This window comes from Bidens hawaiensis, unplaced genomic scaffold (assembly GCF_021521415.1).
Source record: "Bidens hawaiensis isolate Kalapana, Puna unplaced genomic scaffold, B.hawaiensis_p1.1 tig00030283_1, whole genome shotgun sequence".
Classification (NCBI taxonomy): Eukaryota; Viridiplantae; Streptophyta; class Magnoliopsida; order Asterales; family Asteraceae; genus Bidens; species Bidens hawaiensis.
Window position 1 is genome coordinate 1 of NW_027495052.1, and position 72089 is coordinate 72089.

The 72089-nt window shown below is 36.8% G+C and overlaps 4 protein-coding genes and 2 pseudogenes across 10 annotated transcripts; 5 read left to right on the forward strand and 1 right to left on the reverse strand.

Moving 5' to 3' along the window:
- Nucleotides 1-71: 71 nt before the first annotated feature.
- LOC143580214 (linoleate 13S-lipoxygenase 2-1, chloroplastic-like) lies at nucleotides 72-7099 on the forward strand (annotated as a pseudogene). Its single transcript, XR_013143604.1, has 8 exons — nucleotides 72-282; nucleotides 1446-1714; nucleotides 2279-2525; nucleotides 2891-3211; nucleotides 3738-3829; nucleotides 4076-4186; nucleotides 5091-5398; nucleotides 5998-7099. The product of XR_013143604.1 is annotated as a linoleate 13S-lipoxygenase 2-1, chloroplastic-like (transcript).
- A 1826-nt stretch (nucleotides 7100-8925) lies between these two features.
- On the reverse strand, nucleotides 8926-10979 carry LOC143580217 (uncharacterized). 6 transcript variants are annotated; one of them, XM_077063310.1, is made up of 2 exons: nucleotides 10660-10979; nucleotides 8926-9541 (listed from the first exon to the last, which is right to left on the reverse strand). In XM_077063310.1, exon 2 carries the CDS (start codon nucleotides 9505-9507, stop codon nucleotides 9106-9108), a length of 402 nt encoding a protein of 133 aa, XP_076919425.1. In that variant the 5' UTR covers nucleotides 9508-9541; nucleotides 10660-10979; the 3' UTR covers nucleotides 8926-9105. The 6 variants fall into 6 exon arrangements, with proteins under 6 accessions (XP_076919425.1, XP_076919422.1, XP_076919424.1 ...); XM_077063307.1 differs by having other exon boundaries at nucleotides 8926-9546; XM_077063309.1 differs by having other exon boundaries at nucleotides 10656-10979.
- An 8236-nt stretch (nucleotides 10980-19215) lies between these two features.
- LOC143580225 (G-type lectin S-receptor-like serine/threonine-protein kinase LECRK3) lies at nucleotides 19216-21719 on the forward strand. Its single transcript, XM_077063322.1, has one exon. The coding sequence runs from the start codon at nucleotides 19322-19324 to the stop codon at nucleotides 21704-21706; it is 2385 nt and encodes a 794-aa protein (XP_076919437.1). The 5' UTR covers nucleotides 19216-19321; the 3' UTR covers nucleotides 21707-21719.
- Nucleotides 21720-23434: 1715 nt separating this feature from the next.
- LOC143580215 (G-type lectin S-receptor-like serine/threonine-protein kinase LECRK3) lies at nucleotides 23435-27066 on the forward strand. The gene has a single exon (XM_077063305.1). The coding sequence runs from the start codon at nucleotides 24420-24422 to the stop codon at nucleotides 26814-26816; it is 2397 nt and encodes a 798-aa protein (XP_076919420.1). The 5' UTR covers nucleotides 23435-24419; the 3' UTR covers nucleotides 26817-27066.
- Nucleotides 27067-27563: 497 nt separating this feature from the next.
- On the forward strand, nucleotides 27564-31602 carry LOC143580226 (G-type lectin S-receptor-like serine/threonine-protein kinase LECRK2). The gene is made up of 2 exons (XM_077063323.1): nucleotides 27564-29417; nucleotides 29647-31602. Exons 1-2 carry the CDS (start codon nucleotides 28370-28372, stop codon nucleotides 30972-30974), a joined length of 2376 nt encoding a protein of 791 aa, XP_076919438.1. The 5' UTR covers nucleotides 27564-28369; the 3' UTR covers nucleotides 30975-31602.
- Nucleotides 31603-33027: 1425 nt separating this feature from the next.
- LOC143580227 (G-type lectin S-receptor-like serine/threonine-protein kinase LECRK2) lies at nucleotides 33028-35491 on the forward strand (annotated as a pseudogene).
- Nucleotides 35492-72089: the final 36598 nt, after the last annotated feature.

Sequence of the window (72089 nt, forward strand, 5' to 3'; positions counted from 1 at the left end):
AAAACCCTACTTCTTTTGTATCTAATAACAAGCTGTTATTTCCCATCAAACCATTATGTTCTCCGCGGATCATGGGAAAATCAGCAAGCCAAATCAAAGCCGTAACCGGTGAAATCACAACTGGAACTACCATCAAAACCATGAGGCTCAAAGCCGTGGTTACGGTCCAGTTGACTATGGGTGGAGCCATTTCAAACCCTTTAGTGAAAGTGCTTGATGGCTTCACTGATTTGATTGGGAAATCACTCCTTTTGGAGCTTGTTGCGTTCGAGACCGATCCTAGTAAGTGTGCACTACATAGTGGTAATATCTTTTATGTATTTTTTTTTGAAAGAAATGAAAATCCATTTGAAGATTAGAACTTGCAAAGAACAAAGATACAAAGATGACTTGGATTCTTTAAATAGAAATTACTATATTTAAGTTGATATATAGTTATGAGAACAATATAAAAGCTTGCACCTAATGCATAGAAATAATTACATGTACGTGGTGGAAGAAAAAGACCATTAAAAATTTTTGTAGTTTAAAAGGACATATATAAATGTATCGCAATAATCTACTTAAGAGTTAAGATGATACATAGATATATGTATATGTATGTATTATTTATTTATTTTAAATATTTTCAAAAAAAAATTTATTTATTTTAAATTAAACACATATATAATGAAATTATACTAGATGGTGAAGATTGCCGTGATATTAAAATCCAAAATGATATGGAGTTTAGCCTATTACATTTGGATAATATTATCTTTATTTGTTTAGGCCCTTCCAAATATTTTTATTTAAATGTTTAATAGACACTCAAGAGAGAGATGATTACTCTAATTTTCATTTTTGTTGATTATTTAGGATTGAGTATTTTAGTCCATAAAATAAAACTGAATTGTCAATTGTTGCCCCTAGAGATCGAGTCAATTGACAAGTTTAATATGAACTTATTTAATAAAAAAATCAATATTATTATGTCAATCACTTTCACTATATTTCAAAAAATGACCATCTCCCTTTAGTAGTCCCGTTGTAGTATATTATATACCGTCATTTTCATGCAAATAAAAAGCACACAATTATGTAACTTTAAAAAATAGAACCGTGTGATGATAAATTTAAAACACGTTAGCGAAAAAAATAATAGTAAATAATATAAATTTATAATCAAACATAAAAAAGGTTACAACCCATTTTATTTATTTATTTTTTACACGTTGAAGAATGAAATAAAAACTTGATTTTTCCTAGCTAGAAATACATTTTAACCTTTTATTTTTATTCAATTTTATAAATTATAGAAACATCATTTTTATTCAATTTTATTCAATGGTTGTAATTAAAATGTAGATTAATAAAAGGAAGATAAATAATCTTCCTTTTAAAATTAAAATTGTTTTAGCTAATTTATACTTTTGTTGTTATTTTATTCGGTTTGATTTTTTAAGAGACAGTATTAATGAAGGAAACAATAAAAGATTATGCACACCGAACTGGTCAACGGGCAAATAATGCAACATATTTAGCAGAATTTGAAGTATCAAAGGATTTTGGTTCCATCGGGGCTATTAAAATAGAAAATGAGCATCACAAGGAGGTATTTGTGAAATCTATTGTCATAGAAGGCACGGCTATTGGCCCAATTACCGTCTCATGTAACTCATGGGTTCACTCAAAGTTCGACAATCCTGAGAAACGTATTTTCTTAGTTGACACGGTTAGCAATTATCATGGTTTAATCATTGAGAGAGAAAAATAATCTTTTTTTCTTTTCGAACACGAATTTTGTAGTTAATCATGACTGATCATTTGTTTATTTTATTTGTGACAAATTATTAACACAAATAGAACTTGAAGAGTTAAAAGACATCAAATGAAAGAGACATGGCCAATATAAAATTAATTAATTTATTACGAGTGACAAAGGCATGTCAACACAAGATGGGGATGGAAAGCATAAGTTAAGACTAATTCGTTTGACCATGCAGACAACTTGAAATTATTTTCCAACTAAATTACATGTATGTTCTATTTTAAGAAAAGATACAGATAATAACAATTATTCACTTCATTGCAAAAATAGTGTTTACATAAATTCCGAAGGCAAACGGGCAATAACTAACACCACTATCTTCTCTTATTAAATAACAAAACTAAATCGTTAAAAAATAACTTTTATAGAATGTGAATTCATAACATTAATATTCATAACTCGTTGAAAATAACAAAGTAGATCGTTTTACAGATTCTTACTATAAATAACACTTTATGTTTGATGTAGGTATCTTGCTTACCGTCAGAGACGCCCAGTGGCCTAAAGTCGCTTCGAGAAAGCGAACTCGCTATTCTCCGTGGTGACGGAGTCTCCGATAAACCTCGCGAAAAGAAAGATAGAATTTACGACTACGATGTATACAACAACCTTGGCGATCCGGACAAGGATCCCGAATTGGCTCGCCCAGTTCTTGGCAACAAAGATTTCCCTCACCCTAGGCGTTGCAAAACCAGTCGACCTCGCACCAAATCAGGTATATAAGGGTGCAAACAAGCCGAGCCTATGCCATAACGAGCCTTATTATTATTATTATTATTATTATTATTATTATTATTTTAAGCTTTGACTCTTTTAAACTTGTATGTATTAATTTCAACTGCACAACTAAACTCAAGCCGAGCTTTTACTAAGATTTTCTCAAAAGTCAAAATATATAACAATAATTAAAAATGTACATTAATTAATTATTAATTTGTAAATAATAAACTAGTCACACCCGAGCTTGTAAAAACAACTCAACATCAACGCTCGGGGGTTTAGAAAAAAAGCTCAAAACGTATACTAACTCAAAACGAAGCGAACTCGAACCGGTTTTTACTAACAGAATTTCAAATGCAGACCCATTATCCGAAACAAGAAGCAGTGAGGTTTACGTGCCAAGAGATGAAGCATTTTCTGAAGTGAAGAACTTATCATTCAATGTGCAAACTATAAACTCGGTTTTGAAGGCGGTGATACCGTCGTTGGAGACGACAATGATAGACAAAAACCTCGGGTTTCCGTACTTTACTGCCATCGATTTTTTGTTCAATGAGGGTGTTAATTTACCACCAATTGACAGTGATGGCTTTTTGAAGAATGTTCTGCCCAGGCTTTTGAAGTCTATTGAAGATGTTCAGAATAATATTTTGTTGTTTGAGACTCCCTCTATAATTGATAGTAATAATCACAGCTCTCACTCTTTAGTTGTCGCGTTTAAATTTGGATATGCGAAACTTCGGATTCGGATTTGGGTATCAGATGGGTATCCGAGTTTGAAAAAATATTAATTATTTAATAATTTTAAAAGAATCTAATTGAAAATTAATTTGGATGTCTGAAACTCCGGATTGGGATTCGGGTGTCCAAACGGATATCTGAGTTTGATAAAATATTGATTATTTAATCATTTAAAAAAAAACTAATTAAGAATTTAAAAAAAATATTTCGGATATCCGAAATATATAAAAAAAATCCTCAATTCTAATTAATATTTATTATTTAATAAACTCTTTTTGGATAAGTCGGATATCCGAAATTTTCTTAAATGACTATCTGAATCTGAAAATACAATCTGAATTTTCAGATATATCGGGTTTGGAATTTCAGAAAATTCGGGCTCGGTCGGGAATTCTTATTTTTTTCACACCCTTATTTGTTTGACTTTTTTTAGTCAATTTCAAGATTTTACCTTTGTTGATTGCAGGAGATAAGTTTGGTTGGACCAGCGATGAAGAATTTGGTAGACAAACTGTTTCTGGTCTTAATCCTTTAAGTATAACCTTGGTCAAGGTACGGGTCAACTTGGGTCAACTCAAATTATACAGCGGGTCAATTTAAGTCTGTTACTCGTCAAAATGAGCATCTGTTATGAAACTTGCTAAATACTAACTTGGCCTGAACTTGTTTTGACACGTTATCTGACTGGCCCGTTTTGCCGGGCTTCTTCCAGATATTGATTGTTTAACTAGTTGTGTATATGTAATGTGATGATCAAGAAATGAAACTGTAGTCAATTATTGGTTACAATTTGAATGTTTGTAGGAATGGCCACTGAAAAGTAAGCTTGACCCGGAAGTGTACGGTCCACCTGAGTCAGCAATAACCAAAGAGATTGTTGAGAGACAAATCAGAGACTTTTGCACACTTGAGGAGGTATGAATTTAGGGGTGTGCATGAGTCGGTTTTGGACTCAAACCGAAGTTTCAGGTTTAGCAAACTGTTTGGTTTCGATTTTGCGTATGTGTTTGATTATGGGTCGGTTTTTGGTTTTACTTTTAAACTTCAAGTGTTTGGGCCCGAAAAAATTTGGCCCAAAATAATGGACTTGGGCGACCAAGAGTATTTGTTAACTACTTATTAATATATTTGGGTCTAAAAACCTTTTGGCCTAAATAATGTGTTTGGACCATAAATCCAATAACAAACATTTAAACAAGTCTTGGTGCCCTGGTTTGGTGCGGTTTTGGAACAAGGTATAACCGAACCAAACATCCATTTTGGTTAAAAAAAAATGTACCGTTCGGTTTTGGTGATTCGATTTTGTGTATGGGTTCGGTTATGGGCCTGTTTTCGGTTTACATTTGGGCTTGCAGTGTTTAGGACCGAAAATATTGACCTAAAATAGTTGACTTGGGCCCCAAACTTTTGACCAAAAGTATTTGTTAACTACTTATTAACAACTTTGAGCCTAAAAGGCTAAACCTTTGGCCCAAAATAATGGACTTGGACACGAGGCCACCACACGTTAACAAATTTGGGCCTAAAACCTTCGGCCCAAAATAATGAATTTGGACCATTAACGCAATAACAATCATTCAAACTAGTAATTCGGTGCCTAGATTTGATGCGGTCTGGTTTGGTGCGGTTTTGGTACGAGATATAACCAAAACTGAACGTAATTTTTGGTTTTCAGAAATAAAAATAAAACACAAACTGTCAGTTATTTCAGTTTTGTTTTTTTCTTTTTTGTTTTTTTTTTGTTTTTATTAACGAGCACAACGCCCTATAGTTTTTTAAAAACGTTCAAGAAACGATTGAAAAGTTGCATCATATGCAGGCAATAGAGAACAAGAAGCTGTTCATACTAGATTACCATGACATCTTCCTGCCTTATGTGCACAAAGTTAGGGAGTTGAAAAACATAAGGAAAACTTTATATGGATCAAGAACATTAATGTACCTTACTCCAACTGGAACATTGAGGCCGCTAGCCATCGAGTTGACTCGTTCACCTGGCAACGACAAACCACAATGGAAACGCGTGTTCACCCCTTGTTGGGATGCAACCGGTATGTGGCTATGGAAGCTTGCTAAGGTCCATGTACTTGCTCATGATAGCGGTTTTCATCAGCTCTATAGTCACTGGTAAGGATGACTCACCCTTTAATCAGGTTTTGGGTTGACTAACAGGACTGGTTTATTAAACGGGTCAACTGAACATGACCAGTTTAATAAACAGGTTAACCCAAACACGACCGTTCGTCTATTAAAGTGTTGAAAAAAAGTTCATAATCGCAATTCGCAAATGAACATTAAACGGAATATCTAATGATGTAGTAACAATTTAAACAATTAGTTACTGTGATTCATATTAAACATTTTGGTACTTTGTGTTATTTTTATTGTTTTTTATTTGTCACTCGTTCCAATTAGGAAACTTGAGTTTATATATCTAGCTCGAGCTTAAAATGTGCGAATGAGAATAATCGAAGAATGGGTTGTTAGAACTAATAAAATAAAATTGTTGGGAGTAAAGAGTAGATAAAAATGTTCAAAAGGAAAATTAATTTAATTTTTAAAAGTTAATAGTTAAATGAATATTTAAAAATATTTAACTCTTAAACGGGTTAACATGTCAACCCTCATTTTAACGAGTCGTGTTCAGGTGACCCATTTTTAAACTAGTCATGTTCGGGTCAACCTGCCAACCTAACGTGATTGACACCCCTATAATATCTTTGCAGGATGAGAACACACTGCTGCACTGAGCCGTATATAATCGCAACCAACCGCCAGCTCAGCAAAATGCACCCGATACACAGTCTCTTACATCCTCATTTCCGCTACACCATGGAGATAAACACTTTGGCCCGCGAAGCCCTTATAAACGCTGGCGGGATCATCGAGTCATGCTTCTCACCGGGAAAGTACAGCATTGAGTTAAGCTCAGTTGCATACGGTCAACTCTGGCGGTTTGACCACGAAGCGTTACCAGCTGACCTTATTGCCCGAGGCATGGCTGTCGAAGACCCCGACTCGCCACACGGGTTAAAACTATCCATTGAAGATTACCCGTATGCAAATGATGGTTTAGTCCTTTGGGATATTATCAAAGAGTGGGTTACCAACTATGTGACACATTACTACCCGGACCGGAGCCTTGTACAATCCGATACCGAGCTTCAAGCGTGGTGGACCGAGATTCGAAACGTGGGCCATGCGGATAAAAAAGACGAGCCGTTGGCCCGTGTTGAAAACCCCAAAAGATCTTATTGGGATACTCACAACAATAATATGGGTTGTCACGGGCCACCATGCAGCGGTCAACTTTGGTCAGTATGACTACGCGGGCTACATTCCTAACCGAACCACTATAGCCCGCGTAAAAATGCCGTGTGAGGACCTGACGGAGGACGAATGGGAAGCGTTTAAACATAGGCCCGAAGACGAACTTTTGTCCGTGTTTCCCTCTCAAATACAAGCGTCGCAAATAATGGCGGTTTTGGACGTGTTGTCGAATCATTCGCCCGATGAGGAGTATATTGGGGCGAAGATTGAGCCGGTTTTTGAAGCGGATCCGATGATTAAAGGTGCTTATGAAGTGTTTGTTGGGAGGTTAAAGGAGTTGGAAGGGATTATTGATGGGAGGAATGCTGATGAAAGTAGGAATAATAGGAATGGTGTCGGGGTTGTACCGTACAACCTTTTGAAGCCGTATTCGGAACCCGGTGTGACGGGCATGGGCGTTCCGAATAGTATTTCTATCTAAACGGGTGTACACTATTTTTTTACTGGTTTACTGTCGGACTGGTTTTAAATCACATGATGTAATAAATAAGTTTAAATAAAAGTGATATGTAACTAATTTATAATAAAGTAAATAAAGAAACGGAACTGCTTTGTTTTTTAATGTTGATTTACAACAAAGTGTTTAAATCAAATATAATTTTTATCATGAGAAGTGCACAAATAAATAAAGTAATTATGTCAATATAAGAGTAATTATCAAATTATTATTACTTTATAACTTTGAAATAGAGTAATTATTATTATTAGTTATTACACTATTTTTTTCTTTTAATATAATTAGCCTAGTTTAAAACTCTAACTACTCCATTAATTTGTATATACAGTATGTTAATTTTATTTGTACCGAATCTCACACTAACAATATAATTATAATAAAATATAAAGCTTAGATTATATTATTATTATTATTATACTTGAGGAAATGAGATAATTTTAAAATTTGAAATCATAGAAGCTATTTAAATTGGTAATGTGACACGTTTCCGATCCGACTAGTTCGGTTATGAAAATAGTGGTAGGTACGAAAAGTATAAATAAAATATGGAGCAACAAACATTTGAATTTTTGTTATTTTTCTTTCCTAACTTTTTAAAATAATAATTGTAGCTTTTTAAAAAAATGTTTCCAACCTGTTGTTTGACTTAAGAGTTTAGCCTTGAAACTCGAGGCATATTTATTCAAAATTTCAATTATGACATTTTCTTTTGGCTCTACTTTTTTTTTCTTTAAAATGAAATTGTTGCTATAATAGCTTAACACCTAAAAGCAAATACAATAATTAGAGTAACTTCAAGTCTTCAAAGAGAAGTCACAATTCAAATTGTGAGAGAACTAGATAACAAAAACCAATTTGGCATGAAATAAAATATCATAATTGAAAAAAAAAAAGATAAAAAAGAATTGCATACTAGTAAAATTCATGATCGTAATATACCCGCTCAGGCGTTGATTAATCCCCAATTAATCGCTAATTAGTATGTACCCACCGACCGGCCGCTGATTGATTGTTTGGTCAAAATTGGTCAAAATTTGAAAATTTTATATATAAAATTTGGTATATATATATATGTATATTGAAAATTTACATATAAATTCAAATCTGATTAATCCCAATTAATTGCTAGTCCCTAGCTCACCGCTCGACTAGCGCCTAACAATTTAAGTGATAAAAATACCATCTAAGGTTATAAATTTTAATGATATTTTATGTTTTTGTTTATATGAATTATCCATCTTATTATACACATCTGAATAACACAAAATCACCAATGACCATGTCGAGCGAGCGACCTTCGTCTCTTATTCAACATGGAAATTTAAACAAGCCCGCTTCAAGCTGAATTTTATCAGCTATTTAGCAAGCTAGTACACCCGCGGCCTACGCATTAATTGTGATTGTGAAATTATCTTTTTTTAAACAAAATTTTAAAGATGCAAATTTGGGATATGCAAATCAACCAATATGGTATCTGAATCACCAAACAGCAACAAATGTTGGATCAATGAACACCTTGGGCTGTTTTGTCATGTGAATATTTACACAGCAATATTAGAAAATGACTGTTACACCCTCAAAAACAACACAAGTGACATTTCATAAAACTTATGGCCCTACAAAAAGATGATCTAACAAACACAACACCAGTACCCTACATTATATGACTATATGCTGTCATCTGCATATATCACCAACCTCTCATGAAATCAAATACACAATCATTGTAATGATCTCATCACAAAGTGTTTTTAAAGTCTGCAATTTTTTTTCAAATCTTGCTAGTCTATGATCATGGGTATTTTAGTAAATTCACAAATGATCGACAGCCCGAGTTTCATGAATAACATATTTAGACTATATAATAATTAACCGAAAACAGGACAAAATGAACAAAGACATTTAGAATACGATCTATGCAACCGATATGATGCAAAAATTTTAGTTATAGAGTCTGCAATTACCATTCAATCATACCATAAACTACTTACCCAAAAACAAACAAAATAGATACCAAATTACCAAAATGAGACTGAGATTACTAATTTCATTTGCATTCAACACCAGCTTCAGCTGCACGGCGCGGCTTACTTTTCCTCCTACTTCCAACATGTCGAAAACCGTTAACCTGAGGCAACTCACTCGTGTTTGACCGAGTTCCAACTTCACTTTCCTCTTTGACCACATCGCCCTCGTCTTTTGACTGCTTGCTTCGTTTTCTCTTCTTTCCATTCTCGGTTACCTTCACATCTTTTTCTGATGCAACATCATTTGATTTGGTGTTTGTTTCATCTTCAGTCTTTTCAATATCTTCTTCGGTTTCATCCGCGGATGGTTTTAGAGGCCTGCCTCTTTTCTTTTGGGCGGGAATTCGTTCTTCTTCACCGCTTCCGGTATCATCATTGCTAGTCAAAGTGAACTTCTTAGCCTTTCCTCTACCCCTACCCATAGTTACAGAAATCAAGATTCAAGAAACACAGAAGCTGTTCTGTCAAATCAAGTGAAAAAGATTCAGTTTTTATCAAGAACCAACACAACATATTCAGTTTTTATCAAGAATAAACATGAAAGATTCAATCTTTATCAAGTAATAACATGAAAGATTCAGCTTTTATCAAGAACAAACATGAAAGATTCAATTTTTATAGAGAACAAACATGAAAGATTCAGTTTTTATCAAGAACAAACATGAAAGATTCAATTTTTATCAAGAACAAACACAAAATCTTCAAATCCAAATCATGGGTATGTAACTAAACTTGAAAACAGAATCGTTTCAAAAGTGTAAACCCTAGAAACAGTAACGAATAGAACTGTATGAGTTGTTTAGAGATCAGGGAAGGGTAAAACAGTCAAAACTCAAAAGAATAAAGCTTAACCAACACGAAGTATCCAAATCAGGTTCAAGAAACAGAACCTATTATGCCAAATCAAATGAAAAAGATAAACTTAATATACTCAAATCCAAATCATGCTTATGTAACTAAAGTTGAAACAATATCATTTCAGTGTGTAAACCCTAGAAAAAGTAAAGAATAAAAATGCATGAGTTGATTAAAGATCAAGGAAGGGTAAAACAGTCAAAGAATAAAGCTTAACAAACTCAAAAGTATTCAAATCAAGATTTAAGTAACACAGAAGCTTTTCTACCAAATCAAATGAAAAAGATTCAATTTTTATCAACAACAAACTTGATATATCCAAATCCAAATCATGGGTATGCCAGTAAACTTGAAACAAATCATATAAACCCTAAAAAAAATAAACATGCATGAGTTGATTAAAGATCAGAGAAGAACAAAACAGTAAAAATATAAACCTTAAAAATCTCAAAACCTTCAAATCCAAATGGGTATGTACCAAAATTTGAATATAAAATCATTTCAGAACAGCATATGCATAATCAACGAAATAATAACATAAAACCTAAAAAACAAGAAATGCATGAGTTGTTTAAAGAGTTTGGAAGATATATGAAAAGGGTTTTGTTTTAACTTGATTAAAAAGACAAGATCTTGACTTACAGTACAAGATAAATATAAAATCTTGAAAAATGACCACAAAAACAAAATCAAATTAAAAGAAAGAAACTAAAACTAACCATGTGAGAATCAATCAATCTATCAAGTATCAAAGCATCTTAATGTCTTGAACATGTATGGTTGTTGAAATAGTTAAAAAAAGATAGTGAATTTAAGCAAGAAACACAAAACCCTGATGAAGATAGATAGTGATTTGGGGATAATAGAATGAATGAGGTGAAGTGGTCCCAAGGCAAGAAGGGATGGGCAGATACAGTAAGTAGATAATCAGATATGGAAGAAGATGATTACACAGAGAGATGAGAGAGATTATAATGTTGAAATGGGCATAGTGTAGTGTAGCGTAGTGTAGTGTGGTGTGTCTACTCTGCGGGATGAAATCTCAATCTTAAAAAGGGTCTGAGTTCCGAAGAGTCGTCATCATCATCGTTCTCAGTATATCCCATCAATAGCAATGTTATGGTAGGGTCTGAGGAGGGTAAGATGTAGACAACCTTACCTCTACCCCATAGGGATATAGAGGCTGCTTCCAATGAGACCCCCGGCTCGATAGTAGTTTTGCATCAAGCCTTGGACATAAGGCACATAGCACTCAATCATCGGGACACCGGCTGATTGATGCATGTGCCCTTGTCTTTCGGCTATCAACGCCACCACATGATGCCTGATTAACCTTCCCCCACTTTTAACGTTATTTTCACGAGATTAGTAAAATAACGTCAAAATTAGTGCAATTTACTTTTGCCCACCCGAGAGTTCACACATATATACATTATATGAGTTCTGAAGAGTGAAGGGTGGATATAGTGAAGGGGTCTGAAATACATATAAAGTATTATTTTCATAAATGTGATCCCTTCTATTCTATGTCTACAATATGACATCATATTAAAATATGTTTTATTTTACAAAGAAAAAGGTGTGACTATGCGAGTTTGCTATTTGGGTGAATTTTTAAAGGCTATCTATTTATTTTTTGAAAAGTAAATAAGCAGTTTTTAAAAGTTTGCCCAAACACCTAATAAAAAATTAAACTTATTTGTATATACTAATTTATACATATAGTTAGACCCAATGTAGTGAGCACCATGAAGATACATAAAGCCCTAATAGCGTCAGGAAAACCGTCTCGTGAGACGATTTGAGATTCAAAATCTCTTCCGGCGCTTTGTACAAAATGCGCCAAAGTTTTGAGAGTGGGACCATTATTCATGAGAACCAATAGAATTAAAGGAGAGGGTGTTTCTCTCTCCATCCCCTACGTTTGGCCTTATAATACATTAGTCTTAAATTTAACTATTTTTATTTGCGGATGTGATAAGGTTTGGTACTTAATTGCTTAATTTTTTAATTTGCATGTTTCTTTTGTGTTTTGAACAATTTTGATGGAAACAAAAGAAACAACGACGTGGTAGAATCAATATTGGACATGTTGAAGAAACCAAGAAACATAAGAGACAATACGATATGCAAGACATGATACCGACTCCATGAGAAAGAGTGGATTTAGCTCGGAAAATCAGACGTGATACAACTGAATTATATGATACAGGTCATCTACAGGTAAGCTAAGGAACCTGAATTTTGGGCTATTTATTTCAACTTGACGGCAGAGTTAGGAGTTTGACATTTAGATCTTCTAACCCACTGTTAGATAAGGATGACAATAAGTCGGGTTTGAGTCGTGCTTATGTCATACCCATTAGTTATAACCATTATGGTTTAATAGAAGCCCTAACTAAACACTATCAATTATAGTATAATTCTTAGTTGAGGCATTTCATCAAATACTTGGTATGTATAATAAACCTTGGAACACATAGATTTATCATTTTTTTTCATTCTAACTCATTCCAACTACCCCAATTTAATCAAAATAGAATCAATTAAATTACGTACACAATGTTATGGATGATTAGTATGTGTGTTGTGGGGGGGCTTTACCGCCCCTCCGCGTCATCACCATGTAGGAAGCATGGCTTTAAGGCCCCTCTTCATAAAGTCTCGTTGTGGTTTAAAGCCCCTTATCATATATATATAGGGGTGGGTTATTGTACAATAATCAGTTAGCGTACATTAGGTACGTGAGCTTTATAAACGTCGATTTAATTTTTGCGCGGTGGCATAATCGTAAATAACCTAAATCTAATTCTACAATCTAATTCATCAATTGATTCATCAGACGTCCATCCATATCAATATAACTCAATCGTCGATCCATAACAAACTAATTTACAGATTGACATCAAACTAAAATGTGTTATCTAAACCTAAAAAATGTCAGTTACCTGCGAATAAACTTCAAACACAATGGGTCAAATCTTTTTGCAATTAAACAAACGATTGTTGTTTGTTCTTCAATTTTTCGCCTAATCATACAAATTTGAGCCTTCAATTTTACAGTTGCAACTTATTTTGGATGTTAAACAAACCGAAGACACTGTACAATTAAACGTTCTGACAAAAGACGAACACCTTTAAACGTTTAAGTTTAGAAGTTCTGTACCAAAACTTTAGAAGTTCTAACAAAAAGGTTTAGAAGTTCTAACAAAAACATCAATCGATTGTAGAATTGCATAAATAACGCACTCAATCGAGCTCTGATTAGGGTTCAAAAATATTATGTTTAAACGTTCTGAAACAAAACTAAAGACCTTTAAACGTTCTGGCCAAAAAAGAACATCTTTAAACGTTCTAATATGTTCGCAGATGTTCTGGGTGTTCAAAAAAATGAACATCTTTAAACATTCTACTACGTTCTAAGAAGTTCAGGTTGTTTAAAAAAGTTTAGAAATTCTGATAAAGTTTAAAAGTTCTAAGAAGTTCTGGGTGTTCAAAAAGGTTTAGAAGTTATGATAAAGTTTAGAAGTTCTAAGAAGTTCTGGGTGTTCAGAACTTCTAAAACTAACAAAAAAAAAATAAATTAAACACATGTAAACATGAAATTGAACACTGAAATCACTTCATATAATCTCATAATCATCAAACAATCGTCAATCGACCGTTAATTTGATCATTGATTCGATCATATGAACAAAATATGGAACGTTTACAACTGGGTTTCTACAAAACTCAAAAATTGATCAATTGAAACTTCAAATTGATGATTAATTTGACCAATTTCAAAGTTTAATTGATCAATTAGTGCAACAATTTCAATTGGTCAAATTTATCAACTGACCTATTAAAAAGGCGTGACGAGGAAGATGGTGTTCACGACGGTACCTCGACGGTTGTGACGGTGGATGCAATCATTGGACGGTGACGGTGAAGGTGTACGGAATCGATGGAGCAGTGGATCAGAGTTGATGGGAGCAGAGGATTAGAGTAGTGGACGGTCGCGTGTTTTTTGAAATCGATGGTGTAGAAACTCGCGTACCTATTGTATGATAAGAGATTATTGTATTGGATCTTTTATCTATATATATATGTGTGTGTGTGTGTGTGAGTGAGTGAGAGAGGGGGGGGGGGGGGTTGTAAAAAGTACCATGGCCCCCACCTCCTTCCCCTTAGATTGTCCAGTGTGGAGGGCTTCAACGTCCCTTCTATTGTGGTTTAAAGCCATTTACCATGTTATATATGTGTGTGTGTGTGTGAGAGAGAGAGAGAGAGAGAGAGAGAAATACATGACCCCACCCTTCCCCCATGTTGCCCATCTTCACCAGACCACCATAACATCCCCCACCCCCCACCCCCGGCTTCCCACCAAGCAGCCCCTCAGTGGTGTTTGGGGCTTCAAAGCCCCTCCAAGTCGTCTCCAAGATGCCCGCAGTGGAGGGTCTTATCGCCCAGGTAACCACATGAAGCCCCGACGTGATGTTTAGGGCTTCAAAGCCCCTCCACATCACCCCATTTTGCCGCTATGTAGCCCACACCGTTTGGTCTTACTATGAATCCTATGTAAAGAAAAAAATCCCATGCATTTCTCATTCAAAATAGTAATTAAAGAACCCTAATTATCACACCGACCATTATTCAATAATGAGATTTATATGTCTTTGACGTGACTTGACTATGAAATAAGTATATCTAACGCATTTCAACAATGTTTTATTACATCATTCCAAGCAACGTTCATTTCTAAATCAAAGGTTACATCAAGAACTAGACTTTCAAGGTTATAAATTACTTACAAGACTTGTTATTCACCTAAGAATGAAGAACGTTAAGTAACTTGATCTATCTATCACATTTTGGTTGATTTTTAATCATCAACTTCTCCATTATTTCCGGTTGTTTTTCAAAGAACACACATTTTTTTTTCTAATTTGACCAAAATTTGTAGCTCTCCCCTTTAACTACATTAATAAAAGTTTAACCCTTTGGAATAATTAACCCTCCAAGTTCTAAGCGTTAAGTTAGGAACACAAACATAGCCAAACAATATTAACCATAAAACTAACACATGAACATTTTAACTCTTAACTTTTCATTCATTTAACGCTTTAAAAGAAAACAATCGATGTATATAGAACTCTTCACACATATTGAATATTATACAAATATTCCGAATATTGGGATGCTAGTATGCTACACTCCAACTATTAAGATTGGAAAAAAAAATTAAACACCACACACAACTAATCAATAGTTTGAAACATAACCAATCAATGTACTAATAAATAATAGTCATAGATAAAGGAGAGATGGTCAACCCATGAGTAATGTTGTCCTAAAATACTTACATCATTTTTTAACATTGTAATTAAACTAAAATTTATATTTTTTGAAATCTGATACTAATTTTTAAAAATCTCTCACAACTCATTCATCATTTTTATCTTTCTTATGCTCACAAACAAAAATTTTATTATCTTTCTCGTTTGTATATACTCACAGTAATTTAAAGAATGATGAATAGTAACTTTTTATATATAAAAAAGCTGTTGGTATAACAACTTTTTATAATCTAAGGTTAGCGTAAACAAATGGTTGATGGGATAGAGTTAGGTTTTAGATTTTTTTTAAAATTTAAAAATGGGGGAGAAGATGATGAATGTGATGAGAATGCTCTTAGAATATGTTTTTGAATTATAACAAGTATCCGGTCAACAACTTTAAGAAGAAATTAAGAAACCTTATCGGTCACTTTAGAATTTAATGCTTCAATGGTGCCATGATAAAGTAAGGGGTTGTCTATAGAAACTGATCAAGAATACTAACAGAGTTATTGACATGTAGAAACGAAACTGATAATATGTTTGCATTGAGCTACGCTAGTGCGATGTAGAAGCTCTAAAAAGATAACACTATTGAGACATGTGTAGAATATCATGAAAGAATGTGACTTTTATTATAAGAAAATAGCTCAGTTTGGCCAAGTCCTAGAGTAGACTAAGAATATAATTGCTAAATCACCTTGGATGCAAAAGATGAAATAACTGTCGATCATAAGCATATCATCAATATATACTAGCACATAATATCATCATCATCATCGTACTCAGTATATCCCACCAATAGCAAAGCTATGGTAGGGTCTGAGGAGGGTAAGATGTAGACAGCCTTACCTCTACCCTATAAGGATAGAGAGGCTGCTTTCGGTGAGACCCCCGGGTCGATAGTAGTTTTGCATCAAGCCTTGGACATAAGGCACATAGCACTCAATCATCGGGACACCGATATATCCGAATAAATAAATAAACGACAGTATCCGAAGCACACTCACTAAAGCCAAATTTCAATAGAGATGTAGATATGATGTGGGCGAGTTAGGTAAACCGAGAAGGGAGGTTGTGTCGTACACACATCTCAAGTAACTTACCATGAACATTGGTGTTGTTGACGTCGACTATCTCAACCCCGAAAACTCGTTGATGTTTTATAAAACCTTAACCACGTTCAATTCCCCCTTTGTCTCATTAGTTTTCAATGTTTGTCTTTCCCCACCGAGGTATATAATGACAAATTAAAATCACATATTACTAATGCTAGACTAGTTATATAATTGTAATACTTAGAAATATCCCAATGTAGCAATGTAGCATCATTCTCCCTCTATATTTAACTCTATTATGCACATAATCCACGTACAATTACTCTACCTTAGGCAAGGTACTCATAATACTAGTTGTGACCACATGCATGTATTACGCTCACACATAATGAGACGTAGCCTTCACGTCTAGCCCCATGTATATATAATATGTTGTCACCCAAAGCATTAGCTCACACCAATGACAACAGCCGTCACGCTTCCACTTCTAAACCCTAGTAGTTGTTGTGTATAATCAAGTGCCACTCACAAATCACAATAGCCACTTCCAATAGCTGTTGAAAGCCTAGCTACCTCGACCACACGTCATGTCTCCCAATAACTATAGTAACATGCATACAATTCAAGTTAATTAAACACTCAAAACTACATTAATTTTTTTCGGTACCACAACCTTGGCCATCCTGGACTTGAACCATAAATCTCGCTGGTGAAGTGAATTATCGCACCTACACAAGGCCTTAGGATATCCTTGAAAGAAACGATTATAATCCTTTTCTGATCGTAGCCTTTGCTTACCTTGTCCACCGCCGATTTCCAAACCCCAAAAACAGTTTTAAAATGAAAGCAGAAAAAATCTTTTTACGTTCCAAGCTATACAATTAAGCTTGCCGAATAATACTATACCACTTAGATATTTATGTATATCTTTCCTCTACATGACAATATTTTATCATGTTTATATGATAAACTAGCTCACACACGTTCTTCATTGTATTTGTGATGCGGTAGGAGAAAGAAATATGTTTTTTATATAGTAGTTAAATAAAATAATATACATTCGTTCTTGTTAACGAACACCCACAGCCCACTCATAAATTAATAAAAATAGGCGTTATTTTAGGCGCTATATCAGAATTACAACTACGCATGCGAGTGTACATTTCTCACTCAACTAACGTACAAGTCATGCGGCCTAATTATTTGTTCCGTTACTGGAGAAAGACTCAAAAGACATGCGGTGGGTCCCACTTTATGACGGTACTAAACGGTGATTTATATATATGATTAAATGATGAATCAAAAGAAAGACTTTTCCTTTTTATACATTCACAAGAATCACGCATTCACGCCATCAGTTATGATTCTTCATTTATCTCCTGATTTATTTAATCAAAACTTAGACTGAGACTTTGTTAGTATATCTATTACATGATATGAACAAATTTCTTACCTTTTGATGTTGATTTTGGGTTTAGTCTCCATCACCTTGTTACAGTTTTGACTGGTTATTGACCATTGTGATCACATGATTGACTTTTCTTGATTAATTATCCATCTTGGTTTCAGTTTCAATAATAATAAATTGCCACTAACGCTTTGGTTCACGATTTGCCCTAAAGCTGTTAATTGTCTCGTTAGTTTATAAGATCATCTTTCTTCATGATCATTTGTCACAAATATTAGCCTAGTTATATATGAGTAATTATCATGTATAGAAGCTATACAAGTGTAACACTAACACTAACACTGTTATACACAAACAATATACAATTACACTCTTCTTGGTTTAAGATGATATGAGAGCCGTGTTCCTTCAACAGCTAGTTATAATTAAGTCCATGTCTCGCTGGATGAGACACACGGTCTGCACTTCAAAGTCGTAATAGGGTATTAACATCCAAAACAATTGCTCACACCACTTATAATAGCCCTTAGACTTGCACTTACAAATCCTAGTTATCACATACAATCTATGAATCTAATACAACACCCACAATATATAGCGCTATCGGAAACCTTAGTCTCCAGTCCACCACCTCATGCCGCTTCCCACAAAGCCATATAATAACATATGGTTCACAACTTCACATTAATGAAACAAACGATCAAAATTATAGAAACTTGTCGTATGACCACCTATAAAGCCGTCGTTGAAATTCATCAGAAAACAAATCTCTTTCGACCATAGTCCTTTTCTAACCGTAAGTCACCGATTTACAATTTCTTTGCGAAAGAACTTTCTAATAGTTATATAATCATCATATTTAGAAGGACTATGGTTCAATATTCCCTCACAAAAAAACATACTCAATCTCTTGCTCTCAATTATGAGTTTTATCCGATCAATTCATTTGTAAGCCACAAATAGTTTTGATCTGAAAGTGATCTACGACTCTCAGAAATCTAAGATACCAGTTTTATTCAGAAATTCCACAACATACCGTACACGTCCCATACAGCTCACAGTTTTTTAAAAGAACTAATACTTGGTTCATACCCTCGTACAATTACCATTTCAGATTTCAAGTTTACTCTTGAATTTTTCGGGTTTCGGAACATTATATTGAAGAATAATACATATTAATAAGTTAACTTTCATAAGGTAATAAACTATATAAAACTGATATCATGATGTGAGGTGTTACAAAATGTCAAAATATTTAATACAAAATCAATATAAAATAGAAAATTACATAATCATTCATTAATCCTTATGTGGTTTTCCTGCAAAATTAATAAACATGGCATAAAATATGGTTTACCATTTTTTTGTGGAACTTCGGTTTAAGTCTCGATCACCTTTTTACAATTTTGACTAATTCATAGGACGACATGTTATAACATGATTGGATTTTCTTAATTAATTAGCCAACAGTACATAGAAACTGGTCAATATGCTAGCTAGAGTATATAACACAAGACACGATATCTTTACGACTTGATAATCTTTATCTTTATCATTATATTTTTGCAGTCGATCGTCTAGTTTTTACTGTTTTACAATGCAAAGAGTCTCATCACTCATATTTCTGATATTATTATTAGCACTTTTCCTTCCATTTTTAGTTTCTTCACAACGAACAAATGGTTCTATACGTGTCGGTGCATCACAAACAGCAGCACCTGATGTCAGACCATGGCTTTCATCTTCTGGTGAATTCGCCTTCGGTTTCAAACAAACCCAAGGCAATGACAGCTTCTTGTTATCCATATGGTATGAAAGAATACCCGAGAAGACCATCATCTGGTATCCAGAAGGCGGTCCAAAAGTATCCACAGGAGCAAAAGTTGAGTTAACTAGTGGAAGTGGACTTCTACTAACTGACCCTCAAGGAAAAAACATATGGACTTCAGGGCCTGCTTCAGATATTGCGTATGCTGTTATGAATGATACGGGTAACTTTATGGTTTTTGGTAATGATTCTCGCAAGATATGGGAAAGTTTCAATTTTCCAGCAGACACTATGTTGCCAACTCAAGTTTTGGAGAGAAATGGAGTTGTTTATTCGAAAATGAGCGAAGTAAACTTCTCTAGAGGAAGGTTCCAACTTCGTCTGCTTCAAGATGGGAATCTTGTTCTTAATACACGAGATATAGCATCCGGTTATGCTTATACTGATTATTTTTCCACCAAAACCAATGATCCTACAAATGAATCAAATTCTGGTGAGCGGTTGATCTTTGATTCAATAGGATACTTGTATGTACTTACAAGAAACGGAAAAAGATTTGATCTTACTCCGAAACAAGAACTTCCATTCGGAAATTATTACCATCGAGTTACACTAGATTTTAATGGGGTTTTAACTCAATATTATCACCCGAAAGATCCAACTGTAAATTCAAGTTGGGGAATTGTATGGTCATATCCTGAAAACATATGCCATAGTTTTCGTGGTTCTGAAGATAGCGGTGCTTGCGGGTTTAACAATGTTTGCAGCCTTAGTCAGGGTAATCGACCGAAATGTGAGTGTCCGAAAGGGTTTTCTTTGGTTGATCCCAGTAATCCATATGGTGATTGCAAGCCATATTTTGTTCCAAACTGTCAGGAAGGCGGGCCCAAGGGGGATGCTTTCGATCTCATTGAGCTTGCGGATATTGATTGGCCGTATGCTGATTATTCAATCTTGAATCCAGCTAGTGAAACCGACTGCAAAAGTTCATGTTTAAATGATTGTTTGTGTGCTGTTGCAATTTACAGAGGGAATAAGTGTTGGAAGAAGAAGATTCCGCTCTCCAATGGAAAGGTTGACTATTCACTTGGAGTCAAAGCTTTTGTGAAATTCCCAAAAGGAGATATTAATCCTCCGGGCAACACTCGCTTTCCGCGAAAGAAAAATGATCGACAAAGTTTAATAATCGTGGGATCGACCCTCTTAGGTACATCTGTGTTTGTAAACATACTTTTAATTGTTGCAATTTGTGTTGGTATGTTCCTAATTTACAATAAAAAGATTAGAAAGCTCGACCGCGGCGTTGAAACGAATCTAGTTCGTTTTACATATAAAGAGCTTGTTCAAGCTACTAACGGGTTCAAGGATGAACTCGGAAAAGGGGCGTTTGGAATAGTGTATAAAGGTGTAATACGGACAAAGACTGTGGCAGTTAAAAAACTAGACAGAATGGTTCAAGATGGTGAGAAGGAATTTAGAACAGAAGTGAATATTATTGCAAGAACTCATCACAAAAACTTGGTTCAACTGCTTGGGTATTGTGATGATGGCGAGCATCGGCTACTGGTTTACGAGTACATGAGTAATGGAACTGTAGCAAGCTTTCTTTTTGGAAACATGAGACCCGGTTGGACCCCACGGTGCAATATAGCATTAGGCACCGCAAAGGGGCTGTCATACCTTCATGAAGAGTGTAGTACACAGATCATTCATTGTGACATAAAGCCTCAGAATATACTTCTTGATGAGTATTACAATGCTCGGATTTCCGATTTTGGATTAGCAAAGCTGTTGTTGATGAATCAGAGTCGAACGAATACGGGAATAAGAGGAACAAAAGGATATGTTGCTCCTGAATGGTTTAGGAACACCCCTGTTACGGTAATGGTTGATGTGTATAGCTTTGGTGTGTTGCTGTTAGAGATAATATCTTGTAGAAAGAGTGTGAAGGAGAATGAAAGTGGTGATGAGTATGGAGCAATATTGACTGATTGGGCATGGGATTGCTATCAAGAAAAGAGATTGGATGTGTTTGTTGAGAATGATGAGGAGGCTTTAGATGATGTTAAGAAACTAAAAGACTTTTTAACGGTTGGTCTTTGGTGTGTACAAGAAAATCCTTCTTTGAGGCCAACCATGAGGAAGGTAATCCAGATGCTTGAAGGAGTTGTGGAAGTGAATGAACCTCCTTGTCCGTCCCCTTTCATTGTATAACTGTTTTTATTTATCGTTCGTCTATGTAAATATGTCAAAGTATGTCTAATTAGTATCTATCAAATATGTTACTAAAAAGGGTAAAGTTATAAAACATCAATCGGTATGTTCTGAATCAATGTGTTGCTTATTAAGGTGTCGATACAATCACGATCAATGGAATTATATTATCATACCTTTTGCAAATTGTGTTATTGTTAATATTGTTAATCTTCTTGAAATGAGATAATTGTACTTGGACAACACCATCTGAATTAACCAGTTAGCATATTAAAGTTTTAATGTGCATTTGGTCTGTTATTGTGACAACTTTGTTACCTTCCAGAACCTGCACTTAGGATGATTATTTTAAAGCCGTGGTTTGAGTACTTGAAACATCTCTTCTTCACTTGAAGTTGTGTTGCTTTGAATTGGTTTAAGAAATGACAGATGAATTTTGTACTCAAAGCTGCAATCTTTTGCTTGACTTGGTAGTAAAGATATGTTATAGATTCTTTTTATCAATTCATCTTAAAAAGTTTTATTTTTTTTTAATTTTTTTTATTTTAACATGTATACAAGTATAAGCTTAAGGGGTTGGTTTTAAATGGTGCAAAATATTTATATGGTTCTGAAAAGTGAAACCAAATATGACAAAACCGGAAGGATCAAAGAAAATGACACATAGATGTTACAATACTATTAAGAGAGAAGACTTCCATGCTATATATGTAGTCAATAGTGGTGGGATAGCGGTTAGCGTCCCATTGAAAAAGAGCGTTTCAAACAGCGGTCTAGAACAGCGGAACCAATATTATTGGTCGGTCATGCTATTTGACCGCGGTCATAACACCGATTTTTCAGGATGGCTATTTTGGGCCAAACTAAGAAAAAGCCCATACTTATTCTTTTTTTGGAAGAAGCCCAAACTTCAATTAACCCAAATTACTTTGTCCATATTGACTTCAGTTAATCCTAAACCAAACTTCAATTTATCTCATCAGTGCTCGACTTATGCTCGATCTTTGCTTCCAGCACAACTGTCAAAACTGTAACGAGATCTTTGTTAAACTTGAACAACCACAAATCCAGTTACAAAACTGATTTACACTAATACTATCTAAAGTCAACTCTCTAAAACTAACAGGTATTCATCAACTCGAACTAAAAACATCAACAACTTGAAGAGGATAACAAGAGAAGAAAACGTATTCAGATGTAAAAAAGAAGTGTGTGAGATAATGAATACAAAGCCCTGAAGTATCTATTTATATTACCCAAATAACCCGGTGCTCACCGGTTCATTATAACAATAACGAATCCGTTATAACAAACTCAAATGAGGCTTACACACACGGGCACAAATGGGCCTTCAAGTCCAGTCCTGAAACAGCTAGCCTTAAGCCCATCACACCATCAACAGCTTGCATCCAAGTCCAAATAAACAAGCCTATGACCAGCACCATCCAGAATAAAGCCCAAAACTCACACATAACATAAAAAACAAATATTAGAAAGAGAAAATAGGTAAAATAAACTGTAACATGTTCAGATTATCTAATTGGACTATGGCATATATTTCAACAACTTATGTCTCCGAAACCTGCCTGAACTCCTTAAGTTAACTACTGCTCTGTTTCATTGCTAATGATTAGATTATGTTTCAAATATTGACACCTTTGTGTTTTGTCTTTCGATATTACTATTAATATTATATATGTTTTACATATATACTTTTTTTTGCGTGATATTAAAATTACTACTATCCCATTGCGATAACCTATATCTCAAATAGCGGGCCTATTTGATTTGGACCGCTTTTTTGCATAGCTTTCGTGTTTAATTTGTTGAATTCCTAGATGTTTGGATGATGAATAAACAAATCATGAAAGGCTAATTTTTTCAGGAATTTTAACTGAAACTTCTGATAAACTTTGATTTTCGGCTACATTAATATAACTGAGCTAAGACTTTGACCACTTTTTAAGTGTTGCTGATATCTGGGGTGTCAATGTAGGCAGGTTGAATTAGAGGCGTAAACCGTTAGATCCAAATTGAATATATCATTTCTACTCAACACAAAAATTATGTCTGTGCGTTGAGCTTGCGAGAGTGTGCAGTAAACGATCTAAATAGGTAAGGGACGGTTTGATTAATCAAATAGATATATAATTTAATAATATACATAAACATAAAAAGATACATACAGCATTGTTTATATTTTGACCCTATGTATGTCATGAACTGGCGCCTAGAAGTGACACCGTTTCATTTGATGTCTTAGGTTATACCCACTAATGTGACATATAATGGCATAACTAAATACAAAGGTATAAGGTTGTTAATTCTAAAACAAACCCCTAAACTAAACTTTTGTGTTTGTCTAATTCAAGAATAACTTTCATCTGTCTAAAGTTTTTCGTGTCGTGTAAGGAATTATTACGGGTTCGACATCTAAGAAACTTCAACTTGAGAAATTTCAAAAGCTTCATCAACCTAGTACTAAATTTCCACAATGCCTCCTGTCGTGTATGAGAATTTGAGATTCTTCACATGGAACCAAATGGAAATTAATCACAAGGAATTGTGACCACATAAGTTTAGTCAATAGGTAGGATTTTTTGTGACCACAAAATACTTCCTCTTAATTAAAAGACTTTTAGTTGACTTAAAAGCAATCGTCTTATTTAACTCCTATTTTTGTTACTGCTCTAAACCATTCAAGCATTTTCCTATGGCCTTAGTCCCAATTCATCTCATTTCTCTAGCTATTTTGCTACAGTTTGTAGCAGCACAGCAGAGTAATGGTTCCGTACCTATTGGTGCATCACTCGCAGCAACACCCAATGCCAAACCATGGCTCTCATCATCTGGTGAATTTGCCTTCGGGTTCCAACAAGTTCAAGGAAAAGATAGCTTCTTGTTATCCGTATGGTACGACAAGATACCTAATAAAACCATCATCTGGTATCCAAAAGGCGGTCCAACAGTGTCTACAGGATCCAAAGTTGACCTGGTTGATAGGCGCGGGCTCGTGCTCTCTGATCCTCAAGGCAACGAGGTATGGAGTTCTGAGAACTTTTCGGATTTTGCGTATGGTTATATGAATGATACTGGTAACTTCGCGATTGTGGGTAGCAATTCTCGCAATGTATGGGAAAGTTTTAGTTATCCAGCAGATACCATATTACCTACTCAGGTTATAAATTTAGGTGGAGTAATTAACTCCAGAGCGTGCGAAACAAATTTCACTGGTGGAAAATTCCAGTTACGTCTGCTTAAAGAGGGGAATCTTGTTCTTAACACGATTGATATGTTTTCGGGTTCTGCTGGTAATGCTTACTATAATAGGGACACAAGTGACGAATCTAGTTCAACGAATTCTGGTTTCCAGCTGGTTTTTGATACAGTGGGATACATGTATATATTGAGAAGAAATGGAGAAAGAGTTAATCTTACTACCGAAGGCTCACTTCCTTCGGGAGATTACTATCACAGGGCTACTCTTGATTCTGATGGGGTTTTTACTCAATACTACTACCCCAAGAATCCGACTGAAGACATGAGCTGGAAAGTTGTATGGTTTGTGCCAGATGACATATGTAAAGCTATAGACAGCAAAGCGTGTGGGCTAAACAATGTTTGTAGCCTTGATGACAATCGGCCATATTGTGAGTGTCCACCGGGGTTCTCATTGCTTGATCCCAACACTCCAAATGGAGACTGCAAGCCTGATTTCACTCCGAGCTGTGATGAAGGTGAGTTAAATCATGGAGGAGATGTGTTTGATTTCATTGAGCTTAATAATATTGATTGGCCTATGTCCGATTATGTGCACATGAACCCGAGTAATGAACAAGCCTGCAGAACCTCCTGCTTGAACGATTGTTTCTGTGCAGTTGCAATTTACAGGGACGACCAGTGTTGGAAGAAGCAGCTTCCACTTTCCAATGGACATAAAGACCCTTCAAAAAATGTGAAGGCTTTCCTGAAATTTAGGAAAATCGATGGTCCTTCTGGAACAGGAGGAAATAACAGCCGGGAAGAAGATAAAAGTGGAACTGGAGAAGATATAAGTAGAAGAGGTTTCATATTCATGGGATCCGCTCTAATAGGTACATCCGTGATAGGGATTTTTGCATTGGTTGGTGTGATTTATATGTGTTTCTTTCAAAGCCAAAAGAAGGCCGGAACTCCGCTTCTAAGTAGTACAACTGTTGAAACTAATCTGCCTCGTTTTAGTTATCAAGAACTAGTAATAGCTACTAATGGCTTCAAGGATGAATTGGGAAGGGGGGCTTTTGGGACAGTCTATAAAGGTGTAATAGGGACAAAAGTTGTGGCAGTTAAGAAACTGGAAACTGTGGTTCAAGATGGCCAGAAGGAATTCAAAACCGAGGTCAACACGATTGCAAGGACTCATCACAAGAATTTGGTGCGGCTTCTTGGCTATTGTGATGATGGTGATAAGCGGCTATTGATTTACGAATACATGAGCAATGGAACTTTGGCATTCTATCTTTTTGAAGACAAGAGGCCTAGTTGGAAACACAGGAGTTCTATCGCAGTAGGTGTTGCAAAGGGACTCACATACCTCCATGAAGATTGTAGCAACCAAATCATCCATTGTGACATAAAGCCTCAGAATATACTTCTGGATGATTACTACAATGCTAAGATTGCTGACTTTGGATTGGCAAAACTTTTGATGATCAATCAAAGTAAAACGAATACCGGAATTAGAGGAACAAAGGGATATGTTGCTCCTGAATGGTTTAGGAATACCACTGTCACAACCAAGGTTGATGTCTATAGCTTTGGCGTCTTGTTATTAGAGATCATTTCATGCCGAAAGAGTGTTGTTTTCGATGATGATGCTGAAGATGTGGCAGTTTTAACAGATATGGCATGGGATTGCTACCAATATGACACACTGGATGCATTTGTCCAGAATGATTCGGAGGCCTTAGATGATTTGGATAAACTAACAACATTTATAATGGTTGGTCTTTGGTGTGTACAAGAAAACCCTTTGGTGAGGCCAACCATGAAAAAGGTCATCCAGATGCTTGAAGGAGGAATTGAGGTGACCGATCCTCCTTGTCCATGCCCTTTTTCTGTTACCTCCTAATCTTCAAATTTAACTTCCATGTTTTCGTACCTCGGTCTATATGTCGTTTCTTAAGCTTAGTTTATGTAATGGTGACTTCAAAACCATAAATAAATATTTAAATAAAGACTGTAAAATACAATTTTATTTATGTAGCTTCATTATCATATCTTGAGAGTCATACTATGTAGATGATATCAAATGTTTCAATGGTTTCTTAAACAAGGTAATTGCAACTCAAAGGCATCATCATTAAACCATAAAATTGATCAGATCAGGCACTCGGGCTCGACCCACCAAATTGTGAGACAATTTATGTAATTAACCCAACACATAACGCAAGAGGTTCGTAACTTGCAAAGATTATCATTGGAGCTTCATGAATGAAGAAGGTCCATCATTTTCTTTTATGGAAATTGAAATTTAGGTAAATGAATTCCTTAAACTCCTGAATGTAATAAAAGAATGTCAAGGCAAACTATGTGAGAGAAACATCATTAAATGAGTTTTAGTTTAGGCGCACTCTCGGGTTTGTTTAAGCTCAACTTGTATACACCCCATATTGGTTTGATGTATTGATCATGGCAAAGACCTCATTGCAACCATAACACGAACACCCTTAAAATCGTGTAAATGAACATGATGTTTTAAATGAGTCAAATGAGTTGGCGAGTTGTAATAAAAGGTCTAAATGAGTTGTAAACGGGGTTGGTCTTATAGTTTTTGTTAAAATTTAAATAGTTGTCCGATCATTTTCTCGTATCTTGTGTGGCTGCTAAGTCAATTTGGTGGCAGGTTTGTAGCTGGATTCACATCCCAATTCCAGTTGATGTGAGCTCCAGAAGCCAAATGTTGGAGTTTGGAGGAAGCCAAGTTAGTGCGAAATAAAAGAAGAAGGCGGTATTGGCGGTCTTTATGATCACAATGTGGATCGTTTGGAAATGTAGGAATGAAGAACTTTTCGAAGGTTGGAAGTATTCAGAAAGAAGAATAGTGGGGACGGTAAAGGAGGAGGCGACTTTCTTGATGGAACATAAGTCTTCTCTGTAATTTTCTTGATGGAGCTCACCTTGGGTTAGGTCGGTTCGTGTATCAAATATTTAATCTTTGCAACTGACAACGAGATCGTTCACTATCTTTATTATATTTATATTATCTTGTTTGGTCGTTTGATTTCACCGCACCCGTCTCGACCTATTATCAAGCGCAAAGCCGTTCGTATGTCCGAGCCAGCGGTTTCGGGACCTACATTATAAAAAGTAAGGAATTACCATAGTTTGAAGGCAGAGAAACTTCAACTAGAGAAATTTCAAAAGCTTCATAAACCTAGTACTAAAGTTCCACAATGCCGTGTACGAGAGAATTTGTGATTCTTCATGTAGAACCAAATGAAAAATAATCACAAGGAAAATTGTGACCACAGAAAGGTAATGTGATTTTTGTGACCACAAAAGACTAGTCTTTTAGTTGACTAAAACGCAATCTTCTTATATAACTCCTATTTCTGTTAATGTTCTAAACCATTCGCCTCTTCTCACTAGAAATTTAACTCCTCTATCTGTAACCATTTTCCTATGGCCTTAGTCCCAATTCGTCTCATCTCTCTAGTAATTTTGCTACATGTTGTAGCAGCACAACAGACTAATGGTTCTGTACCAGTTGGTGCATCAATTTCAGCAACACCTGATGCCAAACCATGGCTTTCATCTTCTGGTGAATTTGCCTTTGGGTTCCAACAAGTTCAAGGCAGCGATAACTTCTTGTTATCCGTATGGTACGACAAGATACCTAATAAAACCATCATTTGGTTTCCAAAAGGTGGTCCAATAGTGTCTACACGATCCAAAGTTGACCTGGTTGATAGGCGTGGCCTCGTACTCTCTGATCCTCAAGGCAACGAGGTATGGAGTTCTGGCCGGAACTCGTCGGACATTGTGTATGGTTATATGAATGATACTGGTAACTTTGCGATTGTGGGTCGCAATCCTCCCAATGTATGGGAAAGTTTTAAATATCCAGCAGATACCATATTACCTACTCAGGTTATTGATATAGGTGTTGAAATCAACTCTAAATTGAGTAAAACAAATTTCAGTGATGGAAGATTCCAGCTACGTCTGATTTCGGATGGAAATCTTGTTCTTAATATTCGTGACCTGTTTACTGGTACTCCTGATAATGCTTACAATACAAGTGGCACCAACAATTCAACGAATCCTGGTGTCCAACTGATTTTTGGTGTGGGAGGATACCTGTATGTATTGAAAAGAAATGGAGAAAGATTTAATCTTACGAGAGACTCACTTCCTACCGGAGATTTCTATCACCGAACTACTCTTGATTCTGATGGGGTTTTAACTCAATACTACCATCCCAAGAATCCCACTGACGGTGCAAGCTGGGAAATTGCATGGTTTGTGCCTGAAGACATATGTATTAATAATAAAAGCAAAGCTTGTGGGCTAAACAGCGTTTGCATCCTTGAAAACAACCGACCGAAATGTGAATGCCCAGAGGGGTTCTCATGGCTTGACCCAAATATTACAAATGGTGGCTGCAAGCCTAATTTTACACTGAGCTGTGATGATGGCGATGGAGGAGACATGTTTGATTTCAATGAGCTCACAAACACTGAATGCTTAAATACATGAAATAAATGTACAAATATATGAAATTAAGATATTAGTACATGAAATGAAGTTATAAATACATGAAAATGATAGTATTAAACAATTAATACATATAATACATGAAACCGAGGAAAAAATGCTTGAAAATATGGAAAAAAATGAAAATATTTCGGTGCGGTTCGGTTAAATTCAGTTTCGTTAGTTTTTGGTTCGGTTTCGATTTAACGATTTCGATTGGCCAGGATCCGACTTTGTGAGCTTGAATCCGAGTGACGAACAAACCTGCAGAAATTCCTGCTTGAAAGATTGTTTATGTGCAGTTGCAATTTACAGGGACAACCGATGTTGGAAGAAGCAGCTTCCACTTGCAAATGGGTTTAGAGATCCTTCATATAATGTGAAGGCCTTACTAAAATTTAAGAAAGTTGATGGTCCTTCTGGAACAGGAGGAAATAAAAGCCCAACGGGAGAAGATAAAAGTGGAACCGGAGAAGATGAAAGTAGAAGTTTGATATTTATGGGAGCCTTCATAGTTACATCTGTGGTAGGAGTTTTTGCATTGATTGGTGTGATTTATATGTATTTTTTTCAAACCCACAAGAAGGACGGAACTCCACTCCTAAGTAAAACAACTGTTGAAACTAATTTGCCTCGTTTTACTTATCAAGAACTAATAACTGCTACTAATGGGTTCAAGGATGAACTGGGAAGGGGGGCTTTCGGGACAGTCTATAAAGGTGTGATAGGGACAAAGATCGTGGCGGTTAAAAAACTGGAAACTGTGGTTCAAGATGGCCAGAAGGAATTCCAAGCTGAGGTCAACACGATTGCAAGGACTCATCACAAGAATTTGGTGCAGCTTCTTGGCTATTGTGATGATGGTGAAAAGAGGTTATTGATTTACGAATACTTGAGCAATAGAACTTTGGCCTTCTATCTTTTTGAAGACAAGAGGCCTAGTTGGAAACACAGGAGTTCTATCGCAGTAGGTGTTGCAAAGGGACTCACATACCTCCATGAAGATTGTAGCAACCAAATCATCCATTGTGACATAAAGCCTCAGAATATACTTCTGGATGATTACTACAATGCTAAGATTGCTGACTTTGGATTGGCAAAACTTTTGATGATCAATCAAAGTAAAACGAATACCGGAATTAGAGGAACAAAGGGATATGTTGCTCCTGAATGGTTTAGGAACACCACTGTCACAACCAAGGTTGATGTCTATAGCTTTGGCGTCTTGTTATTAGAGATCATTTCATGCCGAAAGAGTGTAGTTTTCGACGATGATTCTGAAGATGTGTCAGTATTAACAGATATGGCTTGGGATTGCTACCAAGAAGGCAGACTGAATGCATTTGTCGAGAATGATTTGGAGGCCTTAGATGATTCGGAGAAACTAACAACATTTATAATGGTTGGTCTTTGGTGTGTACAAGAAAACCCTTCGTTGAGGCCAACCATGAAAAAGGTCATCCAGATGCTTGAGGGAGGAATTGAAGTGACCGAACCTCCATGTCCATTTCCTTTTTCTGTTAAATTCTAATCTTTAAATCTATCTGCCATGTTTTGTATGTCGTTCTATATATTTTTTTCCTTATGTGTAATTCATTCCTTGTTTAGCTCTAATTCATAAATAAAGATTGTTAAATATGATTTGGTCTATGGACTTCATTATCACATCTTGAGAGTTATACTATCTACATGATTATGAATTTACATATTCATGTTTTCTCTATATTAATTATAGTTCCTATTCTCATTATAACCCGGGTTTATTAGTTTTTAGTGAGAGATAGATAATCAGAGTATTGCGGAAGTGGTTTTAAGCGAACATTTATGGCAATAGTGGAATGGCGGCAGCGAAGCCTTGTTTCTTGTAGTGTAAATGTGTAATGCATATTTCCTGACTCAATGTCTCAACCACACTTGCTAGTGTAGTTTATGCACATAATTCAGTGTACTAGAGATCCGTTTAGAAATTGAATCATATTGAAGAACTTGATTTTTTTTATGCTGGTCCTATGCACAAGAAGATACACCTTTTTGATCTACTAAACATTTTAATAGAATGAAAGGTGCTTGTTTTGAAGAACAAATAAATATTTGGTAGAATGGTTTGAAAGGTGTACGTTTTTAGTGTGAGCATTGAGTCATATATGATTTTAAATTTTGGTATACAGTCCATGAATATTATCGTGATTTATTAACCTAAGTCAAAATGTTAAATAACGGTTAAAACTCTTATTGATAAGGTAATATTCGTTTGTTACTTTTAGATTAGTTATTAGATAACCACTTTGAGGGACTTAGTGGTCAATTTTCGTAATGATTTATATATAAAAATGCAAGTGTTTATGATTTATGCGGGTGTAAGGGTTATTATTTGCATGTTGGGAAGGGCTAAGTTAACGTTGTATCTAATATGATATATACCATGGTTATTTGGTTATGATGTTTATTTGGTGTGTGTATGTTTACGTCCATGTACTCATCAGGACGCACTGTGTGTAGGTCCCCAAACACCGGATCTAACACAACGAACGGATTTTTTTTTTATAAACGATCGAGACGGGTGCGGTGAAATCAAACTATCGAACATATAAGGTAAAGATAAGAAAAAGGGTAAATGACTCCGTAATCAGTAATAAACGATTCATAATGGGCAAATCCGGAAAAAAATGAAAATATATTTATATATGGATATATTATAATGGGCAAAGTAAACTCAAAGTTATGTATTGATCTAGTGCTAAACTTGGTTGTTGCTAAGGCTCATGAGTTCAATACTTGTATTAGTGTTTCTCTTTAATTCACAATTGTTATGAAGGAGCCACAAAATCTTACTTCAATTTAGGACTTCAAAATCGTTGAGTCGACCCTGCACATGAAACCCAAGGACTATCCTCTATGTGGTTTGTTTAATATTCTTTTCATGTGGTTTCGAAACAACGTCTAAAGATGATTAAAAAAATGACACAACCTTTTTTGACGCGGTTTAGTGGGCATTTGACGCGGTTTCCAAAACCGCAACTAAACACCTAACTATATTCTGTGTCAACATTTTTTGCCACAGTCAAAAACCGCGTTTAAAAACATTTTTCTACTAGTGTGCCCGCACTCGGGATTGCTTAAGCTCGACTTGTTAACACCCTAGATTGGTTTAGTTTGGTTTAATGAACCCAAACACGGCCTATATATTTATTTATTCATGTCAAAGGCATCAATCATCACCCGAATACACTTAAAATCGTGTAAATGAGCATTACGTTATAAATAGTCAAATGAGTTGGGAATTGCAATAAAAGATTTAAATGAGTCGTATACACGGGTTGATTTTATAGTTTTTTTATTATAATGTTAAATGAGTTGTTTAACTAAACGTACAAGCTAAACAAACAAGGTTATGCATTACAACCTAAAGCATAAATTTTTCATGTCGTGTAAGGAATTGTTGTCATGGTTCTAAATTTCCACATTGAATGCCTCCTGCCGTGTATGAGAATTTGAGATTCTTCATGTGGAACCAAATGAAAATCAATCACAAGGAAATTGTGACCACATAAGTCTAGTCACTGCCTCACTGGGTAAGGATTTAACTCCTATTTATGTTATTATTCTAAACCATTCAAGCATTTTCCAATGGCCTTAATCCCATTCATCTCATCTCTCTAGCTATTTTGCTACATTTTGTAGCAGCACAACAGAATAATGGTTCTGTACGAGTTGGTGCTTCACTCGCAGCAACACCCGATGCCAAACCATGGCTCTCATCATCTGGTGAATTTGCCTTCGGTTTCCAACAAGTTCAAGGCAAAGATAGCTTCTTGTTATCCGTATGGTACGACAAGATACCTAATAAAACCATCATCTGGTATCCAAAAGGCGGTCCAATAGTGTCTACAGGATCCAAAGTTGACCTGGTTGATAGGCGCGGGCTCATACTCTCTGATCCTCAAGGAAACGAGGTATGAAGTTCTGGGAACCTTTCGGATTTTTCGTATGGTTATATGAATGATACTGGTTATAACTTTGCGATTGTGGGTAGCAATTCTCGCAATGTATGGGAAAGTTTTAAATATCCAGCAGATACCATATTGCCTACTCAGGTTATTGATAAACTTGTTGAAATCAACTCTAAATTGAGTCAAACAAATTTCAGTGATGGAAGATTCCAGTTACGTCTAATTCTGGATGGGAATCTTGTTCTTAATACTCGTGACCTGTTTACTGGTACTCCTGATAATGCTTACATTACAAGTGGCACCAACAATTCAACGAAACCTGGTGTCCAACTGATTTTTTATGTGGGGGGATACATGTATGTATTGAGAAGAAACGGCGAAAGATTTAATCTTACGAAAGACTCACTTCCTTCTGGAGATTTCTATCACCGAGCTACTCTTGATTCTGATGGGGTTTTAACTCAATATTACCATCCCAAGAATCCCACTGAGGGTACAAGCTGGGAAATTGCATGGTTTGTGCCAGAAGACATATGTAAAGCTATAGACAGCAAAGCGTGTGGGCTAAACAATGTTTGTAGCCTTGATAACAATCGGCCATACTGTGAGTGCCCACAAGGGTTCTCATCGCTTGATCCCAACACTCCAAACGGAGACTGCAAGCCTGATTTCACTCCGAGCTGTGATGAAGGTGAGTTAAATCATGGAGGAGATGTGTTTGATTTCATCGAACTTAATAATATCAATTGGCCTATGTTCGACTATGTGCACATGAACCCGTGTAATGAACAAGCATGCCGAACTTCCTGCTTGAACGATTGTTTCTGTGCAGTTGCAATTTATAGGGACAACCAGTGTTGGAAGAAGCAGCTTCCACTTTCCAATGGATATAAAGACCCTTCAAATAATGTGAAGGCTTTCCTGAAATTTAGGAAAATCAATGGTTCTTCTGGAATAGGAGGAAATAACAGCCGAGAAGGAGAAGATAAAAGTGGAATCGGAAAAGATAAAAGTAGAAGAAGTTTCATATTCGTGGGATCCGCTCTAATAGGTACATCTGTTATAGGAACTTTTGCACTGATTGGTGTGATTTATATGTGTTTCTTTCAAAGGCACAAGAAGAAGGTTGTAACTCCACTTCTGAGTAGTACAACTGTTGAAACTAATCTGCCTCGTTTTACTTATCAAGAACTGGTCGAAGCTACTAGTGGGTTCAAGGATGAACTGGGAAGGGGGGCTTTCGGGACAATCTATAAAGGTGTGATAGGGACAACGATCGTGGCAGTTAAGAAACTTGAATGTATGGTTGAAGATGTCCAGAAGGAATTCCAAACTGAGGTCAACACGATTGAAAGGACTCATCACAAGAATTTGGTGCTGCTTCTTGGCTATTGTGATGATGGTGAGAAGCGGTTATTGATTTACGAATACATGAGCAATGGAACTTTGGCATTCTATCTTTTTGAAGACAAGAGACCTAGTTGGAAACACAGGAGTTCTATTGCAGTAGGTGTTGCAAAGGGACTCACATACCTCCATGAAGATTGTAGCAACCAAATCATCCATTGCGACATAAAGCCTCAGAATATTCTTCTTGATGATTACTACAATGTTAAGATTGCTGACTTTGGATTGGCGAAACTTTTGATGATCAATCAAAGTAAAACAAATACCGGAATTAGAGGAACGTAAGGGGTATGTTGCTCCTGAATGGTTTAGGAACACTCCTGTCACATTCAAGGTTGATGTCTATAGCTTTGGTGTCTTGCTATTAGAGATTATTTCATGCCGAAAGAGTCTGGTTTTTGATGATGATGCCGAATCTATGTCAGTTTTAACAGATATGGTATGGGATTGCTACCAAGATGGCAAACTGGATGCATTCGTCGAGAATGATTCGGAGTCCTTGGATGATTTGGATAAACTAACAACATTTATAATGGTTGGTCTTTGGTGTGTACAAGAAAACCCTTCGATGAGGCCAACCATGAAAAAGGTCATCCAGATGCTTGAGGGAGGAATTGAAGTGATCGAACCTCCATGTCCATTTCCTTTGTCTGTTAATATCTAATCTTTAAATCTATCTACATGTTTTTGTATGTCGTTCTATGTATTGTTTTCCTTAATTATCTGTAATTCATGTTGAAGAATGAACCGAATCATGTCATGCAAGGGATTATTTTTATTGTCATGCACTTTTATTTAATTATGTTTATCTTAAGTCTTTGTTTAAATAAAGTCCAACAGCCTGGTAGTTCAGGTTGAGCTATTCTTAAGGAGTGCACCGTTGCATCCTTATACCAAGTCTTTTTGTAACATTCCGTTTTCTAGTTTCGGTTAATAAAATGAAATATGAGTTATTATGAGTCGGGCTAGTGTTGGGTAAATGGGTATGGGTTATGGACTTGGGTTATAAAGGAAAGAAGGAAAGAACATGAGCTTAAGCCCATGATCCATAATTATATAAGCCTTAATTACCCATTTAATTCACTCATTATACACATATTCCATACACCACCAAAACACACACTTAAGCTCTCTCTCTAATTTCTCTCCTTTCTCTAGCCGAACCAAGATAGAAAACCGAACCCGATCCAAGGTAATGATAGTATGATATTGTATGAACTAAAACCCGTTAGATTTAGTCACGAAACGACGAGCCGACACCGTTAAACCGTTAAAGTAAAGAGATCCGGGTGGAATCGGGTATAAACCGAACCTAAGATGAGCCTAGGGGTCACCCTAGCTCAGATCTGGATCGAACGGGACGAAAAACGGTGAAAAACGAGTCAGGTCTCGTTTTCCGGCGAAGTCGCGGTTTTCCGGCGACGGCGGCGCCGGAAAACGGCGTACGAGGATAATGATATTTCAGAGAATATCTGACATTCTCTGACCTAACCCTAATTCGTTAACGGGGAGTTAACGAACTAGGGTGATTCGTCAAGTGATTCGTTAATGGAAGCTTAACGAACTAGCCTTAGTTCGTGTCCTAGTTCACTATGGAAAAGATAACGAATTACCCCCGATGCGCTATGACCATTCGTTAACAGAGATAACGAATTAGAAGGTCCAACTCGTTACATGGACTGATTCGTTACATGGACTGATTCTTTATATGGACTGGTTCGCTGTATGGACTGGTTCGTCAAAGGACCAGTTCGTTAGAGGGTTCAATTCGTTACAAGGACCAGTTCGTTATGACAAACCAATTCGTTAATGAACCAAGTAATGAACTAGAAGTTTAATGAATGACATAGCAGTCCCTGGACTTAGAAAAGAATGAATTAATTACAAAGAAGCCCTCAAACTTTTAAGTTAGCAAATATAATAATGATTTAAAATTCTAATAGAAAATGTGTTAAGACAGCTCGACCCCAGCCAGGGGCTCTTCCCCTTGGATCCTGCTAGGGGCTGCTGCCCCTAGACCCCGCTGCCAGGGGCGCTACCCCCGGACCCCCGTTCGTTGAGGGTTATAATTAGACTAGAAACGCGCTATAGGTAGTGATAGTTAATTGATACGTATAATTTTTATACAGTTAGTCGTGCACAGCTCAAGAAGAGAATAACTATAACGGTGAACGTAATCGAGTTCAGGTGAGTTTCTAACCCCATTCCTTGTTATGTTTTCGGGGCTGTGTGCATACTCGATGTGATTAGTTAATACACTTATCCTAAGTGATAAGTGTATGCCATATATGTATTATGTGAAATGTACGAATGATTTCTTGTCGGTACATGAACGATCTTCGGATATTGCATGTACTGCCAGGTAATGGTTTGATGTTATATGTATATTGTAAGATGAAGAATGAATGATGTATGTACGTGTGAAACTTACAATTATGTATATAGAAAAGTATGCTATGGAGGTATGGAAGGAAGGGTGACCGGACCCTAATAATATCCGAGGATGGGGTGCCAGACCCTAATAATATCCGAGGATGAAGGGTGACCGGATCCTAATAATATCCGAGGATGGAGGGTACCGGACACTAATAATATCCGAGGTATGTAGGGTGAAATGCCTTTTATAATGTAAGGCTAGTTATGAATGTATATGAAAGAATGATGAACAGGTTAAATATGTAATGCGTACCTTCGAGCACATATATGTGTATGTAAAGTAAGTTATGTGATTAACTAGAAGTCACTCAGCGTAGCTGACTTTTAGTATGCACGCATGTTAACAGATTGAGACAGCTGGTCTGAGATGGACACATGGCAGGATTGAAGAAGCTGGCATCTGAAGATTGTCATGATGTTTTGAATGTTATAAGTTATGTTATGTTTTAAAAGACAAATTATGGATATTTGTAACGAATGGTTGATGTTTTATATTATTCCGCGAAAGTTTTAATTAATTCTGATATTTAAAATTGCGTTTATGAGTAAATCCAACGTCCAAAATAGGGCACCGGTAACGAGGCCTTACACTTTTTTTTCTTGTTATTTAAATAGGCCTCTTGGTTCTCAATTGTATGCACTTTTTCAATTAATAAAAAATCAGTGAATCCCTTTGCAAGTTCTTGATCTTGTTGCTTTGATTTACTTATATACCAACAGATTTGGTATCAGAGCAGGTTGAAGTGCCCGTTCCATAATTCTGCTATCCATTAACTTCATCGAAACCCTAATTCTTCTATGGACGATCAAACCCTAAATTCAAACCCTACCCTTCCGATTCCAGTATTCAAGGGTGAAGGTTACGAATATTGGAGTATTGTAACATCCTACTTTCGGTTATTATAATAAAAATAAATTTCGTTATTTCATAGTGGGTCGTTATCAGTTTAGATAAATAGAATACGAGTTGGGCTAGTGTTGGGTAAATGAATATGGGTTATGGACTTGGGTTAGGAAAGAAAGAAGGAAAGACCATGGGCTTAAGCCCATGATCCATAAATATATAAACCCTTAATATCCATTTAATCCTCATTCACACATATTCCATACACCACCCAAAACACACACTTAAGATTTCTCTCTAGTTCTTCCTTATCTCTAGCCGAAATCAAGAAGGAACCGAGCACCGACCCGAGGTAATGATAGTTTAATATTGTACGAGCCTAAACCGTTAGTTATAGTCGCGTAACGACGAGCCGACACCGTTAAACCGTTTAAATCACAAGATCCGGGTTGAATCGGGTATAAACCGGACCTAAGATGAGTTTAGGGATCACCCTAGCTCAAATCTGGATCGAACGGGACGAAAAACGATGAAAACGGTAGAAGAACGAGTGAGATCTCGTTTTTCCGGCGAAAACGCGGTTTTCCGGCGATGACGGCGCCGGAAAGGCGGCGCCGGAAAAGATAAAGGCGTCAGGGAATGTTCCCTGACCTAACCCTAGTTCGCTAAGGAAACTTAGAGAACTAGAGGGTGATTCTTTAGCTAGTTCGTTATGGGAGCTTAGCGAATCAGAGGGTGATTCGTTAGCTAATTCGTTATGGGAGCTTAGCGAATCAGAGGGTGATTCGTTAGCTAGTTCGTTATGGGAGCTTAGCGAATCAGAGGGTGATTCGTTAGCTAGTTCGTTATGGGAGCTTAGCGAATCAGAGGGTGATTCGTTAGCTAATTCGTTATGGGAGCTTAGCGAATCAGAGGGTGATTCGTTAGCTAGTTCGTTATGGGAGCTTAGCGAATCAGAGGGTGATTCGTTAGCTAGTTCGTTATGGGAGCTTAGCGAATCAGAGGGTGATTCGTTAGCTAGTTCGTTATGAGAGCTTAGCGAATCAGAGGGTCATTCGTTAGCTAGTTCGTTATGGGAGGTTAGCGAATCAGAGGGTGATTCTTTACCCAATTCGTTAAGGGAAAAGTAACGAACTAGGAGTTTAATATAAAGACAGAATGGTCCCTGTACTTAGAAAAGAATTACATAATTACATAACAGCCCTTGGAGTTTGGCAATTTATGAAAGATACCTTTGAAGGTAAATGAGTAACGATTAACTAACCAGGTAATGATTTAATGAAGTAAAACAGCTTAGACGTGTAAGACTAATTAAGTAGCAATGAGATGACTAGAGCGGTACTTAATACTGTAATTATTATACAGTTAGTCGTGCACAGCTCAAGAAGGGAATAACCGTAAACGGTGAACGCAACCGCATTGAGGTGAGTTTCTAGCCCCACTTCTGTGTTATGTTTTCGGGGCTGTGTGCATACTCGATATGTTTGTTAATACACTTATCCTAAGTGATAAGTGTATGCCTTATATGAATGATGTGAAATGTATGAGTGATTGCTTGTTAGTACGTGAACGATCTTCGGATATTGCACGTACTGTCAGGTTGTAGTGTTACGTATAAGGTAAGTATAATGTATTTGCTTATATGTATGAATGCGATAAAGTTAATAAACGAAGGAAAGGCATGGTTGTATGGTAACGAAGAGGGACCAGACCCTAATAATATATGTGATGTTAGGGACCAGACCCTTATAATATCTGTGGTGTTAGGGACCAGACCCATATAATATCTGTGATGTTAGGGACCAGGCCCTTATAATATCTGTGATGTTAGGGACCAGACCCTTATAATATATGTGATGTTAGGGACCAGACCCTTATAATATCTGTGAGGTTATAGGGCGAAAGGCTCTTTAAAACGTATGATTATGTATGCAAAGAAAGTATGAAGGTAAGAATGAAAGTATATGCACTTATGTGTGTATGAAAGAAAGTTAAGAGGTTAAGTATGAAATGTAAGAAGGTATTGTATGATTATGTGATTAACTAGAACTCACTCAGCGTAACTGACTTTTAGTATGCACGCAGGTGAGTAGAATGAGGCAGGTAGCTTGAGGAGGACACATGGCAGAGTTGGACGAAGCTGGCGTCTGAAGATTTTGCTATGATGTTTTATTTTAAAAGACTATGTTTTGTTTTTAAATGACTATGAATGCTCGATAAGACAAGAATTATGGTTATGGAATGTAATGGTTTGAATGTTTTTAATGTTCCGCGAATGTTTTAATTAACTCTGATATTTAGAACTGCGTTTATGAGTAAATCCAACACGAAAGTAGGGCTACCGGTAACGGGGCCTTACAAGTTGGTATCAGAGCAAAGTTCGAGAGATTTAAGCATTGTAATATTCTAATATAAATAAAGAAAGTTGCGTTAAATTGTCGTGCGTTAATAATATTAACTAACGTCTAATATGGAAAAGATCATGGACTTGGATTTAATTAGAATGGGTTAAGGGTAATGGGCCTTAGGTCCATGAGCCTTAAGGGGTATAAATACCTCCTTAAATCACCCTTAAACCCTAAACCATTATTCATTTCCATCTTGTTCTCTACACATTCAAAAACACACACACACCCCTACACCATAAACCTTCGGCCGAGAGTGAAGGTGAGATCCGAGCCACACAAGCATCGATTCTGGATATATTCTCGTGATACAAGATAGATTCGAGGCCTAACTTTCGTAACCAAGCTATACCGTAACCTTCAAACGCGTTAAAGGTATGTTCTCCATGTTAAAGTTTACGTTTTCATGAATGGTTAGTCTTGAGACTTAAACCCATAGTAGATCGGGCCTAAACTAGTATTAAAGTGGCAAACTTGATGTTAAAATGAACCTAACGAATCTGCGATTATGAGCGGCCCGTTAAAGAAAACCTTATTAAACGTTTTAAGCCGAAAGCTCCAAACTTTATGTCTTTCCGGGCTAAGTTTTACCCGAACTAGGCCATGGGAATGATCGCGGAGTTAGTTAACGTAATATCCAAGAAATTCTCGATGAAATAAGGGTGATTTTGGTGATTAAGTTTGAACAGAGACGGCAGCTGGGCAACTTCGCCTGCAAGCCATAACTTCGCCTTCATGCAAGTTCGCTTGCAAGCAAGTTCGCCTAGCTGATAACTTCGCCTAAGGCCAAGTTCGCCTAGCTGATAACTTCGCCTAAGGCCAAGTTCGCCTAGCTGATAACTTCGCCTAAGGCCAAGTTCGCTCAATGCTAACTTCGCCTGAGTTAAGTTCGCTGAATGCTTAACTTCGCCTGAGTTAAGTTCGCTCAATGCTAACTTCGCCTGAGTTAAGTTCGCTGAATGCTTAACTTCGCCTAATGTTAAGTTCGCTTAATGTTAAGTTCGCTTATTGTTAAGTTTGCTTATTGTTAAGTTCGCTTAATGATAAGTTCGATGGAGTTAGCAAATTAGAAAATAAATTAAAAACCTAATGAAAAATGTGTTAAGACAATTAATGTAAATAAAATTTTTCCATGCTGACCTGGCAGCTCGACCCCAGCCAGGGGCTCTGCCCCTTGGACCCTGCTAGGGGCTGCCGCCCTAGACCCCGCTGCCAGGGGCGCCCCTAGCCATCCTCACTCACAAAATCCCGCCTAAACCTACATCCTTTTACAATGGGGCGCGGATACTTGCTCCGACCCATTTTTCGTTTTAAAGTTGAGATATAATATTCCTCAATCCAATCCTAATCGTTAAAGATTCAAACCCTTGATCAGTATCCCCTTTTCTTCTACAGTTCTACAGAATAATTATCAAACTATTTTCTCGTAAACGAATCCGTGTTCTTGGATCTTAATTTTCATCAAGATGCGTAGCTATTCCAAAACCCTGGATCATTATCATCATTCAAGTGTTTTAGTACATTGTTCAATATTTCTCGATCTAGGTTTTGCCAACAAATGTTTTTTATTTTTCATAGAAGTTGTAACATCCTAAAATATTCTAATATTAAATAAAGGAAGTCGCGTTTAGTTATCGTGTGTTAATAGTTAACTTATGCCTAATAAAGAAAGGACCATGGACTTGGATTAATTAAGATGGATTAAGGGTAATGGGCCTTAGGTCCATGGGCTTTAAGGGATATAAATATCCCCTTAAACCATCCTAAAACCCTAACTATCATTTCCATCCTTCATAAATCTCTACACACTCCAAAACACACACACCACACACCACCGTATACACGGCCGAGAGAGACGAGAGAGGCTTGAGGCCAAACGAACGTTAGTTGGTATTAGATCTTTATTACACGAGATCTAGAGTGCATAAACAAGTTAAACGAGATCCAAACGAGCACTAAAGGTATGTTCTTGACCCTTTAAAGTTTACGTTTTATTAGCGTTTAGCATTGAAACTTAGAACGAGAGTAGATCAGGTATAAACGAAACATAAAGTTGTAAACTTGATGATAAATACGAGTGTAATGAACCCGAAAATGGAAACGGCTCGATTAATGAACCCTTAACACTAGTATTGAACGTTTTTGAACTTAAAGGTTCAAACTTTACGTGTTTTCGGGTCAAACCATATCCAAAAACGACCATATGAATGATCGCGGGTTAGTCAAATACCATACCCATGGATTTCTCGGTAAAACGATGATGATTTTGGGGATTAAGGACGAACAGCGGCGGCTGCTGCACAACTTCGCCTACAAGCGAACTTCGCCTGCAAGCAAGTTCGCTTGCAAGCAAGTTCGCCTAACTGATCAACTTCGCTGATTGACTAAGTTCGCTGCAGCAAGTTCGCCGTAGACAAGTTCGCTGTAAGCAAGTTCGCCTACTATGAACTTCGCCTAATACAAGTTCGCTGATAATAAGTTCGCATGACGTTAAGTTCGCTTACAGTAAGTTCGCTTAATGTTAAGTTCGCTTAATGATAAGTTCGCTGGAGTTAGCAAATTAGAAAATAAATTAAAAACCTAATGAAAAATGTGTTAAGACAGCTCGACCCCAGCCAGGGGCTCTGCCCCTTGGACCCTGCTAGGGGCTGCCGCCCCTAGACCCCGCTGCTAGGGGCGCTGCCCCCGGACCCCCGTTCGTTGTGGGTTATATAAAGATAGAAATACAACATGAGTAGTAGTAGTTAATTGATACATGTAAATATTATACAGTTAACCGTGCACAGCTCAATAAGGGAATAACGATTAACGGAGAGCGTAACAGGATTCAGGTGAGTTTCTAGCCCCATTTATGTGTTATGTTTTCGGGGCTGTGTGCATACTCAATATGTTTGTTAATACGCTTATCCTAAGAGATAAGTGTATGCCTTATGTGAATGATGTGATATGTATGAATGATGGCTTGATGGTACGTGAACGATCTTTGGATATTGCACGTACTGTCAGGTTGTAACGCTATGTATAAGGTAAGTATGATATGTATGCTTATGTGTATGAATGTGATAAAGTTAATAAAAGAAGGAAAGGATGGTTGTATGGTTGTATGGTTACGAAGAGGGTACCGAGCCCTAATAATACTCGAGGTATGATGTATGGTTGTATGGTAACGAAGAGGGAATCGAACCCTACTAATATTCGAGAACTAGGGAACCGAACCCTACTAATATTCGAGGAAAGAGGGTACCGAGCCCTAAAAATACTCGAGGAAGGAGGGTACCGAGCCCTAATAATACTCGAGGAAGGAGGGTACCGAGCCCTAATAATACTCGAGGAAGGAGGGTACCGAGCCCTAATAATACTCGAGGAATGTAGGGCGTAATGCTCTTTATAACGTAAGATATGAAAGCGAGTTAATACAAAAGAAAGTATGAAAGTATGAAAGTATGAAAGTATGAATGAAAGAATATAAGTTTGTGTGTATTGTATAATGTATGTTTAACTAGAACTCACTCAGCGTAGCTGACTTTTAGTATGCACGCATGTGAGTAGGATGAGGCAGCTCGCTTGAGGAGACACGTGGCACTGAATAAGAGGCTGGCATCGGAAGACTCAAGACGTTTAAGTTTAATGTTTCGGTTATTTTGAAAGACAATATGATGTTTTAAGACAAGATGTGTTTTGTTATGAAATGTTTTATGAAAGCTTTTATATTCCGCGAATGTTTTAATTAACTCTGATATTTAGAACTGCGTTTATGAGTAAATCCAACACGAAAGTAGGGCTACTGGTAACGGGGCCTTACAAGCATCCTATATGCTTAGACTCGAACAGAGAATGGGATTAAAGTAAGAAAATAAAGAAGATACCGGTTCAAGAATGCCATGTGTCACTCAAGCAAGCCCAGTAACGGTAAAGTGTATGGATAAATATGTATGTTAATGTTAGCTTGATTGCTAAAGAAAGGATATGTGAATGTTAGGGATAGGATTGTGTGATTGATTAACTGTTTAGAATAGAACCAGCACAAATATACTCATAAGGGGAAGTGTATAGGACACGGAAAGTAACGTGATCAGCTAATCACAATTGGCCACTGTTATTACCTGTTAGCCTTACTATCCTTGTACTAAATAGTTCCTTGAGTGATGATGTTTGTGTTTTCCATTTTAGAATACGATGGATGGAAGAGGAGGAAATGTGGAAGCGGGAGGTCGAAGACGCGGCAGGCCTCGTCGTGCCCAACGACCTTCGGTAGAAACAACTTCCGACACCGAAGCTGAAGGAAGCGCAGCTGGAAGAGACCCGGAGAACAACGAAGGAGTCCAACTGGATCCCGTGATTCAAGCAGCTATTGTTCAAGCCGTAGCTACTGCTGTGAAGAATATAACTCCTGGAGGGTCTGCTGGAAGTCGTGAAAGAACTGCCAAAGGGGCAGGTGGTGATGGTAGGAAAGATGATGAGAGGGAAAAGGGTGATTCAAGTGAGGTAAGGTCTGTGAAAGTTGATGATAGGAAGAGGGGCCGAGGCGGTTGCAACTATAAGTCCTTCAAAGGTTGTGACCCGCCTAAGCTGACTGGTTTAGGAGATGCAATCGCTACTCTTAAATGGATAACCTCCATGGATAAAATTATACGCATTAGTGAGTGCCGTCCCGACCAAGCGGTAGGTTATGCTACTCAATCATTCGAGGATGGGGCTATGTATTGGTGGGAGAGTGTGGAGCAGAGGAAGACCTGTGAAGAGATCAAAGCGATGAAGTGGGAGGATTGAAAGAGTTAGTGATGAAGAAGTTTTGTGCTGACTCTGAGGTTGAGAGGGCGGAGATGAAGTTCCTGAACTTGAAAGCTGGGACAATGACACATCGTGAGTACACCACCGAGTTCAATCGAATGTCTAGGTTGGTACCCGATATGGTTAACACTGAGGCCAAGAGAATCAAGTGTTATGTGAGGGGATTGCCACAAAAAGTTCGCATGCTAGTCAGGACGAGTAAACATGCTACTTTCGACTCTGCTGTCGAACTAGCAGAGATGGTTTATGTAGACCTGGCTGCGGATGATATTGTAGTAGAAGGAGAAGAGAAGAAAGATAAGAAGTGGGTTGCTCCTGTTAAGCGATCCGGTACTCAGTTATGGAACTCTAAAGATAAGAAGCAGAAAGTGTGGGAGAAGAGATCGTGTAAGACCTGCGGAAAGATGCATGGTGGTGAGTGTAAGTGGAGTAGGAGTTCTGAGGTTTGTAGCAAATGTGGAAAGACTCACGGTGGAGAAGGTAGGGCATTATGCCAATGAGTGCAGTGCGAAGCCAGCATGTTACAAATGTGGCAAGACATGCCACATGGCGAGAGAGTGCACCGATGGTGAGGCTGGAGGTAGTGGGAAGAAAGATGCTGACCAAGCAAGGCCGAGGACTAGGGCCTACATGTTGACCCAAGAGCAAGCCAAGCAGATTCCCGATGTCGTCATAGGTACGTTTCTAGTAAACGGTATTTCTGCTTCAGTATTGTTTGATTCGGGTGCGAACAAAAGTTTCGTAGCCACACCATTTAGTAAACTAGCTAAAATGAAATGTTGCCGAGTGTCTGAAACTCTTATGGTAGAAACCGCTAGTGACACTTCGGTTAAAATAATGAAAATGGTTAAGGACTGTAAGATAGAATTGGAGGGACATGAGTTCCCTGTTACTTTGTATGTTATGACCTTAGGAGGGTTCGATGTGGTTTTGGGAATGGATTGGTTGTCTGAGTACGAAGCTCAGATAGTGTGTAGGAGTAGGATAATAAGGTTAAAGTCCTTGGATGGTAGTGCGGTGACGGTTTATGGTGATAAGGAAAGTTTTGGGCTTAATGTCATTTCGATGATAAAAGCCGAAGGATTGTTAAGGCGAGGGTGCGGTACCTACCTGGCGTATGTCGTCAACGCTACGGCCGAGTCGAAAGAAATGAAAGATGTTCCTATTGTGTGCGACTACCCAGAAGTATTCCCTGAGGATCTTCCGGGGTTGCCACCGGAGCGAGAGATAGAATTCCAAATAGAGTTAGTACCAGGAGCCCAGCCTGTCGCGAAAGCGCCTTACCGTCTAGCGCCGTCCGAGATGAAAGAATTAATGTCCCAACTGCAAAAACTCCTCGATAAGGGTTTTATTAGACCAAGTGTTCCCCGTGGGGCGCACCAGTGTTATTCGTGAAGAAGAAGGACGGAAGCATGAGAATGTGCATAGATTATCGCGAGCCGAACAAGCTTACGGTAAAGAATAGATATCCTTTGCCAAGGATTGACGATCTTTTTGACCAACTGCAAGGTACAAGTTGGTTCTCACTGATAGATCTCAGATCAGGCTACCATCAGCTAAAGGTGAAAGAGGCAGACATCCCTAAAACAGCGTTTCGAACGCGGTATGGACACTACGAGTTTCTCGTAATGTCATTCGGTCTAACAAATGCTCCCGCAGCATTTATGAACATGATGAATAGGGTGTGTCGGCCCATGTTGGATAAGTCAGTTATTGTTTTCATCGACGATATACTGATTTATTCAAAGAGCGAGTCTGACCATGCCGAGCATCTGAGAGAAGTATTGGAAACTCTGAAGAAAGAGAAGTTGTATGCTAAGTTTTCGAATGCGCGTTCTGGTTGCGAGAAGTGCAATTTCTTGGTCACGTGATTAATTCTGAAGGGATTACCGTGGACCCAGCTAAGATTGAGGCAATAACGAATTGGAAGACTCCACAGAATCCGACTGATATACGAAGCTTCTTAGGGTTAGCTGGCTACTATAGGAGATTCGTCGAGGGTTTCTCCAAGATAGCTGCACCGTTGACCGGTATGACCCGAAAGTCGGTAGTATTCAGTTGGGGAAAGTTTCAAGAAGAATCCTTTGAGGAATTAAAGAAGAGACTCACGCAAGCTCCAATCCTTGCTCTACCCGATGGTGACGAGGATTTAGTTGTTTGTGCTGATGCCTCGCATCAAGGGCTAGGTTGCGTTTTGATGCAACGAGGGAAGGTGATAGCTTACGCGTCTAGACAGTTGAAAGTCCATGAGAGTACTTATCCGACGCATGATTTAGAGTTAGCAGCTGTAGTGCATGCTCTTAAGATATGGAGGCATTATCTATACGGTACTTAGTGTACTATCTATACAGATCATAAGAGTTTAAAGTACTTCTTCGAGCAGAAAGAATTGAATATGAGGCAGAGAAGATGGTTGGAGTTGATTAAGGATTATGACTGCGACATTAAGTACTACCCCGGTAAAGCTAACGTGGTCGTTGATGCGCTAAGTCGTAAGAATGAGGAAGTCCTTGCAACAGTAAAGTCATACCAGTTGATCATGAACTCAAGTCTTTTTGAAGAAATCATCAAGGTGCAGTCAGAGGTGTTAGTAGATGAAGGGTTAGTAAAGAAAGAAAGGATTTATGGCCAGCAAGATGAGTTGATGGAAAACACTCATGGAGTTAAGACTAGGTTCGACCGTATGTGGATCCCACGCCATGGTGATCTTAGAAGTCGAATCTTAGATGAAGCTCATAATTCAAGGTACTCAATCCATCCAGGAGCTACTAAGATGTATCAAGATTTAAAAAGAGACTATTGGTGGCCGGGAATGAAGAATGAGGTAGTAGATTATGTCAGTAAGTGCTTAACTTGCTTACAAGTCAAAGCCGAACATCAGAAGCCTTATGGAAAAATGCAGCCTCTAGAGATACCAGAGTGGAAATGGGAACACATCACCATGGATTTCATAACTAAGCTACCTCGTACAGCTAAGCATCATGATACTATCTGGGTGATTGTGGACCGTTTGACCAAGAGTGCTCACTTTCTGCCCATACGAGAGGCCATCTCGTCAGAAACGTTAGCAAGCTTGTTCATTAAAGAAGTTGTAACCAAGCATGGAGTACCGTTATCGATCGTGTCTGATAGAGATACACGGTTTACTTCGAGGTTCTGGAAGAAATTCCATGAAGCTATTGGAACGAGATTGAACATCAGTACGGTGTATCATCCTCAAACAGATGGACAGTCTGAAAGGAGGATCCAAACCCTTGAGGATATGTTGCGTGCTTGTGTTTTAGATTTTGGTGGAAGTTGGGATGATCATCTGCACCTGGCAGAGTTCTCCTATAACAACAGTTACCATTCAAGTATTGGTATGCCACCGTTTGAGATGCTTTACGGTAGACGATGTAGAACCCCGGTGTGTTGGTGTGAGATTGGTCAGAAGGAAATGGGAAGCCTAGAAGTGGTTCAAGAAACGTCTTCAAGGTTCGATCAGATCAAAGCAAGAATGAAAGCCACTCAAGACAGACATAAGTCGTATGCGGATAAGCGGTGACGGCCGATTGAGTTTAACATTGATGACAATGTGATGCTTAAGGTCTCGCCTTGGAAAGGAATTATCCGTGTTAGAATGAGGGGGAAGTTGAGTCCAAGGTACATTGGACCGTTTAAAATTATAGATCGTGTAGGCGAAGTGGCTTATAAACTAGACTTGCCAGAAGAGTTAGAAGGAATTCATTCAACCTTCCATGTTTCTCATCTGAGAAAATGTCTAGCTGATGACACGTCCCACGTGCCATTAATGAACATTGAGGTTGATGAACAGTTGAACTACATTGAGCAACCGATCGAGATAGTTGACCGCAAGGAGAAGCAGCTTCTTCACATGGTTATACCTTTAGTGAAGGTGATATGGAAGCATCGCAAAGGTTCAGATGCTACTTGGGAAGCGGAGGATGAGATGCGCAAGTTTTACCCAAATTTGTTTATGTAATAGTTAGGTTTCGGGGACGAAACCTCTTTAAGGAGGGAAGACTTGTAACATCCTACTTTCGGTTATTATAATAAAAATAAATTTCGTTATTTCATAGTGGGTCGTTATCGGTTTAGATAAATAGAATACGAGTTGGGCTAGTGTTGGGTAAATGAATATGGGTTATGGACTTGGGTTAGGAAAGAAAGAAGGAAAGACCATGGGCTTAAGCCCATGATCCATAAATATATAAACCCTTAATATCCATTTAATCCTCATTCACACATATTTCATACACCACCCAAAACACACACTTAAGATTTCTCTCTAGTTCTTCCTTATCTCTAGCCGAAATCAAGAAGGAACCGAGCACCGACCCGAGGTAATGATAGTTTAATATTGTACGAGCCTAAACCGTTAGTTATAGTCGCGTAACGACGATCCGACACCGTTAAACCGTTTAAATCACAAGATCCGAGTGGAATCGGGTATAAACCGGACCTAAGATGAGTTTAGGGATCACCCTAGCTCAAATCTGGATCAAACGGGACGAAAAACGATGAAAACGGTGGAAGAACGAGTGAGATCTCGTTTTTCCGGCGAAAACGCGGTTTTCCGGCGATGACGGCGCCGGAAAGGCGGCGCCGGAAAAGATAAAGGCGTCAGGGAATGTTCCCTGACCTAACCCTAGTTCGCTAAGGAAACTTAGAGAACTAGAGGGTGATTCTTTAGCTAGTTCGTTATGGGAGCTTAGCGAATCAGAGGGTGATTCGTTAGCTAGTTCGTTATGGGAGCTTAGCGAATCAGAGGGTGATTCGTTAGCTAGTTCGTTATGGGAGCTTAGCGAATCAGAGGGTGATTCGTTAGCTAGTTCGTTATGGGAGCTTAGCGAATCAGAGGGTGATTCGTTAGCTAGTTCGTTATGAGAGCTTAGCGAATCAGAGGGTGATTCGTTAGCTAGTTCGTTATGGGAGGTTAGCGAATCAGAGGGTGATTCTTTACCCAATTCGTTAAGGGAAAAGTAACGAACTAGGAGTTTAATATAAAGACAGAATGGTCCCTGGACTTAGAAAAGAATTATATAATTACATAACAGCCCTTGGAGTTTGGCAATTTATGAAAGATACCTTTAAAGGTAAATGAGTAATGATTAACTAACCAGGTAATGATTTAATGAAGTAAAACAGCTTAGACGTGTAAGACTAATTAAGTAGCAATGAGATGACTAGAGCGGTACTTAATACTGTAATTATTATACAGTTAGTCGTGCACAGCTCAAGAAGGGAATAACCGTAAACGGTGAACGCAACCGTATTGAGGTGAGTTTCTAGCCCCACTTCTGTGTTATGTTTTCGGGGCTGTGTCCATACTCGATATGTTTGTTAATACACTTATCCTAAGTGATAAGTGTATGCCTTATATGAATGATGTGAAATGTATTAGTGATTGCTTGTTAGTACGTGAACGATCTTCGGATATTGCACGTACTGTCAGGTTGTAGTGTTACGTATAAGGTAAGTATAATGTATTTGCTTATATGTATGAATGCGATAAAGTTAATAAACGAAGGAAAGGCATGGTTGTATGGTAACGAAGAGGGACCAGACCCTAATAATATCTGTGATGTTAGGGACCAGACCCTTATAATATCTGTGGTGTTAGAGACCAGACCCTTATAATATCTGTGATGTTAGGGACCAGACCCTTATAATATCTGTGATGTTAGGGACCAGACCCTTATAATATCTATGATGTTAGGGACCAGACCCTTATAATATCTGTGATGTTAGGGAGCAGACCCTTATAATATCTGTGATGTTAGGGACCAGACCCTTATAATATCTGTGAGGTTATAGGACGAAAGGCTCTTTAAAACGTATGATTATGTGTGTAAAGAAAGTATGAAGGTAAGAATGAAAGTATATGCACTTATGTGTGTATGAAAGAAAGTTAAGAGGTTAAGTATGAAATGTAAGAAGGTATTGTATGAGTATGTGATTAACTAGAACTCACTCAGCGTAGCTGACTTTTAGTATGCACGCAGGTGAGTAGAATGAGACACGTAGCTTGAGGAGGACACATGGCAGAGTTGGACGAAGTTGGCATCTGAAGATTTTGCTATGATGTTTTATTTTAAAAGACTATGTTTTGTTTTTAAATGACGATGAATGCTCGATAAGACAAGAATTATGGTTATGGAATGTAATGGTTTGAATGTTTATAATGTTCCGCGAATGTTTTAATTAACTCTGATATTTAGAACTGCGTTTATGAGTAAATCCAACACGAAAGTAGGGCTACCGGTAACGGGTTCTTACAAGTATTAAAGTGAAGACGGTCTTGAGGTCTAGAGACTTATGGGATCTGGTTGAATCCGGTATCGATGCAAAGGCTGGTGCACAGAATCAAAAGAATGCTCAAAGAAAGGATGCATATGCCCTGGCCATCATTCAACAAGACGTTCATGAGCAATTATTCTCCCGTATTGCTGCTGCAACCTCTTCAAAAGACGCTTAGGAGACCCTCAAAATGGAGTTTCAAGGAGACTCACATGTTCAATCAGTCAAACTACAGGAGCTTCGTAGAGACTTTGAAAATATCTGTATGAGAGATGAAGAACATATTGGAGACTACTTTTCTAGGGTTATGAGCATCGTCAGACAACGACGAGCTTATGGTGAAACTGTCGAAGATCAAGCGGTTGTGGAAAAAATCCTGCGAAGTCTAGCCCCTAGGTTTGATTATGTTGTTCCATCCATTGAAGTATCTCATGATTTATCACTACTAACCCCTGTCAAGCTCATGGGATCTTTACAATCCCATGAAGAAAGAATAAATAGGAGGGCTCCTGAAAAACAAGCTAAAACTGATGAGCAAGCCTTACAAGTTATGCTCGATAAGACTCATATTGGGTCTCAATCCAATTCTGGATCAAGAGGAAGAGGCAAAACCACCTTCAGAGGATGAGGGTGTGGGAGAAGTTTCGATAGATGTAAAGTTCCTCGGTGCACCATATGCAACAAATTCGGGCATCAGAAAAGGGAGTGTTGGCATAACGATGAGCAACATGTCAATGTAGCAACAGATGAAGATCACTCATCCAGTGACAACCTGAAAGAGGAGCCACGACTGTTCATGGCAATCGTGCCTGAACCGCAATTATCTGCTATGACCGGTACTTCAACAACGGGTAACAAAACATGCCTTTCGTTTCTTGATTCTGGTTGTTCTAATCACATGACAGGGCTTAAACATAGCTTTTCTAAGCTTGATAACTCTTTCAAACTTGTTGTTCAACTTGGAGACAAGAAGGAAATTAAATTAGAAGGCAAAGGCACTGTCAAGATCGACATGCCTGATGGTAGTTACAAGTTGCTAGATGATGTTTAATAATTTGGCTCCTGATCTAAAGTATAATCTTCTTAGTGTTGGTCAATTGATGAGAAAGGGATACACTCTTCTTTTTGATGATGATCAATGTGTGGTCACTTGCAAAGCTACTAAATTTGTCTTATGACTGTGAAGCTTGCCAATAACATGTTTCTTGTTGATGCTGCTAAGACTGGCAACAGTCAACCCTCCAAAACAGAAGTTGATTCAACCACCAAGCTATGGCATTCAAGGTATGGACATTATAATACTTCAGGTCTGAAACATTTACATGACAAGGGTATGGTATTAGGACTTCCTAGTGTCAAGATACTTGGATCATGTGATGATTGTATTGTTGGAAAACAATCAAGGGACTCATTTGCTTCAAAGTCATGGAGGGCCACTAAGAAGTGTGAGCTTATTCATACAGATTTATGTGGCCCCATGCAAGTCCCTAGGTTGGGTGGTAGTATCTACTATTTATTGTTTATTGATGACCTCACACGCATGTGTTGGGTCTACTTTGTTACTAATAAATTTGAAGCTTTCAGCAAGTTTGAGATCTTTAAAGCATTTATTGAGAATCAATGTGGCAACTCTATTAAAGTTTTAAGGAGTGATAGAGGAGGTGAGTTTCTTTCCAATGAGTTTAATGCCTTTTGTGATACTCACGGGATTAAACAGAAACTTACTCCTCCTTATACTCCCCAACACAATGGAGTTGTGGAAAGAAAGAATCGAACTATTATGGGTCTGACGAGAAGCATGCTAAAGCACAAAGGGTTGCCAAACTATTTTTGGGCTGAAGGTGTTGCTACTGCTGTGTATTTCATCAACATTGCACCTATAAAAGCATTGGCAAATCAAACACCGTGGGGAGCTTGGAAGAACACTAAACCCACGGTTCGACATCTACGAACGTTTGAGTGTGTGGCACACTGCTTAATACCTGCCCAGAATCGAAGAAAGTTGGACAGCATATCAGAAAGGTGCATTTTTATTAGATACTCTACTCAATCCAATAGTTATAGACGCTACAACCCCCTTAAGAAAAAAAATTCTTAACCAGCCGAGATGTGATATTTAGTGAGGATTCTAAATGGGACTTCACTAAAGATCCATCAACAAAAATCTATGATACTCACTATATTGATCCATTCCCTATTGAAAGCGAACCCGATAACTCATTACATTCAACTCCTTCCGAAAATACCAAAGCATCACCTGACAATCAACAATCCCTATCAAACCTTACATCGAATTCAAATGCATCATCATCTCAAACTTCTGCCACAAACCTACCTGAAACACCTCTTACATTCACTCCAAATACCCAATCTTCTAGTACATCCACACCTAGGACCTCCTCAGAACCTCTACGGCCGAGAATTCATTCCTTAAACAGTATCTATGATCGTGCACCTGAAGTGGAGGATCCCGTTTATGATGACTTTGACACATGCCAATTTTCTCTTACTGCAAAAGATCCCGTATGTTTCAAGGAGGCAGCAACGAAAGAGGTATGGCAAAAGGCTATGAAGGAGGAACTTGATGCTATAGAAAGAAATAAAACATGGGATCTTGTTCATTTTCCTAATGGTAAAAACTTAGTCGGGTTAAAATGGCTATATAAAACAAAGATTGGGCTCAAAGGTGAAGTGGTAAAACATAAAGCTCGGTTGGTGGCTAAGGGTTATTCACAACAACATGGAATAGATTATCAAGAAACTTTTGCCCCGGTTGCTAGGTTCGAAACCATTCATGTGGTCTTGTCCGTGGCTGCTCAATTGGGTTGGTTCATTCATCAACTTGATGTTAAGTCTGGCTTCCTGAATGGCGACTTAACTGAGGAGATATACGTTCAACAGCCCAAAGGATTTGAAGTTGTTGGGCATGAAAGTAAAGTATATAAGTTGAAGAAGGCATTATATGGCTTGAAACAAGCTCCTAGAGCTTGGTACTCTAAGATTGATGGATACTTCATCAAGAATGGGTATATTAGAAGCAAAAATGAACCAACCTTATATATAAGAAGGAAGAAGGAGATCGGCTAATATATGTGTGTCTCTATGTGGATGATATTATATATACAAGTCAATCATCAAATTTGATAACCAAGTTTAAACAAGGCATGAAAAAGGAATTTGAAATGACCGATCTTGGTCTACTCAAATTCTTCTTAGGTTTGGAGGTAAAACAAAATAAACATGAAGTATTTCTCTCACAAGAAAAGTATGCTAAGAATTGTTATCCAAGTTTGGATTGGGAGGATGTAATGAGGAGAACACACCAATGAATGCTAGTTAGAAGTTTCAAGTAAACGATGAAGCCGATAAAACTAATGAAACTGTATCGAAGTTTGGTAGGTAGATTGATATATTTAACCCACACAAGACCAGACATAAGCCATGTTGTGAGTGTGGTCTCTCGGTTCATGCAATCACCTTCGAAGGTTCATCTTGGAGCTGCTAAAAAAATTCTCAATTACATCTCCGGTACGTTGAATTATGGTATACGGTATACTCGAGGAAATAAGGTTGAACTATGCGGATTTTCTGATAGTGATTGGGCTAGTTGTTTGGATGATAGAAAAAGTGTGTCAGCTTATGTATTCTCCATCGAAAGTGGAGTTGTGAGTTGGTGTTCAAAGAAACAAACCATCGTTGCCTTATCTAGCACCAAGGTAGAATATATTTCAGCCACTGCAGCAACATGTCAAGCCATTTGGCTTAGAAGGATGTTGGATGATCTGGGTCAGATCCAAGAAGGAGCCACAACAATCTTTTGTGACAATGTTTCAGCTATTAATCTGAGTAAGAATCCAATTTTTCACAGTAGATCGAAGCACATTGAGCTGAAACATCATTTTTGTCCGAGACATGGTTGCTCAAGATGTAGTGGCTCTCCATTATTGCAACACTAATCAACAACTAGCAGATGTTTTGACTAAAGCTTTATCCAGAGAGAAGTTCATGTATTTTAGACATCAACTTGGAGTTATGGAGTTCGATTCTAGGGAGGGTGTTGAAGAATGAACCGAATCATGTCATGCAAGAGATTATTTTTATTGTCATGCACTTTTATTTAATTATGTTTATCTTAAGTCTTTGTTTAAATTAAGTCCAACAGCCTGTAGTTCAGGTTGAGCTATTCTTAAGGAGTGCACCGTTGCATCCTTATACCAAGTCTTTTTTTTCTTCTTGTTATTTAAAGAGGCCTCTTGGTTCTCAATTGTATGCACTTTTTCAATTATTAAAAAATCAGTGAATCCCTTTGCAAGTTCTTGATCTTGTTGCTTTGATTTGCTCATATACCAACAATTCATGCCTTGTTTAGTTCTAATCCATGAATAAAGATTGCTAAATATGATCTGGTCTATGGACTTCATTATCACATCTTGAGAGTTATACTATCTACATGATTACGAATATATGTATTCATGTTTTCTCTATAGTTTTCCATTCTCATTATAACCCGGTATACTACTTTTTAGTAAGAGATAGATAATCAGAGTATGGCGGTAGTGATTATAAGCAAACATTTATGGCAATAGTGGAATGGGGGCGGTGAAGCCTTGTTTCTTGTAGTGTAATGCATATTTTCCCTGACTCAACCACACTATGTGCAAATAATTCGGTAAAAAAGTTCTGCAAACGTATAGTTCTGAGTCTTTTAAGAAAGTAATGTTAGTCAGTGTACTAGAGATCCGTTTAGAAATTAAATCATATTGAAGAACTTTGATTTCTTTTGATGCTGGTCCTATGCACAAGAAGATAAACCTTTTTAATAGAATGAAAGGTGCTTGTTTTGAAGAATAAATAAATATTTGGTAGAATGGTTTGAAAGGTGTACGTTTTAAGTGATAGAATTGAGTCATATAAGAATTTCAACAATTTCATATATGATATACTAGTTTTTGTCCCCCGTATTACGGGATTTTTTATATTGTTTGATCTAATATTTATATATTTTTTGAATTTATATTTTTTTATTGTATGAAAGTTAATAATATACTTATGGTTTGATGATAAATTGTTTCACAAATGAATGAGATGTTATAACTCGGTTTAAAAGCTATATGATTTTGATGAGACCCAAGACCCGTTTATTTTTTTTACTATAAAATTGATTTTTTAATTATAACTAATATTTATGAAAGTTAATAATATACTTATGGTTTGATGAGACCCAAGACCCGTTTATTTTTTTTACTATCAAATTGATTTTTTAATTTAAATAATATATATATCTTTTTTAAAATAAATAAGATATTAATTTTTATTATATCCTATTTTATAGGATTTTTACATCAATAATTTGGTGAGAATAATTTTTAATTTAATGAGATTTTATAACCCGTTTAAGGAATATCTGGGTTTGGTAAGACCCATACCCATGAATTTGGATCAAATGCATGAGAAACCTCCATTTAAAAATCAAGTAAATCTGGTGACTCCATAAAAAGGGGGAGCGGCCACATCGCGACACGTAGGATTTTTATGTCCTCGTTTATATATATTATAGATAGATATGATTTTAAATTTTTGTATATAGTCCATGAATATTATCGTGAGTTATTAACCCAAGTTTAATAACGGTTAAAACTTTTATTCTGGTAATATATTTTCGTTTGTTACTTTTAGATTTTATCTTATTAGTTATTACATAACCACTTTGAGGCCGGGATCGACTTGACTGTTGAATTTACAATGAAGTATGGTATCCTATCACAAAAACTTAATCCACTTGAGGATATTGTTTAAAACAATCGATACATTTTAAACGTTATTTTCGTAATGATTTATAAAAAAGCAAGTGTTTATGATTTATACAGGTATAAGGGTTATTATTTGCATGTTGGGAAGGGCTAGGTTAACGTTGCATGGAATATGATATATACCATGGTTGTTTGGTTATGATGTTATTTGGTGTGGGTATGTTTGCGTGCATGTACGCATCAGGACGCACTGTGAAACCCATAATATTTAAGACATGCCTGCAAGCCTCACATGTGAAGTACTTGCTGGTTGTTTATGAACGATGGCAAATAAGAGCATCCACAACGGGGTGGGTTCCCCGAGGTCCGGATACATGTGGCAAGGGGCGGACGAGGATCAAGCGGACAGTCACCGTTGTAGTGCCAAAGTCCGGCGAACAAGGTTGGATCTGCAAACGTCTGACGGACGAGAAGATGTGGGCCCGTCGACAGTTTTAAACATTGCTGATTTTAGAAATAGATAAACGGAACTGCCCTGAAACAATTTATACCTTAATCACTGCTACAGATCACCGTCCGCCGCCACTTGACACCTCGATTCCGATCTTGTTTACAAATCTCCGATCATCTACAGTGAGTATAAGATTTTTGGGGGTTTGACAATATAGAAATTGAAATTGACAGTGGGTACGGTGAATTTAGGGTTTATGAAAAAATTAGGGGTGGATTAAAAGTGGAGTTGAGGAGATGAAGAGGGTTGTTGAGTTTGCTGATGTAGATGTAGTGTTTGTGGTGTTGGTTGAATTTATCTGATGTGAATTAAATGGTCAAAGTAATCTACAGTTATTGTTGTGTGCATTAATATTATTCATTTTGAATTAAATGATTAATTAAATAAAATATAAAAAAGACTAAAATAAACTTTTTTTAACGAAATCGTATATTTGAGCAAACCTTAAGAACGATTTTAGCACTTCACTCTTAATTAAATATAAAGTAGTAGGTGATGATGTATAGGTTTGTTGTTGTGAAAGAAAGTGTGAGTTTTTGAGAAAAGTTTGAAATCTGATGTGGCGGTTTGTTGAAGTTTGTTGTTGTTGATGCTCTAACGCTTGTGAACTTCATCACACGATGCTGATGTATTGGTTTCCCCTGATTGGTCTACTCAATGCACATGAGACCCAAGGACCAGTACTCTCCTCTGTGATTTTATGGTGACCGGAGATTGTGATGAAAGATAAAAGATGAATGATAATCAATATAACCCACGATTAAAATGATATGATAAAGAGGAACACAAAGATATGGATATGATAAAGAGAAAAAATATAATGAAGATAAGTTGCGCGCTTAAACGACAAACAAGACCTTGGAATGAGCTGTTTGATTATGAGGTGTTGGCGTGAAACTGAAAGGAACATGCAAATGATCACTACTAAAGAAAAGGGTATGAACAACGTCTCAATTTCGTAGGTAAAACACACGGATCACATTATATAAAAAAGACCTTGACAACTTAGAGTTCATTGGTTTTGTGGAACCCACAGCCAGTGGAGAATTGATGAGTGCACTTTATGTACACACTAATTTATATCAATTGATTGCTAAATTCATCGCTAGTATTGTAATATTTATGATATTAAGTGGTTTTTAAAGTTCATATGTTATTAGGAAAACAAACTAAAATAATTAAATTAGTCATGATAACATCACTTTAAGAAATCTAGTAATTTTAATTAAATCATCATAATAGTTAAACCAAAACTTTGTGTCATTGTGTGTTCACCATTTTACAGGGAATTCATGAGTGGATATTTTGAAGTAAATGACATGTGATGACATCTGACACAACTTAGTAGGAAGACATGAATTAATTTGTTGTGTTGTAATGCAAATAATAATTTGACATGCAGTTATATGGGCCATATTCGTTGGTAGTAAAATTATATTGAAGGCTTATGAGTTAGCCCAAGTAGAAGAAATAGGACATCAAGTTTGTTACGTGAAGAAGATAATAAAAAGGACGAGGTCACGCAGAGGAGTGAGGGAAGATGGAGGTTAGGGTTCAAACAGAAGGAAGTTTTCTTTTTACAACTCTTGGATGATTTTTGTGTTCATGATGCAGAGGCTAGGATAAATCCTCTCATGACCACTTCAGGTGTACGGTTTTATCTAAACTAACTTTGATCAGATTCTTTGTGCTTTAATGATTAAGAACTTGGTTGAATATGTTATTTGATCTTGTTTGTTTTATCAATTGATTGTTTAAACAATCTATGTTTTTTTCTATCAAATCATGCATCAACTATCCGGTTGTGTTCATCAATATTTACGACTAGGTTCTTATGTCATTGATCCAAGAATCGTTCGTCATTGCATATCAATTGGTTTTCATAATATAAAACTGGTAATTGGGTAGATCGCGTTGTGTCAACAATTCGGATAGGGTTTAGTTTGTCATCACAACCAAACTACTAGGTCTGGTAATTACTGTGCAATCAATTTAACATAATATGTGATTAGTTTGTTATCGCATTACTTGAACCTGAAGTGAATCACTTGTTTCTCATAATTGTTAACAAATCATAAAGTAATCATGTTGCATTCAAACATCTTTCTAAATCGTTTGACATCATTTGTCCGCTTAGGTAAATAGTTTTCAAGTTATGATCGAGTCAAACTTGCACTTTCCACTAATTTCCTGTAGAGACGACCTTACTTACCCATACTAGTTATAGGTATTTAAGTGATTGTAAATACTTGTTTTTTTATTAGAGCACGACATCTACATCAATAATCCGTTGGCGTTGGTCCATATTAAGGTTGGCGTATCAAATCCATTGATATATTTTGTATGAGCGAATACTGCTTTGTGCGCATACTTGTATATATTGTGTGAATATATATATATATATATATTGTGTTATGTGTGCATACTTTGTTGTGTGTATACCATGAGTATTTAAAACTTCATTAACTTTTGATATGTATTTCACTGAATCATCGTACAGGGAATTACATCAATATATATAATCAAAAGGACATAATTCACTCCACTAAAATAGCCTCTAAACTAGGAATTAAATAATGAAGAACATGTCTTAAAAAGGAAACACGAATCAGAGTATAATTTAGAAATTTAGACTCCCCTTCAAGTTGGAGTATGTAAGTAATGAACGCCCAACTTGCCAAGAAGATAGTGTATTTGTTGAGATCCCAAAGCCTTGGTAAATATATCTGCTATTTGGTTTTTTGTTTCAATAGCCTTTGGTTGAATGTCTTTTGATCTACACGTTCATGTACAAAGAAACAATCCATCTCAACATGTTTTGTACGTTCATGATAAACCAATATGTATCGTGGCTTGGTTGCCTCAAAAGAGAGGGGTTGATTGATCTTGTGGTAACCCAAGTTCTTTCAAGAGCCAACATAACCACAAAACTTCACTTACGGTGGTTGCATGGCACAATATTCTGCCATCGTCGAGGAACGTGAAACAATGGATTGCTTTTTGGATTTCCGCAAGACAGGGGCTCCTCCTAAGAGATGCAAGTAATCGATTCTCGATCTTCTCGAGTAGGGACACCCGAGCCAGTCAGAATCACTAAACGTGGTGAGGTTGGTTCCGCCTTCCTTTAGTAATAAGATTCCTTGTCCCGGAGTCGCTTTTAAGTACCTTAGGATTCTCATAGCCGCCTCCACGTGACTGTGACGTGATAAGAAACAAACTGACTCAAGACGTTGACAGAGTAAACGATATCCGATTGTGTTTCTTGTAAATAAAGTAACCTTCCCACGAGATGCCTATATTGATTGGCATATACTCTTGCTCTTTCGTCATCTTTTCCCAATTTCAGATTTTGTTCCATGGGAAGGCACTAGGTCGTGACCTAGAACACCACAGTCCTTTAAGATGTCAAGCGTGTATTTTCGTTGGCTAATAACTAAACCTTATTTTGTCTGAGCCACTTTAATTTCTAGGATATACTTTATGGTTACGTTTGGTATAAATGAATGCGATGCGGAACGGAATGGATCATTCCAAGGGAATGAAAAACTATGTTTGGTTGTCATTGAATGAAATTCCATCTAAATATAGGGTTTTCATTCTTTAAGGAATATGTATTTATTTTTTTATTTTTTTTTTCATTTATTGAATGGAATCAACAACAATAATTATAATAATAATATGTGATATTATATTAAAATTATTATGATATTATAATTATTATTACATTATCAAGTTAATTATATTATTATTATTATTATTAATTTTATTATATTATCATTATTTATATATATTAAAATATAACTATTATTATATTAGAGTTACTATCATATTATCAGTATTATTATTATTTGACGAGTCAACGCTTCAGAACAATCATGTGTGATTCAATATTTTTACGATTATTTTTATTTTGTTTAATGATTTCATTGAAACGTTTTGATCTTAATAGTGAGTTAATATGAATATTTATATTATTATTATTATTATCATCGTTATTACTAATATTAATAATAATAAAGAGATGATCGTTCCATTCCTACATGGTAACCAAACACGACAATGAAATAGTAATGATCCATTTCATTCCCACGTCCATTCCATTCTCTCATCCATTCCATTACGTCAGACCAAACAGATCCTAAGTTTCCTAGGTATTTAATGCTAAACTTCTTGTTGAGATATGCTTTTGTGGCATGTATTTTTGATTGGTTATCACCAACAATGATAACTTTATCAACGTATATCAAGGCGGCAACAAATGAATTTTCTTCTTTGCAGGTGAAAGGGGAATTGTTTGCCTTTGATTGTTTCAATTAAGTGCCATGAGAGCGGAAGTAAACTTTTGATACCAATTTCGAGAGGCTTGTTTCAAGCCATATAACGACTTTATTAATGACAAACTTTGTTGCCCTTTCCTTTATCGAATCCTTTTGGAATTTTCTTGTAGACTTATTCATGAAGGTCCCCATGCAAAAAAGGCGTTGTTGACATCTAATTGGTGGATGAGTCAATCCTTTTTAACGGCTACAAAAAGAAGTGACCGAACCGTCATAAGTTTCGCGACTGGAGCAAACGTGTCATGGAAATAGACCCTTACCATCTAAGTGAACCCCTTTGCTATGAGTCTTGCCTTATACCGTTCAATCTCACCATTGGGCTTGTACTTAACTTTATAGACCCATTTCGAGTCTATATTTCGTTTTCGTTTTGGCAATTCTTCGAGGGTCCATGTTCCATTTGCCTCCAAGGCTTGTATTTCTTTTACCATTGCTTTTCTCCAATGTTCTTCATACACGGCTTGTTTAAAAAACTTTGGCTCCTCTTTGAGATTATGGCCACCAAAAAGGCTTTGTGAGTTTTAGTAAAATTTTTGTAACAAATATAATTGGATGGGGGGGGTATACTGTTGCCAACGAGGGAGCTTTATCGGACATGATTAAAGTTTGATTAATCGATGGTGGTAGGTCAACGATGAAGTCTTCAAGTCGCTTTGGTCGACTTCTAATTTGTTGTCTGATAGTTTCATTACTTTCTTCAACGGATTCATTATTGGTTTGATCATTTGATGGCATGTGGGCCTGAGTCCTAATGGCAAACCCATTATCATGAGACTTATTTTCATTCACAGATTGCAACATTAGTTCCTTCATGGTGCAGCCCAATTTCGATTTCTATGGTGGAAGTGGGCTCAACATTATCCCGAGCCAGCATCATCGCTTGGGACAACAATTTGGTTTTCCGTTTCTTGTGGAACATAAACATCTTTATAATACCATGGAGGAACACTAAAGAGGTTTTCATTTACTAGTCTATCGACTGGTTTGGCATTGCTATAGGAAAATATGTTTTCAACACTTGACATCCCTTGACAACATGATTTTATTATATTTCGTGTCGTAAATTTTGTACCCCTTTGTTCCCGGTGGGTAACCTAAAAATACCCGCCGGTCTCCCTCTTAACTCAAATTTGTCTCCCTTTGTATCGGTATTTCTAAAATAGACTAAACATCCAAAAATTTTCATGTGCTCATAATTGGGATTTTGTTCAAAAATAATTTCAAATGGTGTTTATTATCAATGGTTTTTGATGGGAGGTGATTGATTATTGATGTGTTGTAAAACACACTTATTTTTCGTATCGTTTTATCATGTTTTAATTGCTTAATCGTTTAATAAATAAGAGTTTTGGATGGTTATTGCATGATTTTACAAAGATTGAGTATTAATTGTATGTTATGAGTTTTAATGGAGAAAAGAGTAAAGTTTGAAGACTCTAGGGGCCTTTTTGATCAAGATTGAATACTACAAGTCTAAGGCCCGACCCAAACCCATAAGAACCAAGCCTTTCATGTATTATTATTATATAATATATGATAAAAAAATAAAAACTAACCAGCCCTTACAATACCGATCGGAAATTGAGCAGCAAAAGAATTAATAGAGTTTTATTGTTTGTTTGGTGGTTGGAATTGTTTTGTGTTGGTTTTGAGGGGACAAGTAAAGTGGACTTGTGGCTGGGAATTAAGGCTCACGTGAGCAGCTAGCAAAGAGTGAAACAACAAAACAAATAATAAAATCTTAAACAACCAAGGAGGCCGATCGCAAATCTGCCAGCAAGGAAGGAAGAAAAATATTTTTTGTGAGCTTGTTGGTGGCTAGGAGAGGAAGGAGATCATCGAGGGACACTTGGTACAGCAGCTACAGGTCATCAACATCAAGAAACTCAGCCATATACTTGAGTATTGCATCCATAAACAATGTTCTATTGTTCAAGATTCATAACTAGTTGTTTTGATCTTTTAACTTGAATTGTTTTGCAAGTAACTTGAAGATTGACTTGTGCTTGATTGAGATTGATTCTTGAATGATTTTAATTATGTTTATGTTGAGTTTTATGATGTTTAAATCAAGTGTTTGCTGCTGTCCAAATAATATGTTAGGCTAAACTTGTTAGTTCTACCTAGGTTTGATGTTTATTGTTAGGTTTTAGTGAGTTTTATGGATTGTTGATCATCATGGCTTAAATTGTTAATGAAAAGTTTGGTTTAATATTGAATTAGGTTATGTTTATTGGCTGTGTTTTTATTAATTATACTCATATACCTCTTGCTTTGATTGATTGAATTGGTTTTGATTGATTGTTGCTTGTTTGAACACTTTACTTTGTGTTTAGAGATTGTTTACGGGTGTACAACCGTAGGGTTTAAGTGGGTAAGTTATTTGATTATATTCAGCGGGTGAACACCTTCTTAGAGACCGATAGGTGATAGGAAGTAAGGTCGTCTCATAGCTTTTACTTGTTAGGATTAGGATCGCGCGAGAGCGGGTTCGGTTCTTGTCGGGTTTGGGTTTTTGAGCGATTAGTTGATCTAGTTTAAGTTAAACAAATTTTTTTCTATCCTTGGTTGCGTAGTATTCGTCTCCATTAGGGTAGTGTCGGTGAGTCCGAGAGGAGAGTCGGCATTAGAACACTTTAACAATAATTTTCCCGGTTTGTTCTTAAAATCAACTAAGTGTAAGTTAGAGTTTGTTAGTGAGACTGAGAGGTGATCTAGCGTCCTTGAGTGAGCCTTAGTTGTGTCATCCTCAGAAACAGTGTTGTGAGATTCATCAATCCATTACCTTATTATACCTTCAATATGATTCTTACCTAGGTAGACGTTTTTTCCGATTGTAGTTAAGTCGCTAAGTTTTATCAAGTGTTTAGTTAAGTTAAGTTAAGTTAAGTTAAGTCTTTTTAATTTAGTTAAAGTAAGTTATGTAAAGTAGTTAATTATTAAAAATCATTTAAATATTCTTAGGTGAGTCTTGGTTAGGGTTGAGTATTAAAAACGTTTTCACGTGTCCTTGTGTTCGATACTCGGACTTCCTTAGTTTATATCGGTACACTTGCCGGTTTTGTGTGGTTTCTTTAGGAGTCTTGTTTAACAAATTTAAAGCTTAGTTGTGAGTTATTTAGAAAGAGCATCATTATACATACATCAATTATGCAAGCGACCGTCATGACACATTCCCCCAAAAACAATTTTGCCAAATTTGCCTCAAACAAGAGTGCTCGTGCGGTTTCGAGAATTAGGTGCATATGCTTGCACTCAACAACACTGTTTTATTGTGGCGTATGTAGGTAAGTGGTTTCAAGAATTACCCCTTGTTCATTATAAAAATTGTTCATTCGGTTGGAGATGAATTCCCCTCCGTTGTCACAATGAATTCTTTTAATTAATCTGCCAAAATGCATTTTGACCATTTTATGAAAATAAATCAAACGGTCAGAGGGGTCAAATTTGTGCTTTAGGAGAAAACCCAAACGGAACAACTATAATCATTCACGATTGTTAAAAAATAACTTCCCCCGATAGTGAGGGTTCTATATACCTTTCCCATATGTCACAATGAAACAATTTAAAACACTCTTCGGTTTTAATGGAACTAATCGGAAAAAAGGTAACCGTGTGTGTTTAGCCTTATGATGTGTGTATAATGATGCTCTTTCTAAATGACTCACAACTAAGCTTTAAATTTATTAAACAAGACTCCTAAAGAAACCACACAAAACCGGAAAGTGTACCGATCACTAATAGTATAGAACTAAGGAAGTCCGAGTATCGAACACAAGGACACGTGAAAACGTTTTTAATACTTAACCCTAACCAAGACTCACCTAAGAATATTTAAATGATTTTTTAATAATTAACTACTTAACCTAACTTACTTTAACTAAACTAATTAACTAGACTTAACTTAACTAAACTAAAAACTTGATAAAACTTAAAGACTTAACTGCAATCGGGGAAAACGTCTACCTAGGTAAGAATCATATTGAAGGTCTAACAAGCTAATTGATTGAATGATCTCACGACACCGGTATCTAAGGATGACACAACTAAGGTTCGCTCAAGAAAGCTAGCTCACCTCTCGGTCTCACTAACAAACCCTAACTTACACTTAATTGATTTTAAGAACAAACCAGGAAACGAATGCTAAGGTGTGCTAATGTAGACTCTCCTCTCGGACTCACCGACACACGACCCTAATGGAACGAATACTACGCAACCAAGGATAGAGGAACAATTTGGTTTAACTCAAACTAGACCAACTAATCGCTCACGAACCCAAACCCGACAAGAACTGAACCCGCTCTCGAGCGATCCTAATCCTAACAAGTATAAGCTATGAGACGACCTTACTTCCTATCACCTATCGGTCTCTAAGAAGGTGCCTACCCGCTGAATTCAATCAATCAACACACTCAACAAAACCCTACGGTTGTACTTACCGCAAACAAACTCTTAACACAAAGTAAAGAATTGAACATGCAACTATCAATCAAAACCAATTCAATTAATCGAAACAAGTGGTTTATGAGTATAATTAATAAAATCACAGCCACTAAACACAGCCTAATTCATCATTAAACCAAACTTTCAATAGCAATTCAAGTCATATTAATCAAACAATCCATTTAGTTCATCAAAACCGAACAATAATTATCTAACCTAGGTAGAGCAAAGAAGTTTAGCCAATCATTATGAACGAACAGCAGATAATAATCATAATTAAGCTCAATGTATCCATTACAAACTGATTGAAACTTGTTTTAAAGTCTAAAACTCAAAAACGAACTCACAAATGTTAAAACAAGCAAAACCGACAACCGGTTGATGAAACTCCGATCCGGAAGCTCCTCCTTCTTGCTATTTCGACTTTAACAGATCTTGGAAGGCTGGAATGATGATTATTTTCGTTCATAGGGTTTAGGGTTTTTAAATATATCATTAAACACCCTTTCCTAATATAAAACATGTTAAAACAAGCCCACAAGGCCCAGTAGAAGACAAAATAGATGTTGTTATGATTTCTCAGCATTCTTGGCAGCCTTGGGACATGTTGGAATCCACCACATGCTGCTTGAATGGTATGACCTGGTCGCGTAGCGCGACCATGCCATTTTCTGATGTATTTCGACTTCCGGCTCGTTTATCTTCGTACGCGTATACCGACTTCATTAGATTCCCGTTTAAGCTGATTTCTTCTTCAATTAGACTCGGTTTTTTCACTCTCTTCAACCTTGGAATCTAAAATAATCACAAACATGTAATTTCATGCAAGAATAATAAATAATCGTTAACGGTTTACGCACAAAACAACACAAAAACGGGATAAAACGCTATGTGATTTGCAACACATCACCTTAGCACATGAATCACAATCCACAGTTTTAAACGAAACACTCTTAAGGAAATTAAAATGAGAAAATTTGTCACTAGAAGTGTATGCCATACCTCTGCAGTTGACCTTATAGCCTTTCTTTTATTCTCTATAATTTCGATTAGATAAAGTATGTGCTTGCATTTACCCACTCCAGTCAATTCCCTCGTTTGTAAATCCTGCATGAAATATAATTATGGGAAAAGGGTTATAGAACTTTGAAGGCCTTTTGACAAGCAACTAACGGATAAGAGTTTGCGTATAAATCTTGGGACACGTAAAACCCCTTTTATGGTGGTTTCGTTTGTTAGTTGGCAAGTCCCTCTACCCTCTACGGGTATCGAATCTCCACTTGGTATGATAACCGGGTATTCGTGTTTGGATACCACTTTACCCTCTAACCATTCGGCTCAGTGGGTTATGTGTTCAGTGCAACCGGAATCGATAATTTTAGTAATCACCTCGGTTTTCTTTCTCTGCGAGATGGTTTAAAGGGTATCGTATTGTTTGGTATTTAAACCTGGAATGGGACTCGCGTTTGAGTCAGATTCAATGTAGGTTGCTTTGGGCTTACTGTTTTGAGCACTAGAAACGAAACCGCCATCTTGTTGCTCGTCTTCTGCACTCTTTCTTCTCGACGAATCCAATGTCATGGTTGGCGGCTATTAGGGATTAGGGCGTATGGTCAATTTGTCGAGCGGTATAGAGACCTGCTCGATACCATTTAAAACTTAATAAACTTTTGATATGTATTCCACCGAATCATCGTACAGGGAATTACATCAATATATATGATTAAAAGGACATAATTCACTCCACTAAAATAACCTCTAGAGTCTAGAATAGGAATTAAATAATGGAGAAAACATCTAAAAAAGGAAACAAGAATCAGGTTATAATTTAGAAATTAAAGAGTATGCGCAGGTTGTGCGCAAACTCGATGCACTTGAGCAGGGCTAGTTTTGGGCTACCGAAACAAGGACTTTAGGCCTACACTTAATAAAGGCCTTCAAATCCAAATAAATAAATAAATAAATAAATAAAATTAAAATTATATATTGATATATTATAATTGGAAAAGTTAACTAAAGTTATGTATTAGTCTAGTGGTAAACTTGATTGTTACTAAGCTATAGGTCATTAGTTCAATACTTCTAATAAGCGTTTTTTTTTAATTCACAATTTTTATGAAAGGGCCACAAATGTTATTTCAACTTAGGGCCCCAAAATCGTTGAGTTGGCCCTGCACATGAGGCCCAGGGACTATCCTTTATGTGGTTTGTTAAATTTCTTTTGTTTCGGAATAGCATCTAAAGATGATTAAAATAAAATGCTACACTTTTTTGGCGCGGTTTAGTGGTCATTTGAAGTGGTTTCCAAAACTGCAACTAAACACCTAACTATCTTTTGTGTCGCCATTTTTTGTTGCGGTCTAAAACCGCGTTTAGAAAGCATTTTTCTACTAGTGCTCCCGCACTCGGGCTTGCTTAAACTCGACTTGTTTACACCCTAGATTGGTTTGATGAATCCAAACATGGCCTATATATTTATTCGTTATTTGTGTCAAAGGCATCAATCAACACCCCAGACACGCTTAAAATTGTGTAAATAAGCATGACGTCATAAATGAGTCAAATGAGTTTGGGGTTACAATAAAAGGTTTTTATGAGTCGTATACTGATATATTGATATTTTTATATATTTCCCTTGTATATTTAATGTATTATTTTATTAGTTTTCGTTTGTTTTTAGTTAAGATTTGTATACTACTAACATATTTGTGTTTTATAGGTTCCGGAAGTTGAACGTAGTTGAAAGAGGAGAAAAACAAGTCAAAATAAGCTTAAATGGGAAGCCGGAACGCATCAGGAAAGGAACTGGAAGGAGAACCACTTGGACCGGCCGAATCCGGCCCTCCCCCATATGGAGTATGCCTCGCCGCACTGCCAGGGGGCCAAGCCTGGTCACGCGGCGCCTAGACAGCATTATTCCAGAATTTTCCAAGTTTTGGTCAGGTTTTGAGCCATGTTTCACTATATAAACGCCCTTAACCTTAACCTGAAAAATAACCTACGACCACCAGACGAATTTGGAGTTTCTTGGAGCTTATATTTGAGTTATTTGGCGGTTTTGAAGGCAAGGAATCATCCGGTGAAGAGCTTTACGATCAAGATTGAAGACTACGGGTTTTATCACCTTTAATATTTTGTTTTCATTATTTTCACCATGTTTTCTTATAGTATTATTTTTTTTGATTTTCTGATGCTAGGCTAAACATTATAGACTGCCTAGGCTATCGATGAACCTTAGTTGATGTTTGATTTTAGCTGGATTATTACTTTTCTTTATGGTTTTATGAATCAGTAAATTGTTTGGTTTATTTAATTGATGCATATGTGTACTTGGTTTTGATTGATCTAGTTTTATTATTCCACATTATCCTTGGTGATTGTTTCATAAGATAAGATTTTGTTACGTCATCTACTGTGTGTGTTTGATTAGTTTGTGATTGTATTCGAATAAAATCATACGAATAATATTATTAGTCAAACGAAAAAAAGTGTGTTGCTAACCTAGAAAGTTGTAAGGTGATAGGTTATTAATTAAGGAGTCCGTCGAGGTTTGATTAATTATCATTGTCTAGCGAGTCAATTGAGTTTATTAAATTACCTTTGATTTTCACGCTGTAAGGTAGAATTTCACTATATTGGTACTCATTCATAGTTATTTAAATAACCATAAGGAATTTTAATATATAAAACTGGTGTGTCTTAAAACTTACTAGAAACCCATAGGTGTTTTCTTGAGAATGGTCAGGGTCCTGTTTGGATTTTCTTATAAGTGTCTATTTTATGATCTCAGATTCATATCAATTATTTTCCAACTATTCGATAACTGAAACTTTAAGGATTCCAGCCTATGTGGTTTTTCATCACCATCTGAATGAGTTGAACTAAATTCTTTTGTGTTTTATTACTTATCTTTTCTTAACTAGTTATTTCATTAGTTTAATATTAATTATTTTAAACCCCCCTTTTAATAATTATAAAATAAATGGTCGTGTCAGTTTATCGAGTCTAATTAGTTAATTTACGTAATTAAAAGAGTCTCATGTGTTCGATATCCGGACTTACTTAGCTTTACTAGAGTCGATCGGTTCACTTGCCAGTCAGTAGTTTAGTCGGGTTTTAAAGACTCTAGAGTATAACTTAGTGTCCATATTAGCATAATTTAATTAATAATTATTTGACTACTTTTAAAACATCATATACGCGGTCGATCTTATAGTTTTTATTATAATTTTAATGAGTTGTTTAATTAACTAAACGTACAAGCTAGACAAACAAGGTTATGCATTAAAACCTAAAGCCTAATATTTTTCAAGACGTGTATGGAATTATTGCCATGGTTCTAAATTTCCACATTGAATGCCTTCCGCATGCAGGGGCGGATTTAGGTACCAGGTGCGGGTTTACGGAAATCTACTAAGTTACGGATTTTATATAGAACGCATATATAAAATATGAGAGTGAACTCATATAAAAATTGTGAGTGAACCCATAACAAATTGCAATTGTGGTCTACTAGTCAAAGTCTTTCTATTTTGAGACCCTTAGTTCGATTCCCTCTTTAAGAAAGTTCATCAATTTGATTTTTTTAACTTGTTAATTAATTAGGTTTGTGATGCACCACGTAATATTTTCCAGTTAATTCCTATGCATTAATTAGGTTAGTGGGTGATTGTTTTTAGTTCATCTTTTACTTGTGCTTCAGTCCAGTTGTATTTTTATAGGTCATTTTCGATATAATAAAAAGCAATGAAAATTATGAAGAAAATTGTCAATCTCCTCAATTAATTTCTTGGAGACAAATTGGTCTAATCACACAATGACAAATTATGTTAGTGTATAAAGGTCATACATTGTAAAATTATCATATAATTGTCTTTCTTGAGTTGATGTAGTCAATGTTGCTACCATCAAGCGTGTAACTAATAGATTTATATTTGACCATGTAACCCATTATTATGCACACCATTGAGTTACACATGGTTATAAATTATAATCCATATATTTTAGGTTTTCTAGCCTTGATTTAAAATATTCATTGCTTGACTGACAGATAGAAATTTTTATTGATTAATTATATGTAATTTGATGAAAAAAAATGAAGAATTAGCTTTGAGGGATCCACATAATGAATCGGGACACCTGTTAAGGCCGAGGAGGTGTTTGCGTAAGCCAAGTCAATTTAAGCAGAAGTCCATGATCACACTTTATAAATTGACATCGTTAACTGTTTTTATCACGTTAGTTAATATCCAATCATGTTTGTTAAGTTTGATTGTTATTAATTTTGGATAACCCGACTTTGACGGGTATAAAACTACTTTCTAATGGCGATGTTTGTTTTCTGTCATTGTAACGTATATGAAGAGGTAGGTCCCAGCAGAGCCCAGTTGGACCCGCAAGACTCACCTTAAACAGGGACGTCTGCGCAGAGACCAACTGGATCCGCAGGACCAACCATGCTCAGAGACGTGA

Coding starts and splice junctions, on each gene's coding strand:
- LOC143580217 (XM_077063310.1), bottom strand. CDS start 9,507: ATGGGTAGGGGTAGAGGAAAGGCTAAGAAGTTCACTTTGACTAGCAAT.
- LOC143580225 (XM_077063322.1), top strand. CDS start 19,322: ATGCAAAGAGTCTCATCACTCATATTTCTGATATTATTATTAGCACTT.
- LOC143580215 (XM_077063305.1), top strand. CDS start 24,420: ATGGCCTTAGTCCCAATTCATCTCATTTCTCTAGCTATTTTGCTACAG.
- LOC143580226 (XM_077063323.1), top strand. CDS start 28,370: ATGGCCTTAGTCCCAATTCGTCTCATCTCTCTAGTAATTTTGCTACAT. Junction 29,418..29,646: donor CATGTTTGATTTCAATGAGC/TCACAAACACTG, acceptor TTCGGTTTCGAT/TTAACGATTTCGATTGGCCA.